We start from the raw sequence: 55,224 nt of genomic DNA on the forward strand, positions 1-55,224 counted from the left end.
CTCTCTACCAGGCTGAAACTGGGGTGGGCAGGGCCAATGCAGTCTCAGAGGTGGTCCAGACACTGATAGGGCTCGGACCTCTTCCCTGGGTCAGATTCTGCCAGAGTTGAGGCCAGGCCTTTTAGGGTGGAGATGGGGGTGAAAACAGATGCTTCCCCACTTCTTCCTTCTTTCTCAGTCTGGCTGAGAATCTGTCGGAGGAAAGTCCCTGGGGTGGAAGGGAAGTGAGAGCTTCCACCCAGAGCCCAGGCAGAGGGGCAGAGCTAGGAGACAGAGCTAAGTGTGGCTTTGCAAGTTGTCTATATTTGCATGCTGAGCTCACTGCTGCTCTTTTTCTCCCTGGAAAATAAAATGACATCATGATGGGGGTTGGCGGTAGAGTGGTATGTTTGGGAAAGGTAAAATGCATACATACATACCAAAAACACAAAGGGGCTGGCTGACTTCATCTTAGACAAAGATTTGTGGCTCCAGGTCCAGCGAAGGAGGCCCCAGTATTGCTTCTGATCCCCACCCCTACCTCCCACCCTCACCCTGCAACGTGGATAGCCTGAGTGGTCATTACCTGTGATCATAAGGTTGAGGTACAGGTTTTTCCAAAGTCAGGCAGCTAAGAGAACCTAGAGGCTAAAGGCCTTCCAAACCCATCAACTCTACCGTACTCTGTGCCTCCCAGGGTCCCAGCCATTGTACTCATCGTAAGGTCACCAAGGGAAGAGGGTGTCCCGGAGGAAAAGAATTAAATCTGGGAATCTGGTGTTGAGGTTTAGGAGAGGACTTAGCGTCTCTCCCAAGAGTCTTCCAGATCCCCAGACCCTCGATCCCAACAACCCCCCCCTCCCGCCGCTCCCTGCTCCTCCCCGGCTCTGACGTCACGGTCAGCCGGGTGGGGCAAGGCAGTGCTGGGCTCTGGCTCTGCGGGCGGAAGCGGCGCCACGGCGGGAGCCGAGGAGAAGGCTCCGGACGCTGCTCAGGAACCCGGGACGCCGGTGTGCCCGCGCCCTGCGCACTCAGCCCCAAAGCGGTGAGAGGGCGCAGAGCGGACATGTCGCGTGGAGGGGGCTGATTTGGGGTCTGGGCTTGGGGGGGCGTGGATCCAGACGCCTGGGCAGGCGGGGTGGTGTGGGGCCCGGGGCGGATCCGCTGGGTCAGTGCCCCCCCCCCTTGCTCTGTCCCGGCGGGGAGCCTCAAGTCCCTACCAGCGCCCCGCGCTCGCGTGGGCCATGCAGTGCCTGCGGACTAGCGGCTCGGTGTTCGTACAGGCCTGCTTCCCGCCCAGCCGGCTCGGAGGCCATGCTCTCCTCTTTTTGGCTGCAAACTCGCCTCAGGAGCAGCCAGCCTCCCGGCCCAACCCGCCTTGGTTTCCCGGCAGCCCCGCCGGTACCTCGCGCTTCCCACTCGGCCTTCTGCACCTGGGGAAGAGGTGGGTTTGGCAACAGCTTGTCCGGAGGGAAGGATCTGGGGGTGTAGAGGAGTGAAGTAGCTAACGTAAAACCCCTAATTAATTTCATATGATACGTGTCAAAACCGACAGGGACACACGCCTACAAGAGACACGCCAACACACACGGTGACACACACCCATGTGACTCCTACACACATCTCGTACACGACAGATCGCAAACGTCCCTGTACCGCACATCCAGCCCCCACCTAACCCCACTACCTCCCGCTTTCAAGTCCCCTGGAAGAACAGCAGTCTAACAGGACAGCTGAGTGGGGACACTGTCCCCAAGTCCACTCTATTTTTCTGGGCATCTTCCCCCAGCCCTGGGCTTCAGATTGCCCCTCATTAAAACACTGGGAAAAGATGGGGGGAAAACCCTGGTCTTACTCCAGGACAGGGAGACTGGAACCTGAGGGTGAGTGTGCCTGGAACTCTGAAACTGGGTGAGTAGGGAGAGTAGAGGCTACTGGTGGCCACTCCTGCTGGTTCCAGTTAGAGCCTAGGGTGCTGGGAGTGGCTGGTTTCTGGGCACCGGAGTGGCCTAGGGATGGAGGAGGGGGTGGAAGCAAGGGAGAGGGGGAAAAAGAATGAGTATGAGTCAGCCTAAGGATGGAGCCCAAGTCAGAGAGAGAATGAGGGGAATGTGTGTGAGAGGAACAGAGAGAGTCAGCACACTGGGAGAAGGAGGAAGTGAGAGACAGAGATGGTCAGAAGAGTGGGATGAGTGCTGGAGAGTGGACTACAGAGGCTCAGAAATTAGAGAGGAGGAAAGCAGGATGGTGGTGAGATGTGAGACCACAGGGAGTTAGGGGAAACATGCTGAATCTGTGTGTTTTGTTTCTCTACTGCACGTCTGTCCCCCAGGCTGTCAGAGCAATTAGGTTTACTTGCTCTTCCCTTTGTGGTTAAACACTGAGTTGGGGAAATTGCCAGAGATGCCCTAGGCTGCCAAATGCTCTGGTTGCCTACTTCCTCATTTCCCTGACACCTGTGCCCATTGTGTATGCATGCGTTATCATGCATGAAGAAGAAAGCCACAGAGTCATGCCCTGCCATGCCAGCCCCTCACTCTCTCACACAGATCCTCATGCACAGTGCTACAGGGGACATCACCAACCTGCATGCAGGCAGCCAACCCCGGCTCCTCTGCACCAGACTTACTCTGTCTCTTTACAGCAGGGAAGCTACTCCTTCCTAATAGAACGGTAGCTCTGAATATTTAGTTCGGGACACTGAGTCACAGATCCCAGGAATCCTAAGTGTTCATGGCTCCCACCAAATGGGATAGAATGAAAGCCCACAGAGAGGAAAGGAAGAAGAGGCTGAGAGACCATGGAGAGAGGAAATGGATAAGGAAGAGACAAAACAGAAACAATAGGAACACAGCCAGATGAGGGGGGTGTGGCACAGGCCCCACCCCTTCCCCACTATCAGGTGGCCCTCCTCTGCCCTGCCTGATTCAATGCCAAGTATTTTCTGGTACCCTCATCTCTGTCTGTCTTCTCTTAGACTAAGGACCGAGGGCTTCACACTGCCCCTGTGTCCAAGGGTGACCCATTTTGCTTCTTGGACTGAACTGAACATTCACAGACCCAGGTGTCATATTCTTCTTCATAACAGGAATAAAGATATCCCCCTTCCCCCACCAACAAACACAGAATAGAAGGGAAAAGTCACTTGAATATGATATTAATGGAATACTTAGGGATGAACTAAAGGAATACTTGAATTTGAGGGCCAGATAAAATTTAAAATAGGAACCCTGCGATCTCGCTACTTCTCTGCTTCTCCTTGATAACAAACCTTCCTCCCCTCTCCTTCCCGCATAAGACTGACCGACTTAAGTGTCTATAAGCCCCCTTCCGCCCACTTCAGTGACCTCCAGGTCCTTGCATCTATGTGGGATGGCCCCTCCCCTCAGACTTAGACAGCTGCCACAGATGTGAGTGAGGAAGGGAGGGCAGCAGCTCATAATCCTTAGTCTTTCTTCTTAAGTTTATTTAGGATTTGCAAGTAAATCCTAGGGAGAGGGACTAATCATGAATTAATGTCAGAATGCACAGAAATGATTTTGGTGCTGCCACCTTCTCCACAGGTGGTTATCCCATTTTGCTAGGCTTCTCAAACTGTTCCCAGGCCTGCTTCTTCTCCCCCAGTGCCCATGGAGTACCTACCTGTCATGCTCCCAACTCCTTCCTTAAAAGTTCAGTATATAATGATTCTTACCCTCCACCCCCTTCCCCATTTCAGCGTCCTAAAGTTGGTAGGATCTTTGACAGGGCTCCACCTGGGGGTGGCTTGGAAGGAGAGGAAGGAAGGAAGGTGTGAGGAAGCCATGAGCAGAGCACAGAATGATCTGGGAGGGAAGGGGCTGACTTCCTGGCAGCTTCGGCTCCGGTTCCTGGTTCCTGCCCTGGCATCCTGTCCCAAGAATGGCCTCAGCCAGTCTGCATGGTGTTCCCTGGGCAGCCTCTGCAGTCTCCAGAGATCTGGAGGACTCCTCAGAGCTAGAAGGCCGGGAGACTTTGCTATAGGCCCCTTAAGGATTCTAAATCTTGGTGAGGAAAGTGACATGGAGAGTGAAGAAGCCAACCTTCTGCCAAGACCCGGCATGGCCATGCGCTGCCCCCACTCCACACACAGCCCGTACCCCCAGGTATAATGATCAGTGAGACCTGAGAGCAATGTAAGGAGATTCTACCTCCTTGCATCCCCAAATTTTCCCCCAGACGATCCTGCTCTTGTCTCAATAGGATCTCTCCAGGGAAGGAGGCAACCTGGCTGCCTTTCCCTGCTCTCTCAAGGGGCCTTACTCCTGCTTTGTGCCCAGTGGGTCTTACAACTCCCCACACACCCTCCCATTAAGGGGTGTCATTGTCCTGATGACTGAGGTGGGGGCACCGAGATCAGAGGTTGCCATGGTAACCACTGAGCTGAGGCAGCAGCCTTTTCCTCCTGGACTATGCTCTCCATTCCCCTGCCCCCAGGATTCCTCATTTGAGCCTGTTCTCTTTCCCTCTCCCAAACCCAGCTCTCTTCATCCATTCTGTAGGATACCCTCACCCTTCATCTTTTGTCTGGATGTGAGTCTGTGGTTACCCACCTTCTTACATATACTCCCAGGTAGTTCAGACACATCCATATACACATTTAACTGGCCACTGCCTCCTCCCATGCCTGTGCCCATACCTGGAGTGAACATCCATAGTGGAACCCTGGCGCACACACTTTCCCCTGTCACTCAAACATGCCCACCCCATTTCTCCTTGTATCTGTTTCACTTAGAAAACTCCTACCCACTGCCTACCCCCAGCTGATGTGGGTGAGTATCACACACATTAATCCCACCTCCCTGTAAATCTGTTTTAGATTGAGCCCTAAATCTTAACTCCTCCTAGGAGATTCACACACACACATACACACACACTCTCACACACTCACTCTCTCCTCCCACCAGATCTGTTTACAAATTCTTCCATGTGAAAGCAGGGCGGGATGACCCTAAATTCTGTCCCATTTTCCAGCTGAGTACTTGGTCCCAGTGTCTCCTTCACTACCACAGGTCTTGGGGGCATCCTGCTTCCTTCCCTTGCTGCCCCTCCCTTTTCAGTTCTCACACACCTGCCTCTGTTAGGGGTTCTCATCTCTGGACCTCCTCTGCCATCCCTTTTGCCCTCAAACCCCTTTTCTGGCCTCAGATTATCAGTGGAGGGGGCAGCTGGGCTCCAGAGCCTGCTGCTGTGACCTAGATTTCAAAGCAGACTGGTTCCTGGTGCTGACAGTCAGAGAGCATTGTTCCTGACTCAGCCTGGCAGGGCCATTGCTGGGTCCTTCTGTCTGGTTGCACTTGGTAGTGTAAGTGAGCATGCCTGTAAGTGCCTGTTTCTTGTGGGGGTCATGCTGGCCCTGCTGCCTGGCTCATTGTGTATTTGTGTCACACTGCCTGCCACCAAGGGAGGCTTGTTTGTTCTGGTGCAAGAAGGGGCTGGGTATAGGGACTTCTGGTTCTATGTCTCTTGCTATGCCATGCCTTTCTGCCTGTTTTCCTGCATATAGGCCAGCAATAAGAAAAATAAGGTTATCAACCAGCCCCCTTCTATCTGCCACATTTCCAGCCCATTGTTGGTATGATTTGTGGGTAGTTTCAGTCAAGTATAAGATCATTTAGCTCCTTGTCCCACTCCTTGGTCTAGTCACAGTGTTTATTACATAATTTACTCTTAAAACGGCTTTATTTTTCTGATTATATAAAATATATACTCATTGTGGGGTGGGGGGAACCCCCTTTATAAACTCACTAGAGTTTCGCATTTTATCAAATCCAAAAAGTTCATTCTAAGGTCTGACCTTTCTTTCTGTCTTAGCCACAGTTCCTGTCTTAGTGAGTGGATGGACAGCCTTGAATGCTGTGTATCTTTGACCTACAGATCTTCATGAAAAGGGTGGGGTAAATGCCTAGGTGAGATCTAGCCTTGCCCAGCTGCCTTTGGAGTCTTGCTGAAGGTAGTACCAGCCAGATGTTGATGCAAACCCGTGTGGTAGCCCCCTTCCTGCCACACTCTCCCAATGTTGCATCTAAATAAACCCCTTCCCCTTGCCACCCAGCCAGCCTGGGAACTGGGCAGGGGTCCAGAACCATCTGCTTGGTATTCATGGGCTCTGGGGCCAAAGACAGCACAAAGGCTAGGAGAGGGCTGTATGGAAATCCAGCAGCAATCAAGGGAGAAAATGGGCTCCAACAAAGGTGAGTGTGGGCCCATTGCTCTCTCCCTCCCCACCCCCACATCTTGAACCCTAATGACTGAATACAGGGCAGAGCAGAGGGGCCAGAGGACCATTAGACCAAGCAACTAGGTATTCAACTGAAATGAGTTATGTGTGGGATGGTGGGGAGTTGAGTGAGGGACCCCTCTGCTTCTAGGGAAAAATGGAAGGTAGAACACAAGATTCAGCCAACCACGTTCAGCCCCTTTTTTAGCTTCTTACTGCCACAGTAAGTTTATCCCTGCCTGTGGTCATTGTTTTGGAGGTTTTTTGTTTTGTTTTGTTTTGATGGGGTTTGTTGCAGGTGGGTGAGGTGATTCTGGTGAGGTGGAGGAGGGGGGACTTGGAGGCAGCTGGTGAGAAACCCAGGAGCAGGTTGCTATGGTAACCGCCTCCTCAGTCTGGGGAGCTGTTGCCAGGGTTACTGTTAAAGGGGTAAAAGGAAGAAATAAAGATGGTTGGGGGAAGGTGTGCAACTTGTCACTCCAGGTTCCAGCCTGGTACCTAGCTTCTGAATATCTTGCCTTCTGCTCCCTCCTGGTTTCTGTTTTTTTCGCCTTCCAGCTCTGGCCCTCCCCAACCTCTGTGTTCTAGGCACTTGCCTGGTAGGGTAGAGGAGGGAGTGAGAAGCGTCAGTGAGTGAACCAGATTCCACACTTCAAGCTCAGCCACCTCTCCCTTTGTTCCTCTCAACCCCAGTCATGGCTGAGTACGGGACCCTCCTCCAGGACCTGACCAACAACATCACTCTTGAAGATCTGGAGCAGCTCAAATCAGCCTGCAAGGAGGACATCCCCAGTGAGAAGAGTGAAGAGATCACAACAGGCAGTGCCTGGTTTAGCTTCTTGGAGAGCCACAACAAGCTGGACAAAGGTGGGGGAGGGGACACAGGCATCCTGCCAGCAGCTTTCCTGGGGCTCAGTTCATTCAGCAAATAGAAATGAGCTTCAAGCTCCTGTACACAACTGTGCACTCCTCTCTGACAAGGCAGGGCGAAATTGAGATGCTCTAACAGCTAGGGCCATGGTCTTTACATTCATCAATCTGTCCCTTGTCAGTAAAAAACATTCAAACATAATTGTGCTATTATTGTGTACACTGGAACATTAAAATAGAAGTTGAAAGTGATAAAATTTAAAACCACAACTTCTTAAGATTTTATCCACTTTTGGAGACTACTTCTCTGGGAAGGGCTCTACAGAGGAATTGGTATGTAAAGATGACCTTGAAAGGCAAATGGGATTTCAAAGTCTTGAAAAAGCAAGAGGTACTGCTATGCATAACCTGTATTGGGACATAGGTTATGTTTAGAAGTGGCTGGAAAGGTAAGTTAAGGCTATGCCGTGAGGGGTCTTGGGAGATAGGGTATTTGATAGGTGAGGTGAGTAACCTGAATCTGAGGAAAGCTTGGGTAGCTGGGAGGGAGGTTGAGGAGGATGTTAGACTACTGTAGTAGTTAGAGGGGAGGAACAAGGGAAAAGGTCTAATGGTGCCTGCAATCTTCTAGAACTGGCCAAGTCATGAAATCATCCTCTGGTCATGGCTGTGCCTTCTCTCATTCATAGTTGCTTTTCTCACTAGGCCCAGAAGCTGCCCTGGTTGTCTAGAGATCCACTCCTCCAGTCCCACCTGTGCTATCAGGAAATTTTTTCTGAAGCTTAGTTTGAAGAAAAGTGGAAGAGGGACAGGGTATGTGTGGGAGTACTTGGAAGGCCAGTTAATTTTTCTATTCTGCCTTCCCCCCAAAGTCGGATGTGGTATTTAACCTAAATCCTTCATTCTAATTCATAATCTAGAAACTTCACTGATCAACCATCTGCCCTTCTTAGGAAGTCATCTGTACTGCTCTTTGGTGCCTTAGCTTTCTTTCCTTGGCTTAGTAGCTCTTCTGTTGTCCCCTCCAATAACTAATGTGAGCAACTGAGCCTTGGTTCCAGAAGCCTAGTCTGGTAGAATATGGGAAGCTGACCTCTAAGGCTTAGCTCTGACGCTCAGTTTCCTGCCCTGTTCTAGACAACCTCTCCTACATTGAGCATATCTTTGAGATCTCTCGCCGTCCTGACCTACTCACTATGGTGGTCGACTATAGAACACGTGTTCTAAAGATCTCTGAGGAGGATGAGCTGGACACCAAGCTAACCCGTATCCCCAGTGCCAAGAAGTACAAAGGTAAGAAGCCGTGCCTTCATTGTGCACTTCTGCCCCTCCCATGAATGATTCTTGGAGTGCTTGGATTTTGGGAGCACAAAGGCTAATGCTCAATGGGCCTAATGTCTCCCACAACTTCTGTCCCTGGACATGTCCCTTTTTGCCCCCAGACATTATTCGACAGCCCTCTGAGGAAGAGATCATCAAATTGGCTCCTCCACCGAAGAAAGCCTGAGCAAGGGGAGGAAGAGGAGGAAGGTTGGACCTTCATAGGACCACTCCCTTCCCCCAGTCTCCAGGGGAGGGGGCAAAGGGCACCCCCCCAAATCTACCCACTTACTAACCTGGTCCTAACCCCCTTACTGTGCGCGTGTGTGTGCGTGTGCGCACGCTCTGGCTGTCTGTCTACGTGTCTAGCTCATCTAGCTCCTCTTCCTTATGAGGGGCTGGGGGTCAGAGGCTGGGGGAGAGAACACTGTTTTCCCACTCTAGGGAAACTATGAATATAGAAATGGGCACATTCCTTCTACATCCCCTTCCTCCACTCTTCTCCCACATCTGTCAAGGGTAAGAGCAGAAAGGACTTGCATTTTCCTGCATAGAGAAGCAGAGGTGGGGGCGAGATGAGATGATCTAATAAAAAGCAGTGGGAAAGAAGGTGAAGGAGCTGCCCATCCCCCACCTGGGAAGGGCACAGAAAAGCCAGAGTTTAGTGTTAGTTCCTGATGCTGGACAGGCTAGAGTTGTTTCCAGCTATTCCTCAGGTTGAAGGGTCTAGGCACCAGCAGGTCTCTTTTTGCGCCCCTCTTATGTGCCCAGGATGGGTATGAGCCAGGGATCTAATGACAGAGGACCACTGGATCCTTTTCTGGCCCCAAAACTCTAACCCAACAGAGCACTCAGTATTAGATACAGCCCCACCCCTGACCTCTGCTCTAGTGAAACTGTGCTGGGAAAATGCCCCACTGAGCCTGAAATGGAGCTAAAGGGCAGAAAGAGGGTCCTTTTCCACTTCTTCATTCCTACTCAAGACTGTTGCACATATTGACCCTGAACCTTGGGAGGTTGGGGAATGAGATCCTTAGGTTTTAACTCCAATTCTGCCCCTGCCTACAGGGTCCCAGGATGGTTATTGTAGAAGACTTTCCCTCTTTACCTGGTCTAGAATACCCCAAGCCCAAAAGAAGGGAAGAAGTTAATTACAGTGTTTTTCTTTGCACTGATCCCAAATTCAATCCAGGAAGGAACTTGATAACCCCACTCCCTCCATATCCCCACACTGTGGGCTTGTGAATGCCTCCTAGCCGAATCACTACAGTACAGTGCCCCCAGCCTCCTGCCTGTCCAAGATGACCCCCCCCGACCGTGCTAACTGTGTGTACATATATTCTACATATATGTATATTAAACCCACACTGCCATGTCTGCCCTTTTTTGTGGTGTCTAGCATTAACTTATTGTCTAGGCCAGAGTGGGGGTGGGAGGGGAATGCCAAATGAAGGGAGTTGAAAAGTCAAATAGCTACATAGTCAAAACTTTTTTTAACTTTAAATTCACATGTAATCTCAAGAGACTATTTACAGAGAGTTTAAGTTAGGAGCTTTTTGGATGTGAGAGCAAAACTCTTAATGGGAGGGGAGGGCTAGCTGTTGGAAGAGGGAGGAAGCCAGACTGGTTGGAGAGTACCTTCTACTCCTAGCCCAGCCCAGCCTTCCTGTCCCCTCTGGCCACTGCTGCAGACACCTGCCTTAACACATGCACCTCGAGTACTCCACAATTTTGCCTTAAAGGACCTTCCCAAGTTCCCCCAGCCTTGTCTGGCTTCTCCCTCTAGAGGGATAATTGTAGAATTGGGAGGGGTAAATGAGCATGAATTGTCCTTCCAGTCAAGACAGTTTATATGAGCAAAGGAGCGAGAGAATGAATATGAATGAGAATGAATAAGGAGTTTTCTGTTAAGAGAGGAGAGGATGAGATGGGGAGAAGGAAGACATGGTCATTTTCAGCAGTCTAATTTCTCTGTAAGGCAAAATAATCTTAAAAGGCTAATCTGCCCTCCCACCCTCTGTACTGCTGTGAGAGTGCTCCGTCCTGTGCTCCTCTGTGTGTAGTGTGCACGGCCTTGTTCTAACCCTGGAATAAAGGTGACTGACCATAACTGTATCTGATTCTAGAATTTATATAATCAGGATTTTGAAGACTTGGAATGACTGGGAAGGGAGCGGGGGCAATCCGTCACTGCAGCCTGCAACAGAGGCCAAGAAAACACTCTTGAAAGATCTCTCTCCTCCCCATCTCCAATGTATCACTGAGCTACGAGACCTATTCCACTTAAAACAGTCTCCAGTTCGAGCCCAAGCACTGGAAATGGCAGATATCCCAGACTGGACTTCCCAAAACTGCAATAAGGGCAGGGCCAGCCACCTACACTGGAAGGAGCAAAAACAGCCCATCAGAAACAAATGGCCCACATATCACACAGAGCAGCAGTCAGGGGTGGGGGTAAAGCTTTACTAAGTGAAAATATACAACAGATTCCAGAGTGCATGGTTTTTAGCCCACTCCATCACCCACCCCATTTGCAACAGGAACACAGATCACTCAGTCACCACACATTCCCTAACTCAGGAAGGAAGTGCAGCAGCTAACATGTGGCATGAACTGCTAGGAAAAGGGGCAAGAGGGAGGAGTGTCTGGGAATTCCATCCTTTCACTCTTCTCTTCCTTTCTAGCCTGTTTAGTAGAATATGACTATCTCAGGATACAGATTCCTGGTTGGGGATGCAAAGAAATAGCAGCAAAAGCACTTAAGGGTAAGAATTCAACTGGGACTTCCATATTCAGTGACCAGTGATAAGACAGGTCTCCAAGACCCATCCACCTTAATTGGTAATCCTTAGATTAATGACTTGTCCCTCAATCACAAGATGTGGATAAGGAATAAAGTCAAACCCAGGAGGTCTTTTCCTATATTTATTCTTCCATTTGGAAGATAGTTGTTGTGGGGTTGGATGGTATAAAGAATCAAGGCAACTCAAAAAACAAAACTAAACTAAACTAAAGCTAAGTGTGTCTTCTGTCACACGTGGTACTAGCAGAGACAGTCTGCAGTGGTAGGACCATTCCTGAAGTCAAAGTTCAGTCAAGTTTTAAGGATGGGCCAGTCTTCGGTGAGAAGAGCCATCCTGGGAACCACCCCCCACCCCAGACTTAAAAGAGGTAGGAGATCTGAGGCAAAGAGCTGATAGCAATTTGTTCCCCCAACCCCAAAACTATGACTAGAGGGCAGGGAAAGGGAAAATTGAGGATCCTTCCATTCATGAGCCTCTTTCTTACCAAGGGGTAAGAAAGTCCTAATCTCCCATGGCTATATACATAGAGGGTAGGCTGACTCCTGGTACCACCCCTATATCATTACTCTGTGTCACTCTCTCCCGTAAGCCCCTTTATTGCAGTCATAGAGAATATGTATGTAGGTATTTAAACTTTAACAATAATTTTAACATATACATCCAAGTTTGACTTGCTTTTTTAATATATTTATAGGTATAAAATTAGGCCTCTAACAGTGATAGGGACAGGGAGATTGCTGCCACCAAACCTTTTTTTGAAGTAACAGAAGAGGTAACACCCTTCCTATTCTTCCTCCACTTCTGCCCCTCCTCCCACCTCCCACCAACCTCCCTCACCAGACCTATTTAGGGGGTGATGAGATGAAGAGAAGACAGTAAAGGATACATAATCAAGTGCAAGACACTGTGATAAGTACGGAGTACGAATGGGTGGAAAGGAAAGTGAAGTGCGGGATGGTTAGGGGCTCTAAGGACTTCCCAGAAAAACAGGATCCTGGGGTGGGGTGGGGGGGTGGGGATAACATAACTGTCATAGATTTTTTTAAAATAAAGGGGGGGGGGTCAAAAACCTAAACCAAAGAGAGAGTGGCACTTCTACTACCACCACTACTCTGGCTCCTTGGTACTGAACAGCCAGTTATATCCCCAACCCCCCACCCAAGAAACAAGGAAGATTAAAGAAAAGGAAACGCCATTCCCTATCCCAAACCAGTTAACAAAACAGGTTCCCTCTCCCCCATCAACAGGCTTTGGGGAGAGGCCATTTCTACGGAGTTCTATGCACCTTTCCATGGAACCCAATTCCAGGCTCAACCCCACTCCTAGGTACTCTCTGTAGGTTCACTCTTCTCTGGTTTATCCTTCTCCTGGGATATCTTTCTTTTATCTAAAGCAAAAAGTCCAAAGTGCATTTCTGCTGAATGTAAGGGCCTAGGACAAGAAAGGGCTCCCAGGCAGAATCAGGTCGGCAGCCCCAGCCTGCCCCTCCTGGGTACGAGGCCTCAGGATGGCATGCACTGCACCCGGTCCGGGCCCTCCTCCTCGTCCGAAGTGTCTGAGGAGCTGGGAAACTCATCAGAGTCTGCATCTGTAGCCCCGACCCCAGGATCTCGCCAGCGCTGTAGAATGGGAAATGCTTGTTAGTAACTGTCCTGGAATGACAAATCTGTTGGTCTTAGCTATATAATTCAGATGCTCTAGGCCGGGGGTCAGAATTTTTCTTAAAGGAAGAGACAACAGATACAGGGTCTGGCACAAATAACTCACCGTTTTTATAAGCTGGTTATCTATACCAAATCTTTTATTACAAAATCATAATCATATAATTCTATAACATAATATCACACTCAAGAACACCGTATGACATTTTAGGTGAAATGTTCAAACTGCAGTCCATCTCATATGAGATATTCATGTACCTTACCAACCATACTCAATGGCATTATTTCTGCTGGACCCTGTATTTTAGACTCATGGGCCATGTGTCTGTCCTAACTATGCAATTCTGCTGTTGTAGTGTGAAAGCAGCCATAGACAATAACTAAATAAATGGGTGTGGCCGTGTTCCAACAAAACTTTATTTACAAAAATAGGCAGCGAGCCAAATGCCATAGTTTGCTAATCCCTACCCTAGGCCTCTTCTGGCATGAGAGGAAAAATAGAAGGGTTACCCTAAGACTAACTCCTTTTCAACTCCTTTCCCCACTCATGACTTTGCCTTTATGAAGACAGCACTGTGCATGTGTGGTGATGGAGAAAAAAAGCAGATACCACCCATCTCTGCTGTTGGCTCTTCTGAGGTTACCTCAGAGCTCTGATGGGAACGGGGGACAATGACTAGGAAACCCAACCAAGACCACCTGATTCCTCTTTAATGCAGTGAGGAAGTGTGCACTGGAACTTGGGAGCTCACTTCCCACTCCAGCTTACCCGGTGATGGCGTCTCTGTCTCAGGTGATGCATGAGGAACCAGAGCATGTGGCTATCAAACAGGTCAGTGTGGTGCAAACTATCTTCATCCCGCTCCCGCTTATTCTTCTTAATCACCTGGAACCAAGAAGGGTTGGGGACATGCAGGGTACATCATGAATAGGGACCCTGGACCTGATGAGAAAAGACTGTGTTCTGTCCCAATAAAGACTTCCCTTAGGAACTGTTAAGCTGAAGTGGAGCTAAGTTAGATTAGGAAAGAGTGCCCCAGGTCCATCCATCAAGAAGGTGGGAGGCTTTAAATAGAATGATTCTTCCTAAAAATGTCCCCTATCCCCAATCTAGCATGAACTAAAAGCACTTCAAAGCTTTCTGCTGGAATGGGACTGTTCCTAGATGGGCAGGAACAGGAATGTGTGTGGGAGGGAAGTGTGTTAGAGCAGTACCTTTGACACAATGGGCAGCAAGTTATTCCTTCCTATGACGAAGAAAGCTCCTAAGAGTATGCAGATAAGTAGCAAGAAGAAAGAACATGTGCAGTCAGCTACTTACGTCCTTTAACCCTATAAGTTCTGTGGAAGCTTCAGCTGTGGGTGCCCAGATCTTGACATCATGGTCTAGGCCACTGGTTGCCAGCACAGGAAGATGAGGGTGGGGCTCAAGACAGTTTACCTGGTTAAGAGGAAAGGGAAGCAGGCTCAGGGGTATGTGGGAATAGGGTTTAAAAACCACTCCTCACCTTGAGCTAAACAACTATCCTCAATCAGGCTGAGGCAGCTACTAGAAAGGCAGGCTCACTCATTATGAGGCTAAACCAAAGAGCCGTGGAGATGGAAGAAACCCTGGACGCAGACTGGGTATAAGACCAGGCCCATTTCTCATTTCCTATGTATAGGTGGGGTGGCCTCATCCCCACACATAGCCCTAGTGGTGGGCAAGTGACTGGCCAAGCTTACTGCTGGCTTCAGAAAAGGTAACGAGGTTCAGATGACTTCATTCACTACAGATTCCATAGCTCCAACTTGCCCAAGGCTGGAAAAACCCATCTCAGGTGCTGTCACCAAGTGGCAAATATATTTTTAAAAATGAAGAAAAGCAGCAGCTGCTGCTGAGCTCCAGAGAAGGATCAGAGGACAATTACATTCACTTGGCACTGTTTACGTGAACTTGAGGAAGGCACAGGCTGGGAAGAGGCTGAGGTGGGGAGTTGTAGGGTAGTGGAGGCACATTCATTCATGTCTGCTTGGGAACCCTGTGCATCTTAGGGAACAGCATCCTGATACCTTCCCTGAAACCATAGTATAGTAGGCTTAGCTATAGGGTGGCAGAGTATTATCAGGGCAGTTTCTTGGGGCACCCACAGCCTCAATCTCAGCAACCCTTTGGGTGTATTTACTAAGAAGAGATGAACTAGGGCAGGCAGGCCTTAGGCAGCTTCCTCTGGTCCAAAGACCCCCATGCCCAGTTGTCAGACTTGGAAACTTCAGCTTTCCTAACAGGGCAGGGCTGGGCAGGGCAGGGCAGCTACCATCCCCACCGAAGTACTGGTCCAGATCTAGCTGCTAAAACATCTTTAGCTTTTTAGTCAGATGAGGAATAGATAGGAAAGACACTCAGAATGAAAAAGGTGTGGTCCTAGCCACGCCTCATCTTGCCCCACCCAGCCTTGTAGCTGCCCTACAATCCAAGAAGAAAACTGCTGGCAAAAAGCCCCTCTCAGTTCTCTCTGGACCAACCTTCTCTGCCTCGCCTGACCTTGCAGAGCAGCCGAGGGGACGTTGTGGCCAGCATGGAAAATAAAGTTGACCTACAGATTTCAAATCTTCTTTGTCTTCTATTTTATAAATAAATGCTCAGAAAAGATAGTAAAGTAGAAACTCCATTTCTGTTCTCCTTTTCTCACTCCACATATTATCAGCTCACTAGCAAGTTTATATTTGGGCTCCTTCAGGCAGTGTGTAAGAGGTTCTAGCATCTAGAACATGAGGAGGCACTAAATAAAAGCTCTACTGCCCAGGAATGTTACCAATAGATGGGTGACAACTTATACATACAAACCTGAATTCAGTCATTAACCTCCTGGTAAGTCCCTAGCCCTCTATTCTGACCCTAGCCCTCTATTCTGACCTAACTCTGTTTGAACAAGTGAGTAAATTTTAAAAAAAAGCACAGTGGAGAAATTCCTTGGAACATAATGAGGACAAAGCCAATGGCAAAAGGAACAAGGGAGTAATTTACATATGGTACCTAGGCTGGAGCCTGCCAAGTGAGTCGACAGAGAGCTTCTGGGCCGGGGTAACTGGTCCCTTCAACAGACCTGTCCAAATGCCAAGACTTTTCCTGTCAATAATGCCTGAGCAGAGAAAAGAGCTCTGGTCTTAGATGACTTGGCTGGGGGGTGTAGGGAATGGGATGAAGCAGCAAAATGCCTTTTGGAAACAGGATTGTCCTTTGACATCATTTCCCACCCTTGACCCTGAATGGGAACAAAGAAAGGACTACATTTTGAACCAAAAATGGAGTTAAGAAACCTAGGCAAATGTGGATGATAATTTTTAAGATCCTTCAGGTCTTAATGTTCTACTTTATGATACAGGACCGCTATCAATCTGCACTGAGGCTGGTGCTCAGTAACCCCACTACTGGGAGGTTAGGACAAAAAACAAAACAAAAAACGAAGGGAGCCAAGTGAGGACCACATGAATCATTCAGCTTATAGAGGCAATAAGAAACCAGGAAACTCACTTTAGGGTGTAGTCTCTATACCTCTTGGTCTAATCCTTCACTCTTATGACCACTAAAAGTCAGGCCTAGGGCCCACCCAAATCCAAGCAATTGCCCTCTCCACCTGAGCACCAGGATTAATCCTCAAACCCTAATATTGGCTGAGCTGAAAGCAAACTGGTCTGTATAGTGATTTTGGAGACTGGGCAAGCATAGTTCTGCACCTTTCTGGAACAGAATTCAACACAATAGTTTATGGTGGAGAAAGGATTCACTAGCACCTTTTGGCTTCCTTTTGACTACATCCCTATTATAGAATTCTCATTAACACACCATTATTCTGGGTTTGTTCATTGCAGACGATAGACAAGGACTTAAGAGTAGAAAATGAAGGAGGCCTTAGTGAGACACAACTTCAAAGTTCTAGATTCCTCTCCACTTACACCAGGGCTATAGAAGCCGTGGGTTTATACTGGTTCCAGGTCCCAAAATTCCAAGGAAACCAGAAGAAAATCTCAAATAGCTTCACAACAGGGAAAGAAACACACAGAAGGAATGAGATCCCAGTTGCAAGAAACTATTCTAAATTCTAACACCACTCTCTGGATAAACCTTATCAAGAGATGGCTGGGCTCTTTACAAGTCCCCACAGCTTAAAAGGATGAAAATGAAGAGTAAGCTATCTCAGATATTCGTTAGATGCTCTTAATCAGACCATCTTGCATAATCAGTAAAATGTAGCCTCCCCAACTGTCTCACATCTTCTGTAGTCCAAACACCTTACAAGATCTGCAGCCCTCACTGAATGGGTAGGAACAATCACTGAGTGGTCTTAAGCTGTTTTTCCACAAACTCTTAACAGAATGGAAGTAAGGTTGATGGAAAATAAACTGTTTCTCAAAAAATAAAAATAAAAAAAGAAAGAAATTATGCAACTCCTTTGCTGAGTATAAATCTTAAAAAATATATACATATGGTTAGCTAGGTACATCTTAAGAGCTCACCATGCTTCACTCCCCAACTCAGAATCCTCATGCTTCCTTTGTGCCCTATCTCTATGGAGGTTGTCTGGAGAATTCAAAGGACAGGAAAACTGTGATGTGATCATGGTTTGTACAGCAAGCTGCTCAATCACTCTTAAGAAAAAAAATTTTGTTTGCCATATTTGCTCTCTCCCTATTTATTTATACACATTATGACATAGGCTTGTTCCCATTTGAATGTAAACATGACACTTCACTCTTAAATACTTAATATGTATCTCCTAAGTACAAGGGTATTCTACATAAATAAAATGCTATCATATCAAATAAATTGAATGCTACATTATCTAATACACAGAACTTTTCTGGATTTTCCCAATTATCTGAAAAACGTTCCTTCCAACTATATCCACTGATCCAGAGTCTAGTTAAGATCGCTACTTAGCTACTCGTAAAAGATGAGACATGGAGACATCTTTGGCATTATGTAGGATGGTGTCCTTTCAACTCTTAATGCTTTTCTTTTGGAAAAGGTCCATGCCTAGAGATATCTCACTCAGGCCAGAGGTTCTTCCCTAAGATCTATTTCTCTTTTCAGTAAACCACGTCTTAAGCAGCAGAAGATGGGAAAAGAAAAGAAAATATCCCATTGGAACCTCAGCACTCCCAGACTACCTTTTAGCTTGCTAGTCCTTTAAGATATGGTATTATGTTATTGCAGTGAGAATTCAGAGGCCCTGCCAAAACCTACCTTAATGACTGGAGAGAGTAGGGAGCCAGCCAGCCCAGCATACCATACTCACCACACCTCCCTTGTCCCCCTCCATGAACTGAATGATCTGGCAGGATGATTTCTCCCAGAGGAAGATGTGCCCACAGTCACTACCGCTCACTACAAACTCACTCTTGGGGCCATAGAAGTTAACACCTTTTACTGAAATGATAAATGAGAGAATAAACCACATGACAGTTGGCATCAGGCCTACATGTATTTGCCTCATAGGAAATTTAGTTATTCACAAACTCTAAAACAGTCAAGAGCCAAAGGATTCCTTTCATTTTCACAAAAACAATGAAGGGAATATGTATGTATTAATAGTCATAACAAGAATCATACCAGTCCCTGTGACTATTTCTATTCTCTCAAAGAGCTCTAAGGGTTGAGGAGTTGGCACTTCCTCAGTAATAGCCTAAATTTCTGTACCTTATCAGGCAACCACAAGCCTCACTAAGACCTTACTGTCCCAAACTGAAATCGCCCCAGCTCTGTCTACTCCTAGACAGCACTTGTCCTGTGTGCCCTAGGATTATCCTTGGGATGTGTAGTTGACTGGTACCTTGCCAACACTTCGTGGGTCATTAGCTGACATATCACCATTGCCTACAGAAGCATCTGAACAGTGCTTGTTACCAAGACTCTTGCACAACAAAGCAGTATTCTCTGAAATTAGTGAGAGAAGCAAGGAGTCCCTACTACGATGTCTAGTTCTTTACCACATGAGACTGGCACTCCTTCTTTTCTCTGTCCATTGACTAAGATCCAAGTACAGTTTTTTTCCCCTCTCTTTTCAGCTCAAGAGAAAAAAGGGAAAATAATTGCTCTCTCCAAGTCAAAATTATAACACATATCTGTTAGGAGTGATAACACCTACAAAGAGCAGTGATTCCCCATGTTTTTGGTACATTAGAATCTGTAGGATGCTTTTAACATCCCAATCAGGTCACAACCCATACCAATTAAATCAGAATGCCTGGGGATGGGAGCTAGGCACCAGTATTTTTACAAGAATTCAGGTGACTCCACTACGCAACAGAGAACAGACAGAACAAAAAAGGCCACACAAGGTACTACACTATTCCTCCTCCTCTCCCTCATTCAAAAGAATCCCTTCCCCTGCTCCCCCTCCTCCTTAGAGGTACAAGTTCACCTTCTTATAGGCAATTCAGCACTACTGACTAAGGAGGCTTTCCTGTACTCCCTAACAAGCCCTTCAATCCTAAATGACCTGAAATCATAAGAAAAATAGTCCAGTCTCCTTATGCTCAAACTAAATAGTATCACTGCAGTGATGAGAGATGCCCCCAAGCCCTCTCTCCTCTGGCACAGTAGGCCCACCACAACTACAGCCCAATTAGGGATCCCCTCCCACTGCCTTGCCTGGCAGGCAGTCTACTATCCCACTAGGTAGTTCCTATCTGCACACCCTCAATGAGATGCTGTAGTGCTCCAAGCTAACAGACTTGGGAACAAAAACCTAGAAAGACAGTCTCACCTGTGGCATTATTTCTGTGGCCCTTGTATCTCTTAACATACTGGGCCCCATCACTGTGAGAGGAGTTGAAGAGATAAATGTCTTCATCATTGTAACTGGCCAGGAGTTCTGCCAAGAACAAGCACACAGCAGTGAAGGCAAAGGCTGAAAAAAGCTGAGATCAGGGGCTGGGGGTTGGGGTGAGGCTTCTTGCCAGTAGTGCCCCCTCCTAATTACCCAGGTATATAACACCCATCTTACTTAGTTGGAACAGCAGAGAAGTCAGGTGCCTCAAGTAGACTAGGAACACGCTGCCAACCCAGGGGTAGCAGAATGCTCAAGAAGATCACACCCATTAACTTAGGAATGAGTCAGAGACTTAAGAACCAGCTCAGGCATGTAGTCTGGACTTCAGGACAGGCCCTGCCAAATATCATCTGTAGCATTCTGCAAGTGGTACCTGGCATCTCCATGGGTCATCTGCCGTATCTTCCCACTGCGTGCTCACCATCAGCAACTACTCCCCAGCTGCTCCACTTGGAGCTATAGCACAGTGGTGAGCACTGCAGGGCACAGGCCTCACTGTTCAGCAGCTCCCTAGACAGAGGGGGCATGCCAGCCAAGGAGCTGGGCCCTGCTCACGTACCTGTGCCGTCGTGGCTGTACACAAGACAGGTGATGTTTGCTTTGGACTCACTGTTCACCTGCAATAAGGAGCAGATACTGACTGATGCCCCACCCCACCCCCCATTTGTTATACCGTCTTCAGGAAACAGATTTTCCTTCAAACTCCCCTATACTTTCTCCCAGAGATTGAGAGAGAGAGAGAGGATCACAACCAATGAAATATGTCCATCTCTGGGGCCTTCTACTGGCTGTTTTTTATGTGCCAGCCATTTTATATATACATTATCTCATTAGGCCTTACCATCATGTTATAAGGCATTTATCTCTATTTAGCCAATAAGCAAATTGTGGCCAAGAGAGGTGAAATGACTGCCCAATATCATAAAGCTCGTAGGTGGTGGAGCCAGGATTCAAATTCAGGTGTCTGACTCAGAAGTTCAAGCTTCTCTCACCATACCAACAAGTTTGGGGGTAGCCTTGGGGTAAAGTCAGAGAAACCTAGAGCTATTGGCTCGTCATGAATCTTACCAGGTGATGAGGACAGAATTTCTTGAGTACTCCATTGTTCTCATTCTCATCAATTTTTCTCTGGTCATAAATCCTGTGGTGGAAGAAGCAATGAAAATGTCAGAAACTTATAAACTGATCCCTTCAATAAATGCAACTCGATATAGTGCAGGAACAGCAGTCAAATGGGTGTCAGGACAGATGAAGGACATTACCTAACCAAGCTTGAAGGTCTTCCCCTCTTCTACTCTTTTCGTTTTTTAAATTTTATTTATTTATTTTTAGACAGAAGGGAAGGGAGGGAGAAAAAGAGAGAGAGAAAGATCAATGTGTGGTTGCTTCTCACACGTTCCCTACTGGGGACCTGGCCCACAAACCCAGGCAAGTGCCCTGCCTAGGATTCGAACCAGCAATCCTTTGGTTCACAGGCCCATTCAATCCACTGAGCCACACCAGCCTGGGCCAAACCCTAACTCTCTTATTCAGCCATTTCAAGTGGTAATCCTCAGCTGTATCAGTTTGAAGTGACCTATCTCTCTTCTCTGCTTTTATATCACTTACTGTGTATTTTCACAGAAATAATATTATCATAGTGCTTTTTGTGTGTATGCTACCTCCCCAACTGGGTTTGTAACTCACAGGCAGAGACCATACCTTATATAAGTCAGTAGATCTTCAGTCCTGGCTGGTGTGGCTCAGTGGATTGAGTGGGCCTGTGAACCAAAGGGTCACTGGTTCAACTCCCAGTCAGGGCACATGTCTGGGTTGCAGGCCAGGTCCCCAGTAAGGGGTGCATGAGAAGTAACCACACATTGGTGTTTCTCTCCTCTCTTTCTCCTTCCCTTCCCTTCTCTAAAACTAAATAAAATCTAAAAAAAAAAAAAAAAAGGACAGTATATCTTCAATCCCTTCTTGAAATATTTGGCCAATTCTCCCTTTTTTTTTTAAAGAAACATTTCTTTTTTTTATTATTTGTTTATTTTTAGAGAGGAATGGGAGGGAGAAAGAGAGAGAGAGAGAAACATCAATGTGTGGTTGCTGGGGGCCGTGGCCTGCAACCCAGGCCTGACTGGGAATCAAACCTGCGACACTTTGGTTTGCAGCCCGCGCTCAATCCACTGAACTACCCCAGCCAGGGCTCAATTCTCCCTCTTATACTGCAGAACTATTACAAACCACCACCTGTATCTCAAGACTTTCTCCTTCCTTCATTCCCACCAAGCATCAAACAATCTTCACCTTCCCTCATCTCTCTAATCGAAACTTTAAATTTATTCAAATTTTTATGATATAAATTATGTACCAAGTATTATGCTAGGTGCTAGAAATACAGTGAAGGCGTGGACCCAATCTCTGTCCTCTCCCAACATTCTCCTCCAATCTCAGAGCCTCCACAGCTGCTTTTATCTCATCCTTCCAAAGACTTTGATTCATTAGCCCATTTTCTACCTCTTCCTCATCACTGTCTACTCATTTTCTAAAAATCCTCCTTCTACTGACTGTCCTTTCCCATTACTGCTATTTCTGTCCTTTTCCTTGCAAATTATGAGAAGAGTAATCTACATTTAATATTTTCACTTCCTCACTTCCTACTCACTTCACAATCCATTCCCATCTAACTTTGGCCTTCAAACTCACCCCTGAACTTCCCTGACTAAAGTCATCAGTAACCTAACTGTCAATGCCAACAAGACACTTTCAGGTCTTTCTCTAATTGTTCTGACATGGTTCATTATTCCTTCCCTTGAAACTCTTTCCTTGATATCCATCCAGCTACTCCTTAATGGTATTCATGGGATTTTCTCTGTAGAAGTCTGGTCCTAAGTTTTCTTGAGTCTATATAAAAAAATTTTAAGTTAGCATCTGAGTAGTATGTGAACATACAGAAACTGCTAATGTGCATTTTCTGGGGAGAAGGAATCATAGGTTTCCTTATATTCTCAAAGAGGCCAGAGACTCAAAGGGAGGTGGAAGAGAGAATTTAATCAACACTTTTTATTAGTGACCAAATTCCATTATCAATGCTTTAACTACCACCTATATGCAGGCATATGTCTCATAAGTCTGTGTCTCCAGCCCAAACTTATTCTGAGCTCCAGATTTCTATGTATGTGCCAGTTGAGTAGTATAATGAAATGCCTAAAAGTAAACTCATTCTCTTTCTTCTAAAATTAAACTCATTCTCAACTCACCCTTTCCCTTGAATCTCTGTTAATGGCATTATCCTAAATGTAGGTGGCCAACCAAGAAATCAGGCCCTTTCTTTCCTGTAGAGCTAATAATTTCTTTCCTGTCAGACTCCCTCCCTGGGTATATTTTTTGACTATATCTGCTTTTTCCACCCTGAATTAATTTTCACTCAGATGATATATAATATCCTTCTAAACCAATTTCCTTACTTATACTGTCACTAGAATTATGTCTAAAATGCAAAATTTTATATAAGTTTCCTGCTTAAGTCTCTTTAGCAATTTTGTACTTTCTACTAAAAAGTCTAAACTCCTTGGTATGGCTGCCTACTACCACTTCTCAAAGATCCCATACGTTATGCAAAAAGCAAAACAACGAATAAAAACTATGCTTCCTTGAACATATCACATCTTGTTATTTCACTTCTGAACATACTGTATGCTCTACCTAAAATACTAGTTTCCCATTTGTCTTTCATACTCCCTCTGTGAGGAAGATCAGTGAAATGGTTTCTACTATACTTAAAGTGTCTGATCTGAGTTCAAGTACTAACTCTGCCACTTACTAGGTAAGTAATACTGGGTATGTTACTTAATATTTGCAATCCTTACATATGCTTCTCCAGAGTCTCTTTTAGCTAAGTATGTATCTAGCACATAGCAGATGCTCAGTAAATGCTAGATAAATAAATGAATCAATATATGTGTGTATTCTCCACAATCCATTGCTTAATATCCTGCATAAAGAGAATATTCAGGTTCTGGCCAAGATGGAGACATAGGTAGAAACCCTTCACTTCCTTACACAACCAAAACAAGGATAACAACCAATCTAAAATCAATAAACAACCAGAAGCGCCAGAAAATCAAACTGCATGGAACTCTGACAACCAAGGAATTAAAGAAAAAGTCAACCAGAACAACCAGAACGATGCACCAAGACAAAAAAATATGGACCAAATGAAAGAACAGATCAAAACTTCAGAAAGAGACCTACGCAATGAGGAGACAGCCAGCCTATCTGATGGAGAATTTAAAGCCCTGGTAATCAAATGCTCACAGAATTGATACAGCTTGGTTGAAAAATGAAAAAAACAAACGAAAGATATCCAAAGTGAAATAAAGCAAAATATTCAGGGAACCAACAGTGACAGGAAGGAAACCAGGATACAAAGCAATGATTTGGAACAAAAGGGAAAAATAAACATCCAACTGGAACAAAATGAAGAAACAAGAATTAAAAAAAGTGAAGAGAGACTTACAAACCTCTGGGACAACCTGAAACACTCCAATATCCAAATTATAGGGGTGCCAGAAGGAGAAGAACAACACAAGAAATTGAAAACTTATTTGAAAACATAATGAAGGAAAACTTCCCCAATCTGGCAAAGGAAACAGACTTCCAAGAAGTCCAGGAAGCCCGGAGAGTCCCAAAGAAGTTGAACCCAAAGAGGAATGCAACCAAGGCACATCATCATTAAGTTACCCAAGATTAAATATAAAGAGAGAATCCTAAAAGAAGCAAGAAGAAAGGAGAGAGTCACCTACAAAGAAGTGCCCATAAGGCTTTATCAGCTGATTTCTCGAAAGAAACCTTGCAGGCAAGAAGGGGCTGGAAAGAAGTATTTGAACTCATGAAAAGCAAGGACCTGCATCTAAGACTACTCTATCCAGCAAAACTTTCATTTAGAATGGAAGGACAGATAAAGTGCTTCCCAGATAAGGTCGAGTTAAAGGAGTTCATCATCACCAAACCATCATTACATGAAATGTTAAAGGGACTTATCTAAAAACAAAAAAAGAAGATTAAAAATATGATCAAAGACAACAAACTCACAACTATCAACAAATGAATCTAAAAAGAAAAAAGAAAAACAATGAAAACAAAAACTAAGCAAACAACCAGAACAGGAATAGAACTAAAGAAAAGGACATCACATGGAGGGTTTTCAGTGGAGAGCAGAAGGGAGGAATGTGGGGGGAAAGGTACAGGGAAGAAGCAGCATAATTAGTAGGCGTTAAATAGATGGGGAGAGATAAGAAATGGAATAGGAAACAGATAAAGAACTTATATGTAGAACCCATGGACATAAACTAAGGAGGGGAATGCTGGAGGGTTGGGGGGAGAGGGTGGAGGGGGGGCTAAAGGGGGAAAAATTGGGAAAACTGTCATAGCATGATCAATAAAAAATACTAAAAAAAAAAAAAAAAAAAAAAAGAATATTCAGGCAATGTTGCTAAATGAACCAGAGAAAGAAAAAAGGAATAGGGTCCTGGCCGGGTAATTCAGTTGGTTAGAATGTTGTTCCAGTCTGACAAGGTTGCAGGTTCAACCCCTGATCAGGGCACATGCAAGAGTTCACCAATGAATGCATAAATAAGTGGAACAACAAACTGATGTTTCTCTTGCTCTCTCTTCCTCTCTCTCTCAAATCAATAAATTAAAAAAAAATTTTTAAGAGGAATAGACTCTTCACCAAATACATATTAGCTGAAAATAAATTTGTTTCTCTTCAAATGAAGTCTAAATCACAGCTCTCAAACATCACTAAAGCTATCATAAACTTCAAGAAGTCACCAAATTAGTAAAAAATATTTAAAATATGTAACATTTTGGCATGACTATTCTGTGTTGCTCAGTATCTAATGCTCTCTGTCCTTCTTTTGGGGAAATCCTTACCTTTCCTCCCCTTTCTTATAAATAAAATTAATTTCAGAATATAGTTATAAAAATGTACTCTCATTTAAAGGAAGATAATGCTTTTCACCCATCATCAGGAAAAGAAAAAGTCACTCTTTCTTCTAGTGATCCTCTCCCTCTTCCTTTTCAAACTGATAATCCCTCAGCAACAACAAAAATATATATAGTTAAAATAGGCCAACTAAATCAAGATGGGATATAGTCTGTGGCTAAGGGCCAGAAGGAAACTAAGTGGTGGTACATGTGGGGACTGAATCCATGCATTCTGTTTTCTTTCGGATATACATCTATAGCCAGTGTTACAACAGATATTCACAGTAACGAAAATACCACTACAAAGAGAAGCGGTTCAAGACAATGGGAGCCCAAAATACTGAGTTCATACCAAGTACTCCCAAGTCAAATCATTTCTGTATCTGAAGCCAGCATTCAAAACTTCCAGGCATGTTAATTTATATATACAAATGGTAGAAGATATTTACTAATATAACACTTGCTAGTAAACTTGGGTTTATGCCTTAGCTATGATGTGGGGACCTTGGTCAATTCATCAAAGTTCTTTAAAACCTGATAATCCCTACATTAAGCCATCCCTCAGAAATTACTACATTAGGAAGAATACCCCACAAGGGGCTAAACACTTTTGGAAGAGGGTAAAAACCTCAAGATAGTGGTTAATGGATTCCCAGGCAATTCATACATTTCCACAGGGAAACCTGGTAGTATACAATGCATCAGTGTCTCAAACTGTCTAAGACACAGAAGAGCCTTCATACTCACCTTACAAACTGATCTCGTCCACCCACTGCAAACTGGTGGGTATTGGCAGGATTCACATAGATTGTATACAGCCCCACTTTCTTCTCCTTCTCTTTTGTCACCACCAGCTTCCTATTTAAGAGTAGAAAAGCATAAAAGTTATATTTTCCCACAGATACAGATGGTCATGGCAAATGAGAGCACAGACAGTAATATTTGTTTTGCACATAAGACAAAACCACCTTCACACATATTTACTAAATGCTACTTTGGGTATGAAAAAAACACATAGTGAAGTCGTTTTTCTGGTATTCCTCAAGAAGCATAAATTAAAGATACATGAAAGTATTGCTTCTCAGGTAGTTCTTTTACATGGAATCCAACATGATAACCAATCATTAAACAGACAATAATGCCCACGTCTTCCCACCCTTCATTCACAAATACATGTTCCTAATCATCATGGAGCAGAAAGTGAGGGGAGAATGAATCACAAAATAGTGGACAGAAAAGACCTTAAAGTCAGAGTCTATCTCCTAGATTCCAAAGAAGTGCCACTTAAAATCCAGTGTTAAAAATGCACACGGAAGGCCCTGGCTGTGTAACTAAGTTGGATGGAGCGACATCCTGATATGCCAAGGTTGCAGGTTCAATCTATAGTCAGGGCATATATAAGAAACAACCAATGAATGCACAAATAGGTAGAACAAAGTGATGTTTCTCTCTCTACTATCAACAACAAAAAAATTCTCTTTAATACACACAGCAGGATGACAAGTCACAGTTTCTAGCACAGGGGCAATCCAAAAGGAAACAGCATTCTCCTTCCCTTATCTGAAGCAAATTAAGAGAGGAGGTTCTTATGTAGATGTTTATTTTTTAAAGTATTTTTACCTTTAGAGTTAACACACTGTATTACACTGGTTTCAGGTGTACAACCCTGTGATTAGATATTTATATAACTTATGAAGTGATCACCCTGAAGATAACTGTTTCTAAGGCTGGAAAGTAGTTTCTAAATTATTCTTCTGGTTATATCACCAAAAAATGGGACTCCTTAGGAGGGCATGGGACCCTGAGGAAATGTTACGAAAGTTCAGAGTTTCAGCCAGAAAATTCTGATTTTAGCCATAATTTTCCTAGCTTAAAGGTAGTCCTAGGAATATGAATACTCTTCCCAGATCTAAGTGTCCAACCAGTCAAATATATCACATATGATGACAAATATGGCACATCATAAAGATCAGTAACTACAAAAAAAGAAAAGACATTAAAGGAAAGAACTGCACTTTACTTTTCATTTTTAATCTAAACTTTTGCTCATTTCTGTTGCTATGAAAACTGAAAGAAATACAATCATGACAAGTTTCTTGTAAAAAAAAAAATGATTTTAGCATCTCTTCTACACATGGCCAGTAACTCTAGCCTAAAACTGCTCTAGGCAAAAGGGGAAGATTTTATTTGATTTACAAATCTCTGCAGTTTTATTAGCCCTGGCCAGGTAGTTCAGTTGGTTAGAGCATTGTCCTAATACACCAAGGTTGTGGGTTCAATCCCCAGTTAGGGCACATACAAGAGTCAACTAATGAAGGCACAAACAAATCACTGTCTCTCACTCTCTAAAATCAATTAAAAAAAATAAAACTGCAGCCTTCCACTAAAAGAATAGTGTACAGAGATCATAAAAAAGGAATGTCATTAGGGAAAACTCATACCCTCAAAAATAGTAGGCAAAAAACACATCAAAAGAGTTTTAGGAATACACCAGTAATGGAGATGAGACCGTTTTAACTGGATTTCTGACAGGGAAAAGTAGTAGGAGCAGAAGCTGCTCCTTTTCATAGGACTATTTGGCAATTTGGATTTTCAGGAGAGGGTCAGACAAATATAAAAGTTACCATATGGAAGCAAAAAGTTACCATATGGAAGCTTCTTCATATGAAGAAACTTTGGGGATTGATTATGAAGTACTGGCTCCACTATCATGGAATTCTGACAAAGAGCTCAATCTTTTGATGCTGCAGTTTATTTGGCTAAAACAAACAATACTCTCTCCTAATGGATAAATGCACAAGTACCTTAAGCTCTCTGACAAACATGCATTCAGTAGTGCTATAAAAATAATTAATCATGGCAGAAAGAGGCAGCATACAAAACCATATGAAACAGATCCACCAAATTTTGTCTTAGTATTTGCAGGGTTTCTTAAAAATCCTCACATGAGAATACATTTTGTTTTGTTTTGAATTGATTGGAGGGAGGTATCAATGTGAGAGAGAGTAACTTCAATCAGTTGTCTCCAGTACGCACCCCAACTGGGGATCGAACCCACCACCTTTTGGCATGTGGGACGATGCTCTAACCAAGCCACCCAGCCAGGGCAAAATCTGCAGTTTTTGTAATGATCAGGTATGTTCCAGCAAAAATGGAAAAATGATTCCAGATCAGACCAAAAAATTCCTTTGAAGAATACCTCAAACTGGCTTCTACTGGCTTAAGGAACACCCATCCACAAACTCCAAATCAAACTCTTTTCCTAAGATGTTAGCTAATTTCACCAGCTTCCAAAGACTATCATATACTAATAAGAAAAAAATTCCCCGATGCCAACTTCACATAACAATGCCTGGCCATGACCTTCACATTCAGCCCTGCACTTCATTCCAGAATTCTATTACTTCTTCAACCCCTAACGCAAAAGGTTTTGAAGGCTCGCTCTCTCTTATTCCCTAAATCCAGATTTTGGGCCTTCTCCTGGGTTATTCCTTTTAGTTTCTATCCCATCTATCACCTAGAGCCATTGGTCATGTCTCAGCCAGATTTTCAGCTATCATTTCATTACAGATTTAATAATCTACCAAAGTTATATACTCTGCTCATTACTAGAACCAGATTCCCAATTCCTTTTGGCCTAACAGTAGTTCTCCTCTCACTCTGATCCACAAGATAGATCCCATTCTGCTTCACCATTCTCTACCAAAACAGACTGAACAAACTCATCAATTTTGCATCCTTGCCCTTCCCTCTGCTCTTGAAAACTTGCTAATGTTCCACTATCATCAAAGAACCACAGAACTTTAGAATTGAATACAACAAACATCATTCATTTCTAGAGATTAAATGATTTTCTCAAAGTTAAATAACTTCTGACTAGTACTAGAAGGCAGATCCCTTGTCACCCAAGACCTGTTCCCTCCCCAGTATAAAGCCAGTATCTCCCTTATCCTCTTGAAGGTTAATAGAAGTAATTAGTATATCCTTTCTGCAAGTCCAAATCATTTCTATCACTTAGGCAGTTTTTAAAATTCTTCCACAATCTAGATGATTTTTTCTGTATTTATGTCTAAAAATAATCAGTCTTGGTATTATATTCCCTATACTATTTTACTTATATACCTTGTAAATCAGTGACATCCCTTACTCAATGTTGGCACTGACATGCGATATCCGTTATAATAATTTTTAAGACTAATAAGAAAATAATTAGATTATCCATCAACAGAATCACGGTTAAATAAAACTGTAGTATGCCAATGTTGTAACGTATATGTCATGGTTAAAAATAAGGTAGGTCTTTGTGGTCTGATAGAGAAAGATCTCCAAAATACACTATAACATGAAAAAAGCAAATGTGGAAATAGATATGTCTCTGTCTACATGTATGTTTATATACACATATAAGTAATCCCATTAATGGAAAAGTGTATATGTATATATTAAGATACATAAAGGTGTACAAAAAGAATTGGAAAGATATTCCGAATTTTTTACAATGATTACCAATAGCCAGAAAAGTGGGGGCAGGGGAGGTGTACATAAGAGAGCATTTACATTTTATCCATACCCTTTATTATATGAGTATCCTCTGTGTGCACATGTCTGTGTATGAGAGACACACACACCCCTCTGTTGGGAACCGCCTGCCTGGTATCAGAAGCTGTAACCCCTGCCAAAGCTAAGGCTGAGGGAATGACCTTGGACCATAAGACACCAAGGAGACAAAAGCTTATCTCCCTGGCAGAAGCACCACTTCTGCTCCTTTTACTTCACCTGCCTGGCCCCCAATGCTTGGTTGGTTAGCCACTGATGGAGAAGATTCCCCAAGGGGGGAATGACCTAAGACAGGCACGACCATGTGGGAGGCCCCCAAGGAAGGACTTTGGGGGCTAAGCAAAAGGGGGTGATGGACCCTCGCCCCTCAGCTTTGACATAGCCTGAGTCCTCATTGTCTGCGAGAAAATCTCCTAATCTCTTGGCTGCCTTAGTTCCCTTGCTCCACCTAAGCCTGAAACAATGACAGAGGGTGGTGCAGCCCTGTGCTAGAAAGGGCGGGTTCCCCAGGTGATCAGGCCTAAGAAAGAATATGTAAAATCCTGTGAAACCTGCTTTGTTTAGAATGCTCTCAATTAACTGATGAGGGTCCAAGCAAGAAGTAAATTTATTTCTCCAAGTTTTACAGCTCTTAAGCTATTTAACATGACTCAAAATAGGCCCTCAGACTTCTATGCTGTCTATTGTTTTATCCTTACTTCCTGGCAATGAGTAATGAGCTTTACCGGAATTCCCGTGTAAACAACCCAATAAAAGCCATTGAGGAAAAGGCTCTTGGTCCTTCTCCTGTGAGAGATCAGTCCTTTCCTCCCCAAGCAGATCATGTCTTGTTAGACTTATTCTCATCCGTGGCGGACAGGAGGCTCTGCAGACAAAGTTCCCCCACACCCCTCCCCCAGAATGCCTGGATCCAAACAAGATGCTATGATATCACACAGCTGAAAAAGGATATAGTTTACCCTTGAGTCTCAAACTGATATAAAAATGAGGTATGACATCAGAATTCTATAGCTACCAATATTTTTGTTCAAAAATCATCATTTAATTGTTTATATGTTTTGGTATGTAACTAACTGAACTGAAAACTACTTAGGAACATACCTCTAAGCTGCTTTGTAGAGTAATATGCTTCTTGTGGTTAAGTTGAGTGGCACTCAAGTAAATGGAAGAGTTATTAAAGCCCACATATAATAAGATAACTGAACCTTGCTTTAGAAATAAAGCTAGACTGAAAGGTACTTCACTGCTGACAAACAAGTAACAACAAACAAGTAAGAAATTCCCCTAAACCCTAATCTGCTTCTCACGGGCACAAAGGGATCATTCTGATGGATCAAAGAGTTGAGCATTACCTAGGCCACATGGACTATTTTCCAGCCCAAGAGATTCAGTTCTGTAAAAGTACTATTGCTATACTTACGAAGCTGGACGGTCCTGTCTGAGGTCAATGGTGAAGACAACTGCATCTTCACCTGCAGATAGAAATGTACAGGGGGAGTCTGGTTCCAGGGCCAACTAGAGGAGAAAAAGGGGACAGGATGAGATTTCCAAAGATTGGAATTAAAGTTTATCTAGTTCATTCCTTTATGTTTAGAAAGGGGTACATTTAAAATACCTCGGTAGGAGAAATGTCTACCTTTTATTGTAAAATTCTAGGGAAGGAGATAATTTAGTAAGCCCAACCTCTCTTGTTCTGTGCAAATTACTTACAGCTAGTTTACTCTACACAAGGATAAAGGACAGATGATTTGCTATTTCAACTAAGTTCCCAAGGGATTTAACAGTGATACCAAAGGAAAACATCAGCCATTAGGGCTCATTATCAAAGAAAATCAATCCTACACCCTCAGGTGGGGAGAGAAATGGTGCCCAATGTTCATTTCCCTACATTTTAGTTCTTAAAATTAATTATCTAGTGGGTTGGAAGTACACTTAAGATTCAAAGAAATAAATAATTTTCACATTGCCCAAGCCATTTAGAAATGGATACCCGGGTCCACCTACATATTTGTTTAGGCTTTTAATGAGAGGACCATCCTCCTCCCATGGCATGGAAAGACATGGTACATACTCTAAGACTAGGCAGCTTCTCACTGGCTGCCACTATGCCCATTTGGCTTATATTCCCCAGTCTAATATGAGGAGCTAACAACTAGCACCTTAGAACTGTTAATAAGATGTTCTAAAGATGATCAGAGTAAAGTTTAAAGGTCTGGAAGGCACAGGAGACCTCAAGAATCTCTAAATTAACTATGGTTCATCTTAGGAATTAAGTATAATCAACTAAATAAATACTGCATATGCAAGTTCTACAGATCTCTCAAATACCTGCCTTCCAAGAAGTCTAGGATGGTGGCTGCTCTTTCCTCTTATGTACAAATCTTATGACTAAAAAAAGGGAGGCAGGTGACTACAATAAACAGAGATATGCCCTGGCTGGGTAATTTGGTTGATTAGAACATTGTTTGGATATATCAAGGTTGTGGGTTTGATCCCCAGTCAGGGCACATACAAGAAGCAACCAATGAATGCATAAATTTAAGTGGAACAACAAACTGAAGTTTTTTCTCTCTCACTCTAAAATCAACAGGTTAAAAAACTTAGAAAAAAATATAAACAGAGACACAAGAGGGCTTTTGTGAGATCCACAGAAGAGCCAGATTGCATATTCTTTGGGGCAAAGACTCACTTACCTTATGGGATGCTCCCTTATGCTGGGCCACACGCTTTGTATTCTTGCAGCACTGTGTGGCAGACAACTCTGCTACTCGCACCTGCCCATCACGGGCACACATGGCCAGGGTCGAATCACCACTGTTAGGAAGGAACTTTGCCTGGGGTGTTAACAACAAAGAAAGGGACACACAAAAGAAATTGAGGAGGTGAATTTGAGAGCAAAAAATATAATGACAACCTCAACTCACTGTTTTGTTTCACAACAGCTGAAAACTTAGCTCACTGACTCCAACTGGTTAAAGTCTAATTTCTTCCAAGAGTTAAAGGAGAGGGAGAGAAAAAAACTTCTCTAGTATAAGAGAGCATTTCATTTGATTCTGGAAGGCTGAACTAATAATACAGGGTAAGCACTCAGGTGAACTAGGACTCTGACCTACCAAGGGACAAAAGAAAGAGAAAAAAGGAGAAAACTATCTTGATTCATCAAGTAAATATTAATTTGCTATTGTACAAAGAAAAAGGAAACTAGAGGGGATGTTGGGGAAAGAGGGAACATGCTTAGGGATAAACAGCCAGTACCAATATGATATATTGCACTGATGAGTAAAATCCCCAGAATAACAACAGTACTAACTTTTATCAAATGTTTAATGTTCACTAAGTACCAGGTATGATTCTAACTGCTCAGCTCCTATTGTTATTTAATCCTCATACCCTTTTATGTTAATATTCCCATATTATAGATAAATAAACTGAACAAAGAGGTTAAATAACTTGCCCTCTATCACAGCTAATAAAGGGCTAGGATTTGAACCCAGTCTGGCCTAATAGACTCTGCTCTTACACTGTATGCCTCCTATCAGGGCACATATAGTGCTTTCCTGATTATTTCTAAGCATGCACTTGTAATGAGACTTTCAACAGTGTTTATGTTCAAGGAAAGAAAAGCTTGCAATACGTCTTGCAGTGTATATAACTTCTTCAAGGCATTATGAGAGCCAACACAGGACTGACTTTGATATCTAATTCCTGCAACTCACTACCAGCTCCCACCACAGGCAACAGCTCAGATTTGTCTAACTCATGTCTGATTTTCTCAATTGCTATTTTGTTTCCTTGCCTCACCTGGAAGACATTGCTTTTGTGGCCACTCTCAAAGTCCAGTACCGGCTGCCGCCGCACCCAGTCCCAAACCACCACTTTTAGGTCATCGCTGCCACTGGCCAGCCAAGTTCCACGCTGATTAAAGTGCAGAGTATTGACACAACCAGTGTGGCCCTCAAGCCCATGCTGCAGGCGGAAACGCTGCACAAAGACTCTTGCCCCACAAGCTTCATATACAAAACGGGAACTTGAACCCAGTTCCCGCTCCCGAAGGGCAGGAAGAGCTTGCCATCGAGGTCGGGGAAGGGCTGATGTTTCCGAGGACACCCAGTCCTCCAGGGCCTGCTCATCATCTGATGAGTCCTGGTCACGATTGGCCCGCTTGCGCTGTACACGACGCCGAGGATGTTCTTCTTCCTCTTCTTCCTCCTCCTCCTCTTCCTCTGAGCGATCATGGACTTGGTTTTCGTCATTGATAGAGTAATGGCCTGTGTCCTCCATGCTGTCAGAGTCCTTGTCTTCACCTGAGCTCTCTGTATCTGTGCCTCGACTTTCTGTGCTGGTGCGATTGGGGCCACCATCATCCCCTGTCAAACTCAAGCTCAGGTCTGAGGCCTCTACTTCAATGCCTGAGGATGTCTCCCTCCCCTCTTCAGCTCCAGACATCTCCTCTGGACTGCTAGACATACTTCCTGCATGTAAGTGAGAAATGGGTAGGTGAGGGGGGAAAAAGAAGGACAGGTTAGTGATCAGAAACATTTCCCCATTTTAGTCTAAGAAATCATCACATAGAAAGTCCCAGAAACTAACTTTGGTCAAAGTGTTTTCGTTACAAATGCTTATAAAAAGTAACTTCTGAAGGGGAATCTTGGAGAAGAAACTGAAAAGATTAAGATCAAAGCCACTCACAAATAAAGGTACTTAAACAGAATGGAAGAAATGTAGAAACTAAGAGTATAAAAATTCTCAAGAGGCAAAGTACCGACAGACTTTTTGATACAACTACCTTAGGCTCTGTTCTGCTGGATGGGCATCCATTAGTTACAGTAAATAATTAAACTAAATATAAGAAAAAGAATAGCCATCCCTACAAGAATTGGCACAGCCATCTTCTTAGAAAAGGAGAGAAAATAACCGATTAAAATCACTCTGACAGTACAGATGAGAGTTGGACTTTTTTCCCCACTTCAAGAAAGCACCGTTACCTCCTGACTCCTAAATTTTAAAGTTTCTTTCCCCAACATCTTAAAAGTCCACTAAGAATCCAGAAGTAAGTAAAAGAGACAAATGGAAATTGTGGTCATTTGAGTAAGTTCTGGCTCACTTTTTGCTAATTTATGTATTCTGACTTATTCCCAATAAGTTAATAATTTTAATACTATTTTTAGTTATACAAACTGAGACAAAGTTCCATCAGGAAGTATATGTAAAAATGATAAAAAGGGGTATTACAGTGGTACCTGAGAAGAAAGTTCACCATCTTCTAAGCTCACCATGTTGGTAGTTATAAAATAACCAGGACCATTACATATAATTCAATCTAATTATATCATATTGAAGGATCTAATCACCTACAATTAAAATGCTGCATTCTCCTATAAAAAACAGCCAAATCAAATTCCAATAAGCACTTGGCAATGTTCTAAGAGCCACAACTTCCAGCCTAAGGTCAAGGATGTGAAGGAAGAGGAATGGCCTTCTTTTCTTAGATGACCACAAATTTTATCTTGCCAGAAGTAAATGCTGTTAGGAAAGGTAGACCAGCTATGGTTGATTCTGGTATGAGTTATTCAATTCCAGTACTAAATTAGTGTTTAAAAATCCAAAGGATTGGAGTACCTTACTGCTTATTCATCTAGATTAAAAAAGTAATTTCTGAAAATCTTCCCAGCAATGAAAGCCTTTTTCCAATGAACTCTTAGACAAAATCCAATACAGAAAACAGATAATATAATTGTTTTGATTCAAGTAGTGACAGAAGGTTGGGGGACATATAAGCAGCTCTTTTCAAAAAAGCACCTCTAAGAGCACAGTGTGAAAACAACTAGGCTAGAAACTGGAAGACAAAGGGGAATAGTACAGCAATTTGATCCTACAAATTACAATTGATGGTACTGCTGTATAGCTAAGGAAGATTAATAGTATGGTTTTTGAAATGCAACTGGGTTTAAGATTTGGAATGGTGAGAAGAGATAAAATATCACACCTATTACTTCTGTAAAGAAGGAAAAATAAAAGACCAGAACTTCTAGAATTCATTGTTAAAATCGTGATGAAAAAATTACAACTTTGAGGGCCCTATCACATTAACATAAAGGCCAGAGCATACCACAAGCTCAGTAAGAGAACTCTTATAGTCAATGACCAAGATGTAGCTCAGGGGCTGGCAAATTTTTCTTCTGCCAAGGGCCAGAAAGCAGAAATTTGAGGCCTCACAGGCCGTATGGATCTCTGTTGCAACTACTCCACTCCACTGCTATAGCACAAAAGCAAGGATAAATACTATGTAAATGAACGGGGCATGACTGTATTCCAATAAACTTTACAAAAGCAGGCAGGCTGGACTTGACCTGCAGGCCATAGTTTGTCAATACTTGATGTAGCTAATGGCCAAACTCCAAATCAAATGTGTACTTCAAATCCCTCTAGAATACTGTGTCTTACAACTAAGCCCAGTGAAAAATTGGAACCACTTTCCTTTACAGAAGATAAATGGCAGTGGTACAAAAAATAAAGGGGCAATAAAACCGCATGTTGAAAAATCTCACTTTCCCTCCTCAATTTCATCACTTTGCCAATCACATCAACTAGAATTTAGCTTATAACCCTGACCTGCAAGGTGCTGAGGAATGTTGCTGCCCAACTATATCCATTTGCAGGATATTTCTCTAGTTTAGAAATTGGCTCAGAGCTAAAACACTGGTTGAATAAACCAGGTAGTAGCTAAAGCTGCCAGAGTCTTGAAATCCTGCCTTCAAATCTGCACTAGGCACAGTGACTTAACACCTGGCAGCACTGGCAAAAGAAAAGTAGGACAGGAAGGGAGAAAACATCCAATTCCAGCTGGATTAGGTTATAACTTCATCTCTTATCTAATATCTCCATCAAACTATGTTCTACCATAGAAAGAGACTTCTCATTATTACGAGGGAACCTCACTTTCCCAACAACTCTTTTGTTTCCACCACCAACTGCATCTTCTTTTTCTCCTTTATTAACAGCATCTCCTAGGTTTTATCTACCAGTAAAACCTTTCAGAATCCCAAACCATCTGACCTCTTAGAGGTGAAAGAAGCGCTCTTAGAAGCACAACTCTTATTACTGATGTTCTGAAAACAATCAGACAAAAGTTGAAGAGGCAAAAGTACCACACAGTCCAAGGTGTTTCCTGTGTAGTTTCCTGTACTCAAAACAACTCAAGCGTTCACTCTTAGAAAAGATTTCCTTCCCTCCACTAAAATCCATGTTTCCACTCTCTTTGGGGGAGAAGAACAGTTGATGGCAAAAATAGCTTCACTTTCATTTTGGCTGCTTACCATTAGCTAAGTCTGTTTTGCCATCTGTGCTGCTCCCTTTGCTGGACATCTTGATTGATGTTTATTGTAGCCAGCCTGGATTTGGAAGGGGAAGAAAATAACAATTTAGAAAACAACCTGGGAAAAGGGACAAGGAGATTTAACAATGTACAGCCTTTGTCATTTTTGTAAAAATAATTTTTGTGTGTGGGCTCAAGAGTTTCTCAGCTGCTGAAAATCACACTAGATTTATCCCCCATGTCAAAATTTCTAAAAAACATACATTTGGGAAGTCAACTGTAATCTCTTTACTTTACTCACTGAGCAACTGGCAGTGTTTTTTCGAATGAGAAAGAAGAAACTGAAATAAAACCTGAAACAGCAGGCATATATTAAATGGTATACTATAAACAGAGAGCCTTAACTCAATACAAAGAGCAAGCTTCAGCATTGCCCTCACGGCAAAAATCTGTTGTAAATATTAGTTTTAAGTATCCATAAACTCTATATTATACTGTCTTCACAACATGAAGAGGTGGGTCAGACTGTATCATTTTACACACAGACCAAAAAAAGATGAAAGGAATCAAACTCTTGGGGTAAGAGCTTGGGCTTTTATATTCACTCAGATGCCCAGCTTTACACTTATAGGTGCAGATATTAACTACTGTAAGAAGCAAAGACGTATTAGAACTTGGGAGCCCAGTACCTCTAAGAAAGAATGTAACAGGGCTTTTTTCCCCTCTTACAACTAATACTAGTCAGTCACCAAATGCAAAGCTGTGTAAGAAAAGGGCAACACTTCTATTAAACCATCTCAGTTCATTTCATTAAATTACAAACATTATTTCACAATTCCTCCCACTTTTGCCAGATTTCTTTTTGGAAAAGCTATAATTAAGAATCAGGATATCTAGCTTTTTTCCTTGCATACCACTGTAACACAGTTATTATTTTTTCAGGGCCTCACTCCCAACTTGAGCAAATTCCAAAGAGCAAAGAAAAACATTATTCAGACCAGAATTTTGTTAAGCCCTTTCAGTGCCTTGGACAAAAGGCACTGGTGAAAGACAGAGTATGATTATGACTCCAGTCCTTGTACAGAGGCACACTGGCCTCTAATCTTTCAACAGCCCTTTCACTATCCTAACAATGATCCCAGAGGCAGCCGCATCCTTAACCTTACCCCCATACTCTCCTCTACAGAAATTCAAGTTGCTACAATGCGTGTCCTCTGCTAATAGACAGCTGCCCAAAGCTTGCTCATAGTAGGCCAGAGTGGAGGGGTGAAAATAATGCAAGAGCAGGACTGAGGCTGAATCTGAAGGAAGGACAAAGCCAATGAAAAACAGATTTGTGAAGCCACATAAAGAAAAACAGTAAAGAGCTGTTTGCAAAGCAGGCTGTTTTCCTCTTCCCATATACTTCAATGATAAATTTTTGTACAGCATTCCTCATGCGGCACTTTCTTTCCTTCAAAGCAGTCCCTGTTTATATTCTTTAGTGTCTCAGCAGCACCTTCTTCCCCACCTAAGGTTTATATTAATTACATTAATTGTAAAAGTCCTATGGAGTGAGGAAAATAATTGCACTACTTTTTTAAGATTAAAAACTAAGGTCATGAGTATACTTTATGGTCAATTAAGAACAGATTTGATATTTTCTCATCTCCAAAATCAAAACTGTCAACCATACCATACTTCCCACCCCACTATTATCCACTCCCAGAGAAGAATAAAGTAGCTCCAGAGAACCTTTCTCAAAACTGAATCTCATCAACTTCTACAGAAGATGAGACTACCTGAACTTTAGACTAATAACGGCTGTAGACAATACATTTGCTTTCCCAACCCATATGACCAGAAGGAGCTAAAGCCTAGTGCCCACCTAGCTGAGAAGTGGGCAAAGGAGAGTCATGAGGTTCAAACCATACCAAGAAACTACAGACCTCATCTTTTGGGGAAATTAGTTTAAGGTTCTTGCAAGAAGGAATCTTCTCTCTCTTTAAGGAAATAAGCAGACAGAATTTACTGCTAAATTCAGACACAGAGAAAACCCTGTGAATGTTGCTGTCAACTCTAATCGCTAAGTTGATTCAGGTAGATAGGTCACATTTTAGGGGACACAGAGTTTATCAAAATTAGTTCTAGACTGAAAATTCAAATTCCAAGATTCTAGTATCAGCTAAGCCATTAGCATATTTTGTGAACTTGGGTGAGCTGCTTAATATTTTCTGGCTTCATTTTCTTTCTTTGTAAAATAATATTAGTAACCCCAGAGATGTTACCTTTAACAGGTAAGTACATTACATGTTAAAATTTCTGCAGAAGGATGCTCTAGAGCAGTGGTCTCAAAACTGATAATAAACTATATCAGTGAAAACTTTGCACATGAACCTTTGATATGAGTGTATGTACACACACATTTCATCAATTCACATTAAATGTCAAACATTAAGCTTTTCTCAGAAAAAGTAGAAATTTCAACATTCTTTTCCTATACACTACTAAATCATTTCCCATATCCCTTGGGGTGCATGCATTCCCACTTTGGGGGGCCACTTCTCTAGAAAGCCAAGAAGTTATGACAATAATAAAATACAATTATTTTGGGTATGAGCTGTTACTCTTACCACATAAACCTCAGTCAAGATGAACAAATTTAAAACAATCCCTACTCTAGGGCAGGAATTAGGAGTAAGTGCCCAAATTAAAGCAGGTTATGATATTATTTATGACTGTGCCCTAGGTCTCAAGTATGGGAGGGAGCCACTCTGGAATCTCTTTCATCACCAAGAAATGCAGTCTTATTTCATAATCAGAGGTTAGGGACCATACCTGACCCTAACTTAAACTACCTTCTTGAATGCACTACACCTTGCCAACAAATCCAGTTTTACCTTGAACAATTTCCATGTAAAATCTAGTCCAGAACAAACCATATGAGCTTTGAAGAGCTGATGAGCTCACTGCCCCAGGTATATGGGAAAGTTTAATTAGATTAGCTCTACTGCCTGTACTCTAAAAATAACCATAATCCCTGCCAAACTGAAGGTTCAGGAATAAACTATTGAGGGATGGACAAAAAAAGACTCAGATGTCATTTTAATTTCTACACAAGAAATTCCAGTGACCTAGATTTTTCTTTGTAAGAAACAGGTCTTAAATTTTTAACCAAATATATGGCAAAACATTAAGTAAAAACCAAACAGAGGGAAAGTTAATACATTATGTAAGAGTACTTGTGGAAGAGGTATCAAGTGTCTCCTCTTTAAAACTACTGAGGCTGCTTCCTTTTCCTAATATTAATGAAAGATTTGTACAAGAGACCATGTATACTAGGACAATAACATATCCAAATGCAAACTACATATAGATGAAGAAACGTGACTCCTACATTTGTACAATACACAAAAACTAACTGAAAATGGATCACACACCAAAATAATACAACTTCCAGAATAAAACAATGGAGATAATCTTTGTGACAATGGATTAGGCAAGTATTTCTTAGGGTAGGACTCAAAGAGCACAAACCATAAAAGAAAATATTAACTGGACATACCAAAATTAAAAAACTACTCTTCAAGAGACACTGTTAAGAAGATGAAAAGACAAGGTACATATTAAAAGAAAATATCTGCAAAAAACATATTTAATTAAGGACAGAAACCAGAATATATTTAAAACCTCTCACAACTAAATAAGAATCACTTGAAAAGATCCTTAATATTATTAGAGAAATACAAATTAAAACCACAATGAGAATCCTCTATATACCTATTAGAATGTTTAAAATTTTAGAAATAATAACAAAAGCTTTCTTTATCAGGTACTAAAAAGGTAGAGAGCAACCAGAACTCATATACTGATGGTAGATACTCAAAATGGTAATCACTTTAGAAAAACAGTTTAGCAGTTTCTTATAAAGTTAAACACACTTACCTCACAAGCCAAGAATCCCATTCAGGTATCTACTCAAAAGAAATGAAAACATATGTCCAACCCCAAAACCTACAGGTAAATGTTTCAGTGGCTTTATTTAGAGTCATCAAACACTGGAACCAATCAAATGTTCTTCAGCTAGGTCATGGTTAAACAAACTGTGGCCCTGGCTGGTGTGGCTCAGTGGACTGAGTTCCGACCTGCGAACCAAAGGGTTGCTGGTTCGATTCCCACTTAGGGTACATGCTTGGGCTATGGGCCAGGTTCCCAGTGGGGAGCATGGGAGAGGCATCCACACATTGATGTTTCTCTCCCTCCCTTCCCCTTCTCTAAAAATATATGAATAAAATCTTTAAAAAAAAAATAGAACAAACTGTGGTCCATCCACACAATGGAGTACCACACTAAATAATAAAAAGAAATGAACTACTGATACACAGAGCAACACGGATAGACTTCAAATATGTTATGCTAAGTGAAAAAAGCAAGATTCAAACAGCTACATAATATGACTCCATTTACAGGATAATCTGGAAAAAGACTATAGGGACAGAAAGAAGATCAGTGGTTCTTAGGGACTGGGAGGTAGGGAAGAGAATGACTGTAAACTGGCATGAGAAAACTCTTCGGAATGATGAATATGTTCTATGGTTCTGTCACAGAAATGTTGACTAACTGCATTTGTCAGAATCCACAGAATGGGACAATAAAAACTGGGCAAATTTTACTCTATGTAAATCATACCTCAATAAATCTGGCCGAAAAAAAAAAAAGAATGAGAAAGGTGGAGGAGGGGTGAGAAATTATGCAAAGTGTTAAACAACAGGTAAAACCCAACAATTAAAAATACTAAATTTTCAAGGCTGTGATTATTAATAGAAATTAGCTAAAGTAGTGAATATGGTACAGTAAAAGAGCAAAATGTCAGATCAGATCATCTTGCTCACAATGAAAGTGCAGAGGAATTTTTGCCGCAATCACATTTGAGGCAAGGTGAATCCTAAAGTCTCCAGTCCTATTTATTACCTTTTGACAACTAAGAATATTGGGAGAGCCCTGGCTGGTGTAGCTCAGTGGATTGAACATAGGCCTGTGAACCAAATGGTTGCTGGTTCAATTCCCAGTTAGGGCACAAGCCTGGGTTGCAGGCCAGGTCCCCAATAGGGGACATATGAGAGGCAACCACACATTGATGTTCCTCTCCCTCTCTTTTTCCCTCCCTTTACTTCTTTCTAAAAATAAATAAATAAAATCTTAAAAAAAAAAAAAAGAGTACCAGGAGCTTAAAGTACTTCAAAGTAATTCTAGTGGGTTGGACTATTAATCTGTATACTTATGCTTTTCATTTTTATTTTTTAAATTTTTCTCAAGTTCACCTTAACTGCTTTGGAGTCTAGAAGCTATAAAAACTGATAACTCTACCTTACCTCATACCAATGGAAATTTCATGTAAATATTAGTTCTTGATCCCTTCACTAAGATCTGAACTCACAGTAAGTTCCTATCAGTTACATAATCCCAGCACTCTCGTAGGCTAGTCTGGCAGTCTTGTGCATGCCTTCGTTTTGCTATTCAAGTGCCCAACTCCCCTATACAGGCACCCATATTTACATGACACAAAGTTTTAGAATTTCCTCTGAAACTAAAAGGTAATGTTAGAAAATGCTTCAATTATTAGTGAGACACATCTGAGAGCCACACGATCCTTGATTCTTCTTGAGAAGACAGATGTCCCATACCACTCATAACTGAACAGCGGTCAGGGCTGATCTCCATCCGAAGTACAAAGTTGCTTTTCAGTCTTAAGTCCCACAATCCATATGGAATCAACCAGTCCTACCTTCCCATCCCAAATTTTTGTTTTCAAGCTGAAATGGCTCATTTTAAATTCATTCTCCTAACCTTCCTCTTTTTTTACTTCATGATAAACACTTCTCCAAGCCAACTTTCCTGACTCCTGCCACCAGCAACTCACCAGCTTCTCATTTATGGCACTTGATTTCCTCTGGGCACCCAGCCACCCTAATAATATGGTGTTTATTAACTGGACAGAGACCCTGAGGCAGTGAAATTCAAAGGGATGGTTCCCAAGAAGCTGAAACTCGTACTACATAAAACATGTTTATAGGGAGGCAGAACTTTAGTTCTGAGCCACTTTCTATTAAGTCCTTGGAGGAGGTGAATGTACTATATTGTCTTTCTAGTAAACTGGAAGTAAGAGCAGAAAGAGACTATGAATGTTTCTGGATCACGAAAATTAATCTCTATTCCTATTGTGCAGAAGATCTGACAACACAGGCAACCCAATTATACATCCAGCCTCCCTTGTTTATCCAAACTATAGGCATCTGGCACCACCCAGTGGCCCATCTATATACAGATATGCTAGTAATGCAAGAATGTACAAGGCAACACAGGAGTTATAAATATGAACAAGGCAATCACCATCCCTTTTGTGGTCAATAGCCAATTAGGAAAAATGAGCATAAAACTATGATACAAGAGATACAAGTACCAGTATCATTAAATGAATGAATGAATGTGTATGTATACATATGTATACACATATACATATTGTAGGCAGTTGTAGTTGATCAGAGGAAAGAATTATATTTTATCTCAGGGAAGAAAGAAAAAGCTTCCATGGAGAAATTAGCATTTAAGTTGGGCTTTCAAGGAAGGATGGGATTTTAACGGATAGAGATGAGAGACATTCCACCATTCCACCAGGATCAGAATGAGAAAAGATGTGGAAAATGGGGGCGGGGCGGGGTGTATGTTTAAGAAAATAGATGGATAGTCTAGTTTGGTTAGATGGTAGAGTATAGCTGATTAGTTAAGTATAGAAGGTGTGTGTGTGTATGTTAGGCACCAGGAAGATTTTGTCAAGGACCATAAGATGGACTGAAATGGTCAGAAGGCAGGAGATGGTTGCCAAGGTAAGAAGCTATGAGAACCTGCCTTATAGGCTGATAACAGAGGAAATTAAAAGATCAATGTAAAAAACACTGGAGAGGTAGAATTAATAGTATTTGACTTAATTAGCTGTAATGAAGCTCAAAAAATCAATAAGACAAATCTGAGTCTGGGTGCCTAGAAGAAATTAATTGCCATAAATGAGAAGATGGCATGTGGGAGAACAGGTGAATTTTATTTTAATTGTGTTTAAAAGCTAAGCTGACATGTCAGAAGTACAGGGGCAAACAGTATAGGTTTGCAACTTGAGAAATAATTTAGGTCTGGAGATATAAACTTGGAAATTACTTGTACAGTAAAATTTCAAAATCAAATACCTTGTAAATTATCCCTCACTTAAAAAACAAAGTAAGTACCCAAGAAAAGTTCTGAGAGAAAGTCCAAAGATACAATCTTGGGGAAAACCTACCCTTAGGAAAAAGGAAGGAGAGGGAGACAGAAATGAGAGGGAGACAGAGAAATGCTCAAGGAAGTAGAAAGAATAATGAGAGTGTTAAATGCCTTGGAGGTCAAGAGATAAAGTTTCAAGAAGGTGGGGACGGTCCATAGTTCAAATGCCACAGAGAAGTACAGACAGATGTATACTAATGAAAGGCTGTAAGTGTCAGAACAATTTTTCTACGAAATTGCCTCACTGAGTGAGAATCCTGGTTTTCTCTCTATTTGAGAATCATAAAATAAAAGGATTCAACTATCCCTTCAGTTTAGTTAATTCCATTAAAATTATTTCCTTACAAAATTCACTAATCATAACCTAAGACACATGTTTAAATAATTAAAAATGTTTTTATTCATATTGTCCTTTGGACAGACTTTTTTATAGTTTATACACAGTGGTGGGCAAAAATAGGTTAATAGTTGTATGGAAAACAATAAATAATTAATAAATCCTAACAAAAATAAACTTTCACATACTCTCAACTGTAAACCTACTTTTGTTTACTGCTTTACTTTTATAAAAAAAATGCTGAATTCTACCTTTCAGCTCATTTGCTTCATGACTTGGCATTGAAGAGTCCAGTTTTTTAAAGACAGCACATAGTGTCAGTTAGACCTAGTTTTGAATTCTACCACCTACTTCTGAGTTTGTTTCTTTTTTGTAAGATGGGATAATGCCACTGCTCTGCAGGAACTGGATTTTAAAGGATTAAAGACAATGTTTGCAAAGAGGCTGTCTGTACTTGGTAGCATTTACAGTATCTTTCTAGCTTCTCCTCTCTAGTTCCAGACTGCATTTCCTAGAGAAGCGTGTGATTGTTTGCTATTCAGCAATGATCCTACAAACATATAAAACCTAGGACACACTTTCAAATCCATGATATCTGCTTACCTGCTCTCATGGGTTTTTTAAAGAATTCAGAGAGCTCTGTTAACATCTTTTGAAACCATGCATGTTCTATGAACTACAATAAAGCAATATACCCAAGAACCCACAGTACAAGCCTCCTTCTCTTTAAGCTATTCTCCCTCTTGAAGGTTCAGAAGACAGCCAAGATAAGAACTTCAAAGCAACCACCACAGATGATGAGGAGGAAGATAAGGAAGTTCTGCATCAACTATCCTATGGACAAGGAAATTTGTTCCTCCTTCGGATGTCTTCTCTTCTTATTGGCAATACCAAATGCCCCGTGTTTAGTTTACTGGTTTTGGTTCCAATAACAGTATTTCAGTACGTTAGGAATACATTCTAACCTGTCAGTGCTGTCTCCACCTATAGAGCTAAAGAACTTTTTATAATAATGGTTAAGCCCATTATCTCAATTTAAATGATTCTAAGAAAAATTCATTTCTAAGGAAATTCCATTGTGTTTTCACTATAAAATGATTACATCAGAATCCAATCTCCATTATCAGCTTTTGCCATTCACATTTCAATTTTTTTTAAGTTGCTAGAAAGAACACTAGAGACAAAAGGGTGATACTCTAAAGGTAAATCTACAATGAAACAAAGAAAAAGAGGCTAAAAATGTGAAAAATTTCCTTCCTACCTGAACTCAGAGGGAAGAGTTAAGTAAGGTTAAACATACCTGATAGTGTGGCACTGCTTAAAATGCACTAGGGAACTATATCCTCTTGGCTACCACTACAGGTAAATCACAATAGCTTTCCAGATGGCTAAGAAAAACCAAGGAAAAAAATATAATGAAAATTATATATTAAAAAAATAAAAATAAATAAAAGAAAAACCAAGAACAAAAAAATGACGTGAGGCAAACATGGATGCTTCACATGAAAGCTGGGCAGCAAGACTCCCTTAAACAGTATCCTCACATAATAGGAACAAATACCTACTTCTCAGATATGATGATGACAATTTTTGCAATAACCCAATCCATTAGACAAAGCACATTTCATTAATCAGATACATCTGTCATATTAATCATGTTCCATGCCCTACTCGCAAACTCGGGACAGATTAAATTCATTCATGTCTAGCATACACATTTCTGGGGTTAAGGTAGTACTTGGTAAATTGGGCTTCTGGCCCAGAAACTATGGCCTATAGAGGTAGAGATAAAAGACTGCTATAAAGAAGTCTTTCTAGCTAATTAGTCTGAATAACTAAATCAGTAAATAAGAACAGGCAATCTCTTTCCTGACCAATTTTAAAAGCAATGAAAATTTTTTTAAATAATTTCTTTTACGTATTGATTTTAGAGAGACAGAAAATGAAAATCAGATTTGTTGGTCCCATTATTTATGCATTCATCGGTTGCTTCTTGTATGTACCCTGACCGTAGATCAAACCCACAATCTTGGCATATCGGGACAATGCTCTAACCAAGTGAGCTACTCAACCAGGATGCAATGAAGATCCTTGTGTATATTAGCAGAAATGAAAGACAAAGTTTTCAATAATCTATAATAATTGACATTTGGCTCTGAAATTAAGATACAAAGTCACTATCTGCATGCCTATCCCTAATTCAGTTCTTTCAGTTACCTGGGTTTCAAATGCATAAGAGCAAATACAGATCATCTTGCCTCAGTGATAATCTGCTTAAGAAAAAAATTCCCAGCCCTGGCTGGTGTGGCTCAGTGAATTGAGTGCTGGCCTGCAGACCAAAGAGTCACTGGTTCAATTCCCAGTCAGGGCTGGGCTGCAGGCAGGTCCCCAGTAGGGGGCACGCAAGAGGCAACCACACACTGATGTTTCCCTCCCTCTCTTTTTCCCTCCCTTCCCCTCTCTCTAAAAATAAAATCTTTTAAAAGGTTAAAAAATAAAAATAAAATAAACAATCAAAAAACCCTCTGTATTCCTAACTCCCTAGCCCAAATTCACTTCAGAAAGAAATGAGACCTTTTCATGGTCTAGTTCTTGGATAATCTATTGATGAAGATCACTGCAGAGCCCAACAACTTGGAGAAAAAAAGATGTATTCTTATACAGCAAAAAGGAAAAGGCGTAAGGAGTGTCTAGAGCAGGGGTGGTAAACAACACTGAAGCACGAAAGTTAGGAATTACTGGCATACCTCTTTTCTGTGCTTCCCATTATGGCGTTTCACAGTTGTCATGTTTTTTACAAATTGAAAGACTCTCCACCAGCAAAAAGATTACAACTTGCTTTATTGCTACACTGGCTTTGTTGTGGTGGTCTAGAACCCAACCAACAATATCTTGAGGTATGCCTACACAATATTTGTGTCACCTCTGATCAGGTATACCAATGGAGAGACAAAGAGAAAGGAAGCAATGAACAAAGGAAACTTACTGATGTTTAGTTTAAGAATGTATTTAGAGATATACAAGGGGGGACGCAAAAAACCCTGGAATTCATTTATAAAAATTATGTGCTTATTCTTGTATGTTTAAACTTTAGTAACCTTCAAAGTACTCTGCATTTGATGTAACACTTATCATGACATTTTTTCCACTACTCAAAACAGTGTTTGAATGTGTTGATTTTGATGCCTTTTAGTACTCCTGCTGTTTTTTGTTTTACTTGTTCCATATTGGCAAAATGCTTCCCTTTGAGGACTTTTCTCATCCGGGAAACAAAAAACAAAACAAAACAAAAGTTGCTTGGGGCGAGATCAGGTGAATAGGAAAGGTGGAGCATGGGAGTCATGCCATTTTGGGTCTAAAACTGGACACTCAGCATGGTCTGGGGAGGTACACTTGCAAATCACCCATCATGAAATGGGCAAACGCAGTGAGTCTTCAAAAAACAATTCCCTGAAGTCAAATGCAGCCTTTTACAATGCCAGCTAGTACACAGATGTATACCAGTTCCCAGAACACTCACTTAGTGGGGGAAACTGGTACTACAAGGGGCCCTCCACAAGATAATTCTAGTTTTTTGGGGTCCCCATTGTACATACAACTGTATCCGATATTCCTCTACCCTCTGGTCTTGAACTAACCTGAATCATGTTCAGAAAACAACCCTAGGTGGGCACCTACAATGCAAACATCTAAGTTGACCGATTAAAAATGAACTGAAAAGATAACCAGGAAAACATGTTCAAAAGCAAAAATGCAAAGAGATATAAACTAATATATAACTTATTCTAACCCATATCAATGATGTGTAAAGAAAATTGAAAAAGGCCCTGGCTGGTGTGGCTCAGTGGACTGAACGCCAGCCTGCAAACCAAAGGCTCACTGGTTCTATTCCCAGTCAGGGCACATGCCTGGGTTGCAGGCCAGGTGCCCTGTGGGGGGCACTTGAGAAGCATCCACACATTGATGTTTCTCTCCCTTTCTTTCTCCCTTCCCCATTGTCAAAAAGAAAATTAACATAAAATCTTAAAAAAAAAATAGAAAATAGAAAAAAATTTTATGTCTATCATGTGCTAACCAATGACCCTAGGACATAAATTGTATTCATCCCACTTTTAGAGATGTATAAATGAAAAGAGAAGTTTAAATAACTTGTCCAAGGTCTAAATCTTAGTACATTATTTAAACCCAGGTCTGTCCAGCTCTAAAGACTGTACTTTTCCCTTTGTATCTTACTGATACACATATGTACCACCAGTAATAATCTTATTTCCGTTCACAATGAGTAGTTTCTAATTATAACTCTGCGTGAAATAAAGCTCATCAGTGTTATACTCAACCTCTTTTATTACAAATCATAAAGATATTAAGAATCAGCCAGGTCTCCTTCCCAGAGACACTGAGCTTCTCTGACTCATCCCATAAACCCCCAACTACAGCACTATCCTCTGCTACCAGAAACCCAAGAGCCTGACAAAAATTACAAGTATGATCTGACTCCCTCTTCTGCACTGGCCCATGCTGCTGGCTGCACAAGACTGATTCCTCTATTGACCAAAAATTCTTCGGGACAACTATAAAAAACAAACAAGAAAACAGCCACTATTTTGTTAGCCCAAAATTTACCACTTATGTCCTGAAAACTTGCAATTGAGGTGAATTGAACTCAGATGCTGACTAAAGGTAGCATCACTCATCACTTCCCAGATTTTAGTGATAAGAGACTAAATGGTCTCTGAATACCAAGAAATGACAACTCAAACTAATTCCCAGTTAACAAAGTAAGAAACATGATCCACACAAAGGCAAAACCACAATGCAAATGAAGAAGAAAAATTCACTTTGAGGTTTAACTGAAGTTTTGAAGATACACAGCAATAGTTTATGACAGAAACTCAAGATGCTCACAGATCATAAAACTCATAAAAGTAATTTAATCAGAGCTAGAACAGTCAAAAATTATACCCCAACTCTTTGGGATAAGTAGGAATTTTATGGCTTTAGGGGTCAGCACTTGACCTTCAGGGCAGGGTCTGTCTTGGACTCAGGAATTTAAATACTCTCAATTTCTACTCACCTTTCCTCCTTTATCACTGAAGTAGGGCCAGGCTGGGCTCCTGAGAAAATAAGCCTGTGGATTCACTGAAGGATTGAGAAAAATTAAAAGTTTAAATGGCAAAGGTGTTTCTTCTACTGAACATAATAAAAATATTTATAAATACACATGAATATTTTTAGACCTCCTCAGAACTATTCAAAACCAGAAAAATTTATCTAATTCTGACCACTCAGTAAATAGCCTACAAGCACAATTACAAAAGTAAAAAGAACCAGGCAAGTATTCTCCCAGCTCCATTATCGTAAAAAGTCACTTAAAAGGAAAACCTGAATCCTTTCAACCCTAAACCATAACCAAACCTCTCAACAAGAAGCCACAGTACGGGGTTGGGATGGGGGTTGTGGGGTGGATCCTGGAGAGAAAGTGATAGCGCTAGTGTCGGTTTGTTTACAGACTCCAGCAACAATTGTGAGTCAGAAATTCAAGCCACCAGATCCTTTCCAAACAACACGAACCAAAGAGGACCGTTCTACGGTGTCCTGGAAGATCTGGGGGTAAGGGGAGGTAAACTAAGAGAATTATATTATAGACCAGCCGGCAACAACTGACTCTGGGGTTCTTGGAACCTCGGCCTTCCGTACAAGGTGCTGGACCCGAGAACTGGAGCCGCATACCCCAATCTAAGGGGGGCGGGGGGCTGCACACAAGTGGGTCGTCACCCAACGAGGCAAGACGTCCCAGTGGGTTGTGTGTCAGGCTCTTCGGGGCAATTCCTGGGCTGAGCAGAGGCACGGGCAGCAGTCCTTCCGGTGGAGACTTGGGTTAAGGGGAAGGAGAAGACCTGAGACATGAGCTTGAAAACAAGTCAAACCTATCATGAAGGTAAACGGGACAGGGGAGAGCGCGGCAGGCCAAGCCGTAAGGAGACACGGACCGGGTAGGTCAAAGGGGGGAGGGGGTGTCCGGCTGGGACAGTTACAAGCACGGGAGCCGGTGAGGCTCAGCAGCCCGCTTCCTGTCTGGGGTCATCCTTCTGCTAGCAGTTGCTCCAGCTGTTCCAGGCCCAGCCATCCTGTCCACTGCCGCCACCAACGCCGCCGCCATCTTACACTGGTCAGCGGCTGCCACCACCGCTGCCGTCTCCACTCTCTAAGCTTGCGCCTGCGCTGCCACGCTTTCCGGCCTCTTTTGCGACGACGACGTGTTGTGAAGACAGAGGGAAGAGTGGTCATGCGAGATCTCGGCTTCCAATCCTCCTTGAGGGATGCATAATGGGCGGGGCCTAAGGCCAACGGAAAACAGGGCGAAGGGCGCGTGCGCATTACCGAGGAGGCAAAGTTGTTTTTGTAGAGTTCTTTGAAGGGCCTCGCTCATCTCTTGTGATATTCAAAACAAATGCGAGTTAGTGGCCTGCCTTAGTTATGGTGGAAATAAAATTCGATTCAAATAGATTGGCAGTCAACTTTCTGAGCGACCTCCATTACTGCCCTGTTTCTGACTACTGACAACAAGCAATTCTCACCAGATTTGTGAAAACCCTATTTCCTTTGAGGGCCATTTTCTGAAGTGGTTTCTATGTCATCTTCCCGAGAGCCTCTATTTACTAATTTTTAGAGAAGAGATTCAGAGCCTTGATTTTCAGCTCAGCTATTGAAGAGTCTTTTTTCCTAAAGTGGTGTGGGATATTGAAGGTTGCCAAGAATGGACCCAATAATGTCCACTCCGCTTCCTTCTGAGCCCTAAAGGAAGCCTGTAGAAGATCCTTGAAAAGGTTAACTGTCGGCTACCACGTTAATATTTTTGATCAGAAGCCCAAGGTGCAAGAATCTGACCTCGCCTTCTCTACCGCTACCCGCATATGATTTTATATATTAGACTGTTGCAATAGACACCTAGCGGGTTTGTCTACTTTCATTATTGTCTTAGTTAAACATAAGGCAGCTAGATTGCCCTTTTAAAGTGTAAGTCAGGTCTCGTTATTGCCATGCTCAAAACTTCCGAAAGCTTCCCATGGCACACAATAAAAATAAAAATTTTCACAATGGCCTTCAATGCAGGCCCTACAAGATTTGATACCTATTTCTCACACTGCCTAGCTCTGCTCTAGCCTTATCGGCTTTTCCTCCTCACTCCCACCAAAAGATGTTCCAGCCCCAGGGCTTTGGCACTTACTTTCTTTTCTTGGAATGTTCATTTAACAGCTCTTCTGATGTTAGAAATGCAAATGATTTTGTTTTTTGTATCCAGTGACCTTGCTAAACTTACTAATTCTAATAGTTATGTAGATTCCTTTGGGTCTCTACATATACAATTACAGTATATGATTAAGAACCCTGGTTTCATTGTATTTATTTATGGTCCAAACCAGACCTCCCGCTCAGAACCCATTACTACACCCTGATGCCCCACAATTACCACCCCCTTGGCAACCATCAGCTTGTTATCTATGTCTATGGTCTGTTTCTGTTTTGGGTGTTTTATTCATTTGGTGTCCTTTTAGATTCCGCATACAATTGAAATCATATGGTAACTGTCTTTCTCTGACATTTCACTTAGCACAATACCCCCTAGGTCCATCCATGTTGTTGTAAATGGCAAAATTTCATTCTTTTTATTGCTGAGTAATATTGTGTTGTGTATAACACATCTTTTTTTAGCTATTCATCTACCAATGGACAACCTAGGTTATCTCCATATTATAAATGGTTATGCAATGAACACAGGGGTGCATATATCTTTTCAAATTAGTTTGTTTTCTTTGGATAAATACCCAGAAGTGAAATTGCTGGGTCATATGGAGTCTCTGTTATTTTTTTAAATCACATTTGGGTTTTTTTAAAGATTTTATTTATTTATTTTTAGAGAGGGAAGGGAGGGAGAAAGAGAGAGAGAAACATCGATGTGCGGTTGCTGGGGGCCGTGGCCTGCAACCCAGGCATGTGCCCTGACTGGGAATTGAACCTGCGATGCTTTGGTTCGCAGCCCGAGCTCAATCCACTAAGCTATGCCAGCCAGGGCTATTTTTAATTTTTTTAAGGAAATTTCCACACTGTTTTCCATACATTGCACTAGTTTATAATCTCACAGCAGATCTTTATTAGATTTGAGCTCTCCATTTAATCAGATCTCTACTCAAATGATACTTCCTCAGAGGCAGCTCTTAGCAACCATTAACTCAAGTAAAATGGTACCAGGTACTTTACACCACCGCCCTCCTCAATCCTTTAACTCTGCATTGTTTTATTTCCCATAATATTTTTATCTGTAACATTTAGCCTATAATTATATACATTTTAACCTAAAATATTATTAGAATAAAACTGTGAGGGCAGGGTCTTTTTTTCATCTTTGTAACTCCAACAACTAGAAGACTGCCAGAGCACAGAGTAGCTATCGAATGCCCTACCATATTCATTAATTTATTCCATCAACAACTGTTGAATTCCTCCTACATGTGAGGTCCTGTCTAGGTGCTGGAACTGCATCAGTGGGTAAAATAAACCAACATTCCTGCATTCATGGAACCTATTATTAATGCAGGGGTTGAGAATGCAGGGGAGGAGAGGAACACACAGATAGTAGTAAGTTATGAAGACTATTATAAAGAAAAAGAAAGGATGTGCTCTTTTGCACAGGGTATCCAGGGAAGGCCACTCTGCTGAGGTGATATCTGAACAGAGATCTGGATTAAGCCATGTGCCCTGGAGAAATAACCTTCTAGGCAAAGTGAAGAGCAAAGTTAAATAACTGGAAACTTGAGTGTACTTGGTGTATTCAAAGAACAGCAAGGTAGGAAATTAGTTTGGAGAAACAAAATGGGAGCCAGATGACTTATAATAGACCAGGAGAAGATTTTGGATTTTTTTACCCTAACAGTGCTAAGAAGCCAGGGAGGATTTTGCATAAAAGAGTGATACAATCTGATTTATCAATGAAGAAATTTACTTTGGTCACTTCTTTGAGAACTGCCTGTAGAAAGGCAAAATAGAAGCTGAAAGACTAGTTAGGAAGCTACTGCAGACGTAGAAGACTAGAGTTACAGTTTAAGTGGTAGGAAATGGTTGGATTCTGGATATACTTTGAAGGTGGTAGAGGTGACTAGCTAATAGATTGAATATGGGGTGCAAGGTATCTTTTTTTTTTTTTACATGAGTGATACAATAAACAGTAATTCCATTTACTGAGACAGAACTCCTGGGGGTGGAAGGACAGAAGCAGATTTTGGGGGTATTCAGTTCTATTTTAGACATGTTAAGTTGGAGATGCCTATTAAATTTCCAAATGACACTACTGAGTAAAGAACTGAAATACAAATCTGACACTTACAGGAGAAGGGACAATTGGAGAGAGAGTCATTAAGGTGTAATTGGCATAGATAGCCATGGGGAGGGGAATGCTCACTTAATGTTGAGGGGGAAAAAAAAAACAATCTATAAACTGAGCCCTCTAATCCTGCTCTCCAAGTAATAGAGGTCAGAGAAAAAGAATATCCAGAAAAATTTATTTAAAAGGAGCAACCAGGGACTTCCGGCCAAGATGGAGGCATAGGTAAATACACTGTGCCTCCTCCCACAACCAAAAGGACAACAAATTTAAAAACAAAAAGCAACCAGGACTGACAGAAAATTGAACTGTGTGGAAGACAACCAAGGAATTAAAGAAACATTCATCCATACCAGTAGGAGGGGCCGTTAAGGGCAGCCAGGATGGAGAGGCCTTATGGCAAGGCAGTGGCTGATGGACTGGCACAGGTGAGGTGGTGGCTGGTGGAGTGGGTGGTCCCACATTCGTGTGGGGATAAATCGGAAGGAACAACTGGGTAGCAAGACAGACTGTGCAACCCAGGGTTCCAGTGCAGTGAAATAAAGCCTCAGAACCTCTGACTGAAAACACCCGTGCAGGTTGTGGTGTGGGGAGAAACTCCCAGATTCATCAGAGAGTTCGTAAGAGAGACCCATGAGGTCCTAGAACATACACAAACCCACCCACCTGGGAATCAGCACCAGAAGGGC

At 42.2% G+C, this 55,224-nt stretch overlaps 2 protein-coding genes across 10 annotated transcripts; one reads left to right on the forward strand and one right to left on the reverse strand.

Moving 5' to 3' along the window:
- Window positions 1–893: 893 nt before the first annotated feature.
- Window positions 894–10,522, forward strand: PEA15 (proliferation and apoptosis adaptor protein 15). The gene is made up of 4 exons (XM_045841530.1): window positions 894–1,024; window positions 6,911–7,084; window positions 8,225–8,380; window positions 8,530–10,522. The coding sequence occupies exons 2-4, from the start codon at window positions 6,913–6,915 to the stop codon at window positions 8,592–8,594; spliced, it is 393 nt and encodes a 130-aa protein (XP_045697486.1). The 5' UTR covers window positions 894–1,024; window positions 6,911–6,912; the 3' UTR covers window positions 8,595–10,522.
- Window positions 10,523–11,872: 1,350 nt separating this feature from the next.
- DCAF8 (DDB1 and CUL4 associated factor 8) lies at window positions 11,873–51,412 on the reverse strand. 9 transcript variants are annotated; one of them, XM_045841529.1, is made up of 15 exons: window positions 51,322–51,410; window positions 50,231–50,295; window positions 46,457–46,544; window positions 37,531–37,605; window positions 34,016–34,686; window positions 32,908–33,048; window positions 31,635–31,729; window positions 26,405–26,515; window positions 20,756–20,828; window positions 20,247–20,304; window positions 19,622–19,729; window positions 18,152–18,282; window positions 14,194–14,313; window positions 13,642–13,758; window positions 11,873–12,830 (listed from the first exon to the last, which is right to left on the reverse strand). In XM_045841529.1, exons 4-15 carry the CDS (start codon window positions 37,577–37,579, stop codon window positions 12,714–12,716), a joined length of 1,791 nt encoding a protein of 596 aa, XP_045697485.1. In that variant the 5' UTR covers window positions 37,580–37,605; window positions 46,457–46,544; window positions 50,231–50,295; window positions 51,322–51,410; the 3' UTR covers window positions 11,873–12,713. The 9 variants fall into 9 exon arrangements, with proteins under 9 accessions (XP_045697485.1, XP_045697484.1, XP_045697479.1 ...); XM_045841528.1 differs by having other exon boundaries at window positions 51,192–51,365; XM_045841523.1 differs by having other exon boundaries at window positions 51,147–51,365.
- Between the last annotated feature and the right edge of the window lie 3,812 nt (window positions 51,413–55,224).

This window comes from Phyllostomus hastatus, unplaced genomic scaffold (assembly GCF_019186645.2).
Source record: "Phyllostomus hastatus isolate PE091 unplaced genomic scaffold, TTU_PhHast_1.1 phas_contig_36, whole genome shotgun sequence".
Taxonomy (NCBI): Eukaryota; Metazoa; Chordata; class Mammalia; order Chiroptera; family Phyllostomidae; genus Phyllostomus; species Phyllostomus hastatus.

Bases quoted from the DNA above. Each gene is read 5' to 3' on its own strand.
- PEA15 (XM_045841530.1), top strand. From the start codon at position 6,913: ATGGCTGAGTACGGGACCCTCCTCCAGGACCTGACCAACAACATCACT. The intron at 7,085-8,224 runs GTGGGGGAGGGG...GCCCTGTTCTAG, and splicing joins CCACAACAAGCTGGACAAAG to ACAACCTCTCCTACATTGAG. The intron at 8,381-8,529 runs GTAAGAAGCCGT...TTTTGCCCCCAG, and splicing joins CAGTGCCAAGAAGTACAAAG to ACATTATTCGACAGCCCTCT.
- DCAF8 (XM_045841524.1), bottom strand. From the start codon at position 37,579: ATGTCCAGCAAAGGGAGCAGCACAGATGGCAAAACAGACTTAGCTAAT. The intron at 19,730-20,246 runs GTACGTGAGCAG...TGTTCTTGGCAG, and splicing joins GTACAGCCACGACGGCACAG to AACTCCTGGCCAGTTACAAT. The intron at 18,283-19,621 runs GTGAGACTGTCT...TTATCATTTCAG, and splicing joins CCACAGAAATAATGCCACAG to TAAAAGGTGTTAACTTCTAT.